This window comes from Rhinolophus sinicus, linkage group LG05 (assembly GCF_036562045.2).
Source record: "Rhinolophus sinicus isolate RSC01 linkage group LG05, ASM3656204v1, whole genome shotgun sequence".
In the NCBI taxonomy this organism is placed as follows: domain Eukaryota; kingdom Metazoa; phylum Chordata; class Mammalia; order Chiroptera; family Rhinolophidae; genus Rhinolophus; species Rhinolophus sinicus.
In genome coordinates, this window is record NC_133755.1 from 97,747,447 (window position 1) to 97,819,535 (window position 72,089).

The 72,089-nt window shown below is 41.2% G+C and overlaps 2 protein-coding genes and 1 pseudogene across 3 annotated transcripts; all 3 read right to left on the bottom strand.

The window, feature by feature from the left end:
* Positions 1-3,152: 3,152 nt before the first annotated feature.
* Positions 3,153-5,302, bottom strand: LOC109448876 (heterogeneous nuclear ribonucleoprotein A1; annotated as a pseudogene).
* Positions 5,303-28,216: 22,914 nt separating this feature from the next.
* Positions 28,217-30,256, bottom strand: IL17F (interleukin 17F). The gene is made up of 3 exons (XM_019734601.2): positions 30,212-30,256; positions 29,749-29,954; positions 28,217-28,481 (listed from the first exon to the last, which is right to left on the bottom strand). The coding sequence occupies exons 1-3, from the start codon at positions 30,254-30,256 to the stop codon at positions 28,217-28,219; spliced, it is 516 nt and encodes a 171-aa protein (XP_019590160.2).
* Positions 30,257-49,165: 18,909 nt separating this feature from the next.
* On the bottom strand, positions 49,166-68,407 carry MCM3 (minichromosome maintenance complex component 3). Of its 2 annotated transcripts, XM_074333068.1 has the most exons (17): positions 68,252-68,407; positions 67,079-67,191; positions 66,445-66,653; positions 65,833-65,963; positions 63,319-63,557; positions 62,306-62,414; positions 61,368-61,521; positions 60,676-60,807; positions 59,675-59,883; positions 57,580-57,754; positions 57,063-57,189; positions 56,082-56,232; positions 53,198-53,338; positions 52,115-52,218; positions 51,576-51,661; positions 51,057-51,126; positions 49,166-49,887 (listed from the first exon to the last, which is right to left on the bottom strand). In XM_074333068.1, the coding sequence occupies exons 1-17, from the start codon at positions 68,327-68,329 to the stop codon at positions 49,689-49,691; spliced, it is 2,427 nt and encodes an 808-aa protein (XP_074189169.1). In that variant the 5' UTR covers positions 68,330-68,407; the 3' UTR covers positions 49,166-49,688. The 2 variants fall into 2 exon arrangements, with proteins under 2 accessions (XP_074189169.1, XP_074189170.1); XM_074333069.1 differs by lacking the exon at positions 67,079-67,191 and having other exon boundaries at positions 68,252-68,399.
* Positions 68,408-72,089: the final 3,682 nt, after the last annotated feature.

The window sequence follows — 72,089 nt, forward strand, 5'->3', positions numbered from 1 at the left end:
ATGTAATACAGAATTGTACACCTGAAATCTATGTAGTTTTACTAACAATTGTCACCCCAATAAATTTAAAAAAAAGCAGATTGAAATAGAAAAAAAAAAAAAAAAAATATATATATATATATATATATATATATATATATATATTTAAAGATAGTTTTAAATACAGATCTTTCACAATCTGGTGAGGCATAACTCCTAAAAAAGCAATAAATCCCCCTTATATCCAGGTGAAATCTTTCTGTTTTGAATTTGGATCATGTACCATTGCATAAAAATTCATTACAACTATTACCCCATTATTGGGGGAGACTCTATGGCATATCAAATAAGCCATAATAACCTTACTTTTTAATTAAGTAAAAAAATGAACACACAAAATTGATTCAAGAATAAAGCAGCATTAGTCATAATGACATCACATAATGATATGATACTATGTTAAATTGCATTCAATAAGTTGCATATTTCAATGTAGCATTACCCTTTGGGGGCAATTTCAATAAAATAAGAACTACAAAGAACCCTTGTAGGGAAGAATTCTGGCCTTGGCTTGGAGTACAACCAGCTCATCCAGAGTAATAGGAAAGTAGGCAGATGCTGGTAGGGGGGTATATGTACAGGACTTACATAATTTCTCTTCTGGTTGCTTTTGTTTTCTGAATAAAATAAGAAGCAAGGCCATCTACCAAGAATGAAGATGGTGGAGGAGATATTGGAGATTTGAGGAATATATCAGTCAAGGTAGATTTGGATCTGAGAAGTAATAAGTTGGTAACTGGCAGCAGGAGATAAGAGAAAATACGAAATCGTCATGTAGGAGAGTGGGGGAGCAAATGGATGACTGGGTACTGGCTCAGGAGAGGTTAATGGTCATACATTTAAAGTGAAATTCGTCAGCAGGGTTGTAGATTTCTCTCCACCTACATTCAGCGGGGTAGGTTCAAGCACAGAATAAGTGGAGACTTGAATTTAACTTGGGCTGGAGTCTTACTAGTTGAAAATGACCAAGTGAGAGAGGTAAGGGACTGAGGTTATGTGGGAAAGGAGTGAGTATAATAACTGGCCATAGGATTTAAGCTAAGTAAGAAGGGATATAAGAACATAAAGGCAAGGGACAGTAAACTGATTATAAGGTTTAGCAGGGGTGAGGGGGCAGGTGTCAAAGATTGTTGGAGTTGGGGTACTCGACCCTCACATCTAGTCACCAATGATTATTAATTTTTCCATTTCACTTGCACTCCACTGACATGCAATTTAATGTCCTTGCAATTTGTGTATCTGACTCTAATTCAGCCTGGAGAGTAATGGATTTCATAACGTCCAGGATAGCCAGTTTGGGGAGGTGAGGTGAGGTGGAAGTAGAGAAAAGATTAGTTAAGGTTTAGACTCCTCATATGTGGTTTAGTGAGGAAGTAGCCAAGAGGAAGTGTCCAAGATGGACTAAAACACTTGACTAGAGGCTGATACTGCCTCCTTTAGCAGTACTTTGCATATAACAAATAGTTGCTGAATATGTTTGGAAAATAAAATTGAATGGATAAATGAAAAGCATTCTCAGCATGAAGGAAGTAAATGAAAAGATAAGATTTTCCTCAGGGAGACAGTAAGTAGTAGAAGTGGAAATAGTGAGCGGGAGTAAATTTGAGAAATGTTAAGGATAAAATCAATAGGAACTGATGGGAAAGTTGGGGAAGAAGGAAGCAGAACTGGAGAAAGGCAAGGATGGCTCCCAGGTATCTGCCTTGGTGGATGGCAATGTCCTTCAGTATGATAAGGAATGGAAGAAAGAATACTAAGTCAGTGGCCAACGGGAGTAGGGAATTAACTTTGAGCATATTGAATTTGAGATATTTGTGGGACATCCACACAGAGATGTTCAGTGGGAAAACAGAGAAATGAGTTGAGCAGAGATATGAGCTTGAGGAGCTCAGGGAGTAAAACCTCTCGGGCAAAAGCAGATAAGATCCAAAACACAGCAGGGGCGTATACGTGATTATCAGAAGCCATGTGCTCGTTGGTGTCTCCTAAAGAGAAGTTAGAGTGAAAGGATCCAACAGCTGAAGGTTGAACCTTGCAGAATCCTGATGTCTAAGGATCAAGAGAAAGAGGAAGAGTCCATGAAGGAGACTAAGAAAGAGCAACCCAACATGTACAAAGCAAAATTGGAAAGGGAGGCCAACAGAATAGAAAATTTAAAGATGAGGAAGTGGTCAACAGAACCAAATGCTAAGAAATGTCAAAGAAGTTGTGACCTGAAAAGCATGTTAGGTATGAAAACGAAGTCACTGAGTTCTAGAGGGAGATGCTTCTTTGGAGTGGGGAGGCCAAAATCAGATTAGAATAGATTGAGGAGTGAATGGAAGGGGAGGAAGTGGAAACACAAGAAAGGCTCTTTTCAAAGTAGCTTGACTATAAAAAGGAAGGTGATAGAGTAAGTGTCACGGGGACCTGTGACTTATTTGTAGTTTATTTGGCTTTGTTTTTTGAAGACTGGAAATTCTTGAGCGTGTTAAATAAACTGAGAGAAAATGGCCAGAGGTTGAAGATACAGGAGAGCATTCAGGAGAATAATGTTTCTCAGGCAAAGGCAGGTAAAATCTGAAGCACAGAAAAATGTCCACCTCTTCCCCTTTTGGAAGGAGCAATGGATGGTTCAGATGTAGGTACATGTTTGTCTGCCATGCTTACCACGCTTATTGAAAGATACGTCTGTCCCTGTCTCCTCCACATTCTCATTACCTATGCATTCTGGCTTTTGACTCTACTGCTTTGCTGAAACTGCACTTTCCAAAGTCTCAAATAATCACCCTGGTTTTCGTTTTTTGTTTTTTTAAAGAGACATTTATTCAGCGTCATGATCAGCAATCAATAGCATGGGTACAAAAAAAAAAAAATCTACATTAAAACCCTCTCATGGAATGCTTTACACTTTCCACAGAACAGAAACTAAAACAACCTGTTATATAATTATTAGTCACAAGTACAGTCCTCAAGGTTTTTGCCCACATACATGAGCACTGTCTAAAACACATCTTTGTAGCAGCTAGGCCCTGCCACCACTGTGCTTGGCTGAGCTCACAAATTTCTTGCAACCTGTAGTTTCCCTGTCGTTTCTCTGGCTCTCCTCTCCTGTTAAGTTTTGTTTCCTGTAATTAAAACCTTCTGCCCCTTCCATAGCTACTGTATTGCTGGAACCACCATAGCCACCTTGGTTTTGTGGTTTGGCAAAGTATTGGCCTCCACCACCATAGGGGCCACAGCTTCTGCCTCCAAGGTTTCCTCCTTTCATGGGTTCAAAATTTGAAGCTTGACTGTTGTAATTGCCAAAATCATTGTAGCTTCCACCACCTCCAAAATTGCTTCCCTCATTACCAAATCCATTATAGCCCTCCCCACTGCCACCGTATCCTCCTCACCACCGTGACTGACACCAAAGCCACCTCGACCACTGAAGTTTCCTCCCTGACCAAAGTTGTCATTCCCACTAAAACCGCCTCCTCGACCACCACTGAAGTTTTCCAGAACAACTTCGACTGCTTTGGCTGGACGAAGCACTAGCCATCTGTTGCTTAGATAGGGCTTTCCTTATGTCACAGTTGTGGCCATTCACAGGATGGTATTTCTGAAGGACAATCTTGTCTACAGAGTCATGGGCATCAAAAGTTCCAAAAGCAAAGCCTCTCTTCTTGCCACTGCCTCGGTCAGTCGTGATTTCAATCACCTCAATGTTCCCACGTTGTTCAAAATCATCTCTTAGGTGATGTCCTTCAGTGTCTTCTTTCATACCACCTACAAAAATCTTTCTCACAGGTAAGTGGGCACCAGGTCTTTGAGAATCTTCCCTTGAGACAGCCCTCTGGTTCCATAGCTCTTCCATCCACCTTCTGTGGCCTTGCATTCATGGCTGCACCCACTTCATTTGGCAGAGGTGACAAATTCAAAGCCTCTGGAGCACTTGGTGTTTGGGTCTCTCATCGCCATGCAGTCGGTGAGCATTCCCCATTGCTCAAAATGGCTCTTCGGACTCTCATTGGTTGTTTCAAAGTTCAAACCTCCGATGAAGCATGTTGGCAGCTTTTCAAGCTCTTTGGGAGACTGACTTAGCTATGACGACCACAGGAAGGTGTTTACTAGGTGGTAGCCACCAATGTAAAACCATAACCACCCAATTTTAAAACTGGCATCTTCTCACTTTTCTCCTTCTAAGCCTCTGTACAGCATGAACTCTCTTGAACATCCTCCCCTTCCTACAACTCTCTCTCGCCCTGGTTTCCATGACATTGTGACATTCTACCTCATTTCCATGTTAACTTCTCTCTCCACTTTGGATTTACTTCTTTTTCGTGTGCCCTAAATGTGGACATCCTCCCAAGATCTGTGGCTGTAGCTGTCATCTTTATTAAGATGACAAAGCTATATTTCCAATCGCTATTATATGACTTCAACACTCCAGGACTCTGTCTTTCAGACCTCCATCCCAAGACCATTTGTTTACAATGGAGCAGATAAATCAGAATCACTGGGCATTGTGTGTAGCACCAAATCACTAAGGAGAATCAGCGATGACTGACCAAAATTTTCAATATATGACTATGATTGAATGACCGTGGCACAAACATGAAAGCCAGCAAAACTCAGTATCCCCTGCAGTGGGTTCAGAATAAAGATGAATGCCAGTCTACCAGGAGATAAGAGAAAGGCAAAAGGTGGGCTTATACCAATGAAAGATAAAACTGGAACCAGGTTGCTCACTAAACGACACATGCTAAGTTGTCATATACTCGGTGAAGAGAGGCTCATAGGAACCCTCAGAAGATCAAGACAAGTTGACATAAAAAGATAGGTGGAAAATCAACTTTTCTGATACAGCATTGCCTAAAATGGAACTGCTGGTACATGGGACCAGCAATTGGTACATGCAGGCTTCAAACATAACACCTAAATGAAGGGACAGAGCTCTTTGTTGTCACAAATGTTGAAATCAATATAGTGTGCCATGCAAATTAAAAGCACATTGAGATACACTTATTTACCCACTAAAGTAACTAAAAATTAAAAATTAGCAATACTAGGTTTTGGAAAACATGTGACAGTAACTGAAATTCTCATATGTTTCTGGTGGGAATGCAAAATGACAGTCACTCTGAAAAATAGTTTGGCAGTTGAATGCACATTTATCATAAACCCCAGCATCCTACTCTTAGGTGTTTACCTGAGAGAAATGAAAAGATAGGTCCACACGAAGACCTCTATGTAAATGTTTAGTTATAACAGCTCCAAACTGCAAACAACTCACGCGCATCAGCTGGTGTAGGAATAAATAAATTTTAGCACATATATGCCTTACAATACCAGTCAACAACAAGACGGAACAAACCCCTGACACCAAACAATGTGAGTGAATCTTCAAAGCATTACGCTAATGTGAAAGAAGCCAAGTGCTAGAGAATATAACCTCAAACTACCTACTGCTCAAATTTAGCAAAAGCTCCATTATTAGAAATTATATTTAGATTTGAAAACCATGCATTCATTCTATCATTGCATTATATCAGTGATAGGCAAACATTTCGCCCAAGGGAAAAGTCCAGAAAATAAGAACAAAAATATTTGCAGGCTACAATTTAGTTTATACATTGTATGCATTTTTTTTCTATCAGGAGGTACAGTATCGGTAAGCATTTGTTTAATATTTCTTTAGTGAAGGGTTTCAGATTATTTGCCACAGTTTCTGAAATGACAAAGGAGCACACAATACAGTAGCTGGTTTTAACTTTTGCCCTTGAATAGATGCAGTCCTTGACTAAAGTACTCGTGAAGCGCCTCACTGTGCTAGAAAACCTAGCCTTTATCTCTGTGTCACACCCAAACCAGCTCCCCCAACCCCCTCCTCTCCAGACTCTGTCTAAGTAAGCCCTGTGGTTAACCAGACTGTCTACACCCTCTTGACTAGTCGATGGCTCAACATAGCAATGCTTACCACAAAAATGCAATAACCCTGTCTCTCAGATCCAGGGAGAAAAAAGGAAGAAAAAAATGCATGTGTTTTTCATTGCAATGAAGGACTTCTCATCTTGAACAACAATATGAGTGAATTTAGCACAGGCAGAAAGGGAGCTACTCCAATGCCGTTCTCTTTGAAGACTCTTCCCCTTCCTTTTAAGTCCCTTTGTCTGCCCCCAGCATCAGTTTCAAGACCAGGACTAAAGAAAAATTAAACAGAACAAACTTTTCTCTCATTCTAGAAAAAGTGAAATAATCCAGCCATTTGCAGCTCAACATGAAGTGCTCCTGAGTTGTTACTACAGTTGTAATTTTTCTAAAATTTTTCAAACACTGACAGATCAGCCAGTACAAATAGGTCCTACACAAGAAAAAAAGAGAGAGAAAGAGAGAAGGTGGGGGGTGGAGGGGAGAGACAGAGGAAGGAGAAGGAGGAGGAGGAGGAGAGAAGGAAAAGGCTTCTTTGGAGAAACGACTACTAAACATACATTATATTTCTAAATGTGTATTTTGAATTACTCCTGCTGAATATTCAGATGTGACGAAGAGAATCAATGCGCGTCATCAGCCATGTTTACCTCAGAAGTACATATTAGAAAGCTAGGTGCATCCATCATCCTAAGGACGAGCACGACTGGGCCACAACGTCCTTCCCCTCTCTCATCCCTATTCAGATCAGTAATAATCAAATATAAAGGGCAAATCTCAAAGATGCTTATCACGCCTCATCTTACAGAGTGATTTTTAATGGACAAGTGCATATGATTGTATATTGTTTTTGTAGCATGTAAATGTAACTAAACATAATGTCTACATAATGTTAACTTAAAATAGAAAAATCTGTACAGCTGATTTAAATACTATTAATTAGATATTTTAAATTCATCAGTATCTCTCAGTGACTCACAAAGAGGCCATGATTCCTAGGTGTTTTGACACTTAAACAGTTTGGGAACATCTGACCCAGCAATCCCTATGTCTATGTCCCAAAGTTTTTCATTCTCTTGAGATATCAACTTCCCTCTCATACTCTTCCTGCTCCCAGAAGACTTTCCTGAACCAAGGGCCTCCAACATCCACACTGTTCCTCAGTTACAAGCTGTCTTGCTGCCTCAGATATAACTATAGATAGAGACAGTGATAGAGACATATAGATAGATATACTTATAGTTGCATTTATCACATTGTATTGGAATTATTTTGTAACAGAGTGAAATTCTCTCTCTCTCTCTCTCTCTCTCTCTCTCTGATTCAGGCTGATAGCCCCTGCTACAGATATGCTAGTTAACGAGAGGGATTCTGCTTGGGGCTTGAGTATTTTGCAAAAATAGCCCTTGTCAGAAAGGGCCCCTCCTGAGGAGGTAGGAAGTCTGAACAGAACAATGACTTTATCAAAACTTTGCTTTACACTATGTGATATATAGATGATGTATTACAGAATTGTACACCTGAAACTTATGTAACTTTACTAACAATTGTCACCCCAATAAAATTTAATTAAAATTTTTTTTTTTGCTTTACAAAAGCCTCAGGACCTGACTCAGATCAGCGGGAGAAAACAGGCCAACCCTGAAATAAGAGATTTAGAAATTTCTCGTACTTTTTTGGATCACATCTCTTGCCCCGCCCCTCCTCCCTTCCTTTGTCATAAAATGCTCTTGATCTTGAGCCTCTCTTAAGATAGATTTGAGGAACTATTGACTGCTCTCATCTTCTTAGTTGACACCTTATCAATCAATAAACCTTTCCTTACTCCAAATTCTAACCTGTTGAATATTGTCCTTATGAAGTGCCAGGCACATGAAACTTGAGGTGGTTACAATTTGCCATAGCCAGTTAAATATATATATATATATATATATATATATATATATATATATATATATATATATTTAACATTTGGTGCAAAAGGTATGGCTGCCAGGACCTATTTTAATAGATAGCAGAGAATAAAAGAGATAACTAACCTATACTGCAAAAGGAAGATACTAGAAGGAGGCAAGGGGCAATGGGAGGAAGGTAAGATCTGAAAAGAGGAGAGAGGTGGACTTAAGGCAGAACTACTAGGAGGCAAGTGAGGAGACTGTGGAAAAATATTTGTCCCTGAGAATTCCACAATGCCAGCAGTGAATGAAGAATAACAAGAATATCTACTATTGGGTGTTGAGTTCATTGCATCATGGTACCTCCATCCATCATCACCCCATATCGTCAGGGACATCTGCCACACATGCAATGACAGGGACATCTGCCACACATCCAGTGTGCTTTTTCTCACAAGGTAAACCTTCCAAGTCAGCTCTGAGAAGAGCCAGCTCAAGGAAGTAGGCCATGAGTCAGAGCAGATCAAAAGAGCAGCACCTTAAGAACCCAGGAAATAGAAGAAACCTAAGATTCCTTCCAGGAATCCCTACAGGGATGGCGGGTGGGGGGGGGGGGGCCCTCTGGCTGTTTGAACCAACTGTTAAATAAAATGACCCCAGCTGACAAGGGTTATATTTGCTGTCTCCACTTCTTTTTTTATGTTTCCCCTTCTAGATCACAATGGAAAGAATGGTGCCTTATTCATCGTTGATTCCTCAGGGGCTGACACAGTGCTGGACCCTGAAAAAGAGCGTTTTTGGAGGCTCTCTAGAAAATTGAATCTACCTCACTAGCTCAATGTGTCAACCTCCTAGAAGTGTGTACATTTTTCCAAAAAGCCCTCAGAAGTGACATTTCAAAGAGAGGATTTCAACAGAGCACAAAGATGTATTTTAGAGGTAGAGTTCCTTCCCAGTGCCATGCAAATTATATCGCATAGAAAACGGTCTGTTTTGCTAAGCATGAGACCCAGGGTTAGCTGACTTTCCTGGAAGAATCTTAAGTGAGGACAGGAACAAAGAGTGAGAGGCTCTGGAAGTGAAGGAGGCAGATTTTCCTAAAAAACAGCAAGCTCGCAAAGACAAATATTTACCCAGTCAACCTTTTGCCCCATTGCCCCTTAATAAATCAAATTCAAAGAGTTTCATGAAGCCAAAGGATTTTAAATAATCTTTACATCAAATATGATTACCATGCAATGTTTACTTTTATGCATTTAACCTTGAACCGCTGAATATAACGAAGGTCAAAAATGTAGGTCAGCTATCTGGGTTTAAGTTCATGGAAGGAACACTCCACCAACAGACTTCCTTTCCCTGAGGTTACTGTAAGAAGTTACGTGTTTCAGTCAGATTTTGAGAAGCCAGGTTTGGGTCCCAGAATGCTCTTCGTATGTCTCCCACACAGGGCAGTCAAACTGAAACAGCATCCTTCTGCATCCTTTCAGACCCACAAATGGGTGAGTCAGAGGCATTTCCCAGCCTGCTCCTCCTGCTGTCACCAAAGACATTATTCAACTGGGCTGACCACTAGATAAAACAAATTGTCTGGGATAGACTCAAAGGGGCCTGAAAACAAGAAACCTCAGTCACTGCTCTGTGGCAGCGACACTGACCCAGAGATTAGAAATGGGTAGATTATGCCTGATAATTTTTAGTGATTACGCTTCCAGCCTGGGAATACAATGTTAAGACTAATCAAACACTCAAGTTAGTGAAGAGTTACTCACGCAAGACAGGTTTTTCAAAGAAGAAAATCAGATACACTCTACAGCAGTCTAAGATACTGAACATACACACAGTTAGGACCTTTAATTGTACAAATATAAAGTGGAGCAACTTGGAAAGCTGCAGCTCCTAGGGATTAAATTGCTTTGTAAAAGGTGATTTTAGAGGCCAATTATACTATAGGTGGAGCTGCATCTCTGCAGTCTATATATTTGTAGAAAAATCCCTTTCTAACTATTGATGATATGGAAGTTTCTCAAAAAATTAAAAATAAAACTAGCATATGATCCAGCAATTCCACTTCTGGGTATATCTGAAAGAAACAAAATCACTATCTAGAAGAGATATCTGTATATCCATGTTCACTGCAGCATTATTTATAACAACCAAGATATGGAAACAATTTAATTGACCATTGACAGATGTATAGATGCAGAAAATATCATATATATGAATAGCATATATATATATGAATATTATTCAGCCACAAAAAATAAGGAAATCCTGCCATTTGTAACAACATGGATAAACCTTGAGGACATTATGCTGAGTGGAATAAGTCAGAGAAAGAAAGACAAAACTACCATCTGATCTCACTTACATGTGGAATCTAAAATGAAAAAAAAAGAAAAGAAAAGAAATGGGGCCGGCCTGGTGGCTCAAGCAGTTAGCACTCCATTCTCCTAACTCCGAAAGCTGCCGGTTTGATTCCCACATGGGCCAGTGGGCTCTCAACCACAAGGTTGACAATTCAATCTCTCCACTCCCACAAGGGATGGTGGGCTCTGCCCCCTGCAACTAAGATTGAACATGGCACCTTGAGCTGAGCTGCCGCTGAGCTCCCAGATGGCTCAGTTGGTTGGAGCACGTCTTCTCAACCACAAGGTTGCTGGTTCTACTCCCACAAGGGATGGTGGTCTGTGCCCCCTGCAACTAGCAATGGCAACTGGACCTGGAGCTGAGCTGCACCCTCCACAACTAAGACTGGGAGGACAACAATTTGAAGCTGAACGTCACCCTCCACAACTAAGATTGAAAAGACAACAACTTGACTTGGAAAAAAGTCCTGAAAGTACACACTGTTCCCCAATAAAGTCCTGTTCCCCTTCCCCAATGAAAAAAAACAAAGTAAGTTAAAACACCCAAGCTCAAGGGTCAAGACAATGGAGTAAGAAAACATTGCACCTGCCTCCTTTTGTGATTACATGAAAATTACACCTAAACTACAGAACAACCATCACTGAGAATCACCTGAACAAAAGTCCCACAACTAAGAATATACAGAGAAGCCACAGTGTAACTGGTAGGAGGGACTGAGAAACAAATAGGGCTGCCCCCACCTGCATGTGGCAGTTAAAAATCAGGAGGGATATCTCCGCTGCAGAGTTCCCACCTGAGGAGCCAGGAGTCCCAGCCCCACACCAGGCTCCCTAGCCCAGGGTTCTAGTGATGGGAAGTTCTACAACTTCTGGCTGTAAAAACCAATGGAGATTGAAACTGAGTGAGACAGAGGGCAGCTAGAATCTGAGACGCTACTGTTAAAGGGTCTGTACATGGATTTGTTTGCTAACAGACTCACTCACTCTGAGCTCCAGCGCTGGGCCCCCAGCTTGAAAGGTGCCAAGGACATATGTGGAGGAAATGGGTTGTCTGACTGCAGGATGAGGGCTAGAGGAGCAACTTTTTCCCAAACAGGAGTGCTGGAAGAAACCATTGTTCATTTGTTGAGCACTCCGTTTTCCCAGCGTGCAGACACAGGAGGCCACCATATCTAAGTCTCCATGAACCTAGCTAAGACCATCCGCCACACTATAGGGATTCCCTGAGACCCCACCCCACCCAACTTGTGGGCCCACCCTAGCTGCTTCCAGTAGCTTTTCCATAGAAATGGCCAATTTTGGCTCAAGCTGAGGACTTTACTAAAACTTCTCAAAGGTTCACAAATCCCAAATAAGCAGCATCTGTCCTTGGTATGCCCCATACCTCTTCTAAGCAGCCCCAAACCCAGCACTGATGGCAGCCAACTTCAGTTCTCAGCTTAGCTTCTCCCAGGCACCTCCAAGCCCAGTGCATGTGGTGTCCATTTGCAGAATGTTTTGCAGCTTATTTCTGGTGGCTCTGGATAACACAGGCTGTGGCAGAATTATCCATTATAGGGGTACCAGAAGAAGGGAGAGAGCAAGGAATTGAAAACCTATTTTAAGAAATAATGACAGAAAACACTCCTAACATGGTAAAGCAAGTGGATATTCAAGCCCAGGAAGCACAGAGTCCCAAGCAACGTGAACCCAAAGAGGCCCACACAAAGACACATCATAATTACAATTTCAAAGGTAAAAGACAAAAAAAAAAAAAGAATCTTAAAAGCAGCAAGAGAAAAGCAGTTAGTTACCTACAATGGAGCTCCCATAAGACTGTGAGCGGGGGTGGGGAGTGGGGGGTGGGGGGTGGGAGATGAAGTTAAGGGGTATCAAATAATCAAATATATGGTGATGGAAGGAGAACTGACTCTGGGTGATGAACACACAATGGGATTTATAGATGATGTAATACAGAATTGTACACCTGAAATCTATGTAATTTTACTAACAATTGTCACCCCAATAAATTTAATAAAAAGAAAAGAAAAAGACTGTGAGCTGATTTCTCAACAGAAACCTTGCAGGCCACGGGGATTTGCAGGAAATATTCAAAGTGATAAAAAGCGAAGACCTACAACTGAGATTGCTCCACCCAGCAAAGCTATCATTGAGAATCAAAGGACAGATAAAGAGCTTCTCAGACAAGAAAAAGCTAAAGGAGTTCATCACCATCTAATCAGTATTACAAGGAATGTTGGAGGGACTTCTGTAAGATGAGGGAGATAAAAAATATGAATAATAAAATGAAATAACTACATATCTACCAACAATTGCTTTTTAAGTGGATTAAATGCTCCAATCAAAAATATAAGGTGGCTGAATGGATAAGAAAACAAAACGCTTACTTACATGTGCTTCCTACAAGAGACTCACTTCAGATTGAAAGACACACACACCGAAAGTAAAGGGATAGAAAAAGTTATTTCATGAAAATGGAAACAAACAAAAAGAAGCTGGGGTAACAATACTTCTATCAGACAAAACAAACTTTAAAACAAAGGCTGTAACAAGAGACAAAGAAGGATCCAGTAATCCAACTTCTGGGTGTTTATCCAAAGAAACCCAAAATGCTACTTTGAGGTGACATGTTCCTCCATACATTCATTGCAACATTATTTACAATAGCCAATATATGAGGGCAACTTGGGTGTCCCTGAATGGATGAATGGATAAAGAAAAGATGGTACATATGTACAATGGAATATTACTCAGCCATTAGAAAGAAGGAAATCTTGTTATCTGTGACAACATGGATGGACTTAGAGAGTATTATGGTGAGTGTAGTAAGTCAGACAACAAAAAACAAAAGTCATATAATTTCACTTATACGTGGAATCTAAAGAACAAAATAAACAAACAAATGAAACAGAAAGAAATAGATACAGAGAACATTTTGATGGTTGCCTAATGGGAGGAGAGAAGAGGAGGTGGGTGAAAAGGAAAAGGGATTAAGAAGCGAATGGGCTCTTGCCATCTGCAATGACTTGGATGGACCTGGAAGGTATTGTGCTGAGTGGAGTATGTCAGACAGTGACGATAGATGCAATGTGATTTCGCTTATATGTAGAATCTAAGGAACAAAATAAACAAATAAAACAGAAACAGACTCATAGATATAAAGAACATTTTGATTTTTGCCAGATAGGTGGTGGGTGAAAAAGGGGACAGGATTAAGAAGTACAAATTGGTTGTTACACAGTATTCATGGGGATGTAGGATGTAGCATAAGGACTATAGTCAATAATATTGTAATAACTATGTATGGTGTCAGATGGGTATTAAATCTATAGGGGCGATAGATGGGAGAGGGATTTGGAGTGGGGTGGAAAATGTGAAGGGATTAAGAAATACAAATTGGAAGTTACAAATAGTCAATGGGATGTAAAATAAAGCATAGAGCAATAATATGGTAATAACTATGTATAGTGCCAGGTGGGTACTAGACTAGTTAGGGGGGTCACTTCTTAAATTATATAAATGTCTAACCACTATACTGTGCACCTGATGTAATATACAGCATAAGTAATATAATCAATAGTATTTTGATAGCGTGGTACAGTGTCAGATGGTTGCTGGACTTATCATAGTAATCACTTCTTTAGGTATATAAATGTTGAATAACTATGGTATACATCTGAAACTAATATAATATTGTGTTAGCTATATTTTTATATATTTTTTAAAAAGATAGGGTGACTGAATGGATAAGAAAACAAGGCTCTTACATAGGCTATCTACAAGAGATTCATGTCAGATCGAAAGATACACACAGACTGAAAACAAAGGGATAGAAAAAGATATTTCATAAAAATGGAAACAAACAAAAAGCTGTAGTAGAAATACTTATACCAGACAAAATGGACTTTAAAACAAAAACTATAACAAGAGACAAAGTAGGACCCACTAGTAATCCCACTTCTGGGAACTTATCTGAAGAAACCCAAAACACTACTTCAAAGGGACTGTGCATCCATATGTTCATTGCAGCATTAGTTACAATGGCCAAGATATGAAGGCAACCTGAGTGTCCATCAGTGGATAAATGGATAAAGAAAAGGTGGCACATATATACAATAAAATATTACTTGGCCATAAAAAAGAATGAAATCTTGCCATCTGAAACAGCATGGCTGGACCTAGAGGGTATTATACTGAGTGGAGTAAATCAGAGAGAGAAAGATAAATGTCATATGACTTCACTTATATGTAGAATCTAAAGAACAAAATAAAGGAACAAACAAAACAAAAACAAACTCATAAATACAGAGAACATATTGTGAATTTCCAAATGAGAGGGGGTTTGAGGGGATGGGTGAAAAAGGGGAAGGGATTAAGAAGTACAAATTTGTAGTTACAAAACAGTCATGGGGATGTCAAGTATAGCGTAAGGAATATAGTCAATAATATTGTGATAACTATGTATAGTGTCTGATGGGTACTAGATTTATTGAGGCAATCACCTCTTAAGTTATACAAATGTCTAATCACTATGTATACCCTTAAAACAAATAAAATATTGTCTGCCAACTGTAATTGAAAAATTAAAAAATTATTTAAAAAACAGAATGGAAGCACAATAAAACACTCACACACACACACACACACACACACACACACCAGAACAGACAAATTGGTGGGGTTGCCAGAGGCGAGGCATGGGGGTGGGGGCAAAATGGATGAAGGGTGTCAAAAGATACAAACTTCCAATTATAAAATAAATGAGTCCTGGTGATGTGATGCACAGCATGTTGACTATAGTTAACAATACTCTATTGCATATTTGAAAGTTGCTAAGAGAGTAAAACTTAAAAGTTCTAGTCACAAGAAAAAAAATTTTTCTAACTACGTGCATGTGAGATAATGGACGTTAACTTATTGTGGTAATCACTTTGCACTATGTACATATATCAAAACCATTATGTCGTACACCTTAAATTTATGCAATGTTATATGTTAATTACATCGCAACAAAACTGGAAAAAATAAAACAATCTTTTTATTTTGATCACAAAAATTGGGGGATAGCTGAGCTGGGCAGTTCTCTCTTGGACTCTCATGAGCAGTCTAGCTTCATGTATGTACAGCTTGAGCAGTTTCATATGGTCCTGTACTTAATGGTCCCATGCTGCTTTAATGCTCTGCTTGACATTCTTAATAATTTTTTAACCAAGAATTACATGGTGTAATTTTTTCATTAGGCCCCACAAATTTTGTAGCCAGTCCTACTCATGAGGTTGCAGTCAGATGTTAATTGAAGATACATTCAAATGAAGTCTCAAATGGGCTGAGTGTCCAAGATGGCTCCCTCACTTGCCTGGCAGTTCATACTGGCTATTGACTGAGAGCTCATCTAGACTTCTCAACCAGAGCACCTACATGTGGCCTTTCCAGCATGGCATTCTCAGGGTAGTCGAACTTCTTGCGTGGCAGTTGCTTCCCCTAGAATGAGCATCCTGAGAGAACCAGGTGGAAGCTGCATAACCTTTGGTGACCTAGCTTTAGAAATCATAGAGCCTGATAGAAGGTAACAGGCCTCCACCTGCAGATGGCTGAATGGGACAGGGATTGGTTGTTGAAAACCAGAGAGTTGACCAATGTAGTGAAAAACCTCAAGAAAAATTGGAGGAAAATAAGGATGTGGCTCGGAGACTTCTAGAAACCAGTGGGGGAGGGAGCCTGGTAAAGAACAGAAGCAGGATGAAAGCTATTACATTAGAGTCATTTGTGGACGCTGGCAAAGTCAAGGGCCTATTGGTTACATTTCCAGTGAGCTTTCCATAAAATTTAAACAATTAGAGGACTAAGCAAATATTGAAATCAATGTGTTCTTGCTGGCCATTCACTGAGAAATTGGTCTTCAGAGAAGAGTTCATGGTTTAGAGATTCCAGTATAGGCAAGTGAATCCTGGTGGATCGCCTACAGAGAGGCAATGTAGCTTAGTGACAGAAGGCAGGAGACTACCATCAGATGACTCTTGTAAAAGGTACTAACTTACTCTGTGCCTCAATTTTTCTCATCTGTACAACAACACTAGTTTATAAATCATAAATCACAGAGATACATGACAATTGGATGAGTGAATGCATATAAGTTAGAAGAGTGTCTATCCTATTGTAACCATTCAACAAGGATTAGCTTTCAACAAATGGGTTCTAGTACTAATGAGAATAACGGGGAGTCCCTTGGTATTCACTTTCTTTACAGCAGGAGTAATTAAATCATTTATCTGCCCAGTAAACACGCTCTCAAACCACAAGAACTTCAATTCATCTAAATGCTTAACCCCCAATCATAGTACTTAGTAGATTTCAAAAACTAAGCAACATACTTGTAGATCTACAAGATATGTTTTTTTTAAACTTAATTCTATTTCCTATGTATTTTTAAATATAGTAACCGGAAGTTTGGTATCCCATATGTAGACACAGTCAAAAAGCAAGTGGCAGAAGCAAACCTTGCTTTCTTAATGGATCCCACTTGGGGTTTGAGGTGACCACAGAAGGCAATCAGGCATTTGACAAGTGGTCTGTGGAAAATCTGGGTGTTTTTCTCTTAGATGTTGTAAACCAAGGAGTGTGGAATCAGCAGATGACTAGGACTTCTGGAAATGCCTTCCTGCTGGTCAAGTATTTTAAGAGTTTTCCATGAGCATGGTGTCCCATCTGAGGAGACCAGTCGCACGCAGATCCTACTCCAGCACTCAGCACAACGCAGCCCATCCAAAGCTGGGCCTCCCAAATCTGGTTTCTGTCAAAGTCATGAGAATGTGGTTGTGGGAAATGGTTACATGGCTTCTGCTCTTGTCACCACTATAAACAAGGTCTGGTCCTTTCCTTTAGGCCATGCAAAGAGCTGTGGTGTTTCACTACAGACAACATGTAAGGAAACCACAGAGGTAAGCCAGGGCAGTAGGAAGTCTCTGAGTTTTGTAACAGCCACAACCCCAGAACAACTCAGAAATCCATCTTTGTCTAATGCATTGATTTATGTGACTTTGAAAACAAGATTTAAAAGGTGAGAGCATTTATCCATAGGCCCTACCTAAGGTGGCGTATCAAACTAGTGAATAAGACTAGCACCAACTAGTTAGAACTTGAAACTTCCCTAATGCAATTCCAGTTATTACGTATTTAATCCACACCACAACCCTATAAGGCAAATGTTATTATCACCCTCATTTTATAGTTGAGAAAACTGAGGGTCAGAGTTACTGAGTAACTTGTCCAAGGTAGACTATAGATAGGAAATCACATACAGTGAGAATTTTAATATGGAAGACAACTGTACGTCTATAAAGATAAAAACTCTTCTGTCTACTTTATATAGTTCACAATTAAAAAGTAATTAAACCAGATACAAGCATTATCTATGTTTTATAAGTAGAAATAGTTAAAGGTCTAAAAATAAAGAAGTAACTCAATAAATTCTGGTTCATAAACTTGAAAGATTAGTACATAGTCACTAAAAATCATTGTGAACACTATATGGAAACAGAAAATGTACAACATATAATATTAAATAAAAAGTTTCCAAATATAAATTGCATATGTGTTGTGATTACAGCCTTATAAAGCAAGAGACAGGTGAGCAGAAGAAAAAGAAAAATATTAAACATTATGTTATTGTGGTAGGATAATGGATGACTTTTCTCTTTTTTAACACACTGGATAATATACTTACCAGGCCCAGTACTATTCTAAGAGCCTTAGATATATTATTCTAGCCTCTCAACAACTATGTGAAGTACGTGCTGTTATCATCCCCATTTTTCAATAGAAAAAAGAGCAGTTAGGTGACTTGCCCAAGGTCATTTCTAATTGGTGCAGCTAGTAAGTGCCAGACTCGGCATTTTAACTTGGCGTCTGGCTCCGTCATCCACATGCTTAGTCATGATGTGATGACCTTTGATATCGCTATGACGTTTGTACAATTTAAGAGAAGAGATAACCATTTTGCAGGCAAGAACACCATGCCCAAATCAGGGTCACTCTTTTTTTTTTTTAATCTTAGTATCAAAATATTTTCTCTTCACTACTAAGCAAAGTCACAGAATCAGTGACCTGATTGTAAATAGCTGCTAGTGAGCCAGCAGTAGGTCACAATTTTTAAAGCACACCCATCACATAGCCCCTCCTGTGAAATTAGAAGACCAAGGTCATGTACCTGCTACTGATAAACAGAGGTGTATTTCTGGAAGGGCAGCAAGTAGTGGATTTCCAGTGCTTTTTGTATATTAAGAGTTAATCCTGAAAAACCTCCAGCTTTCTAATTATCCACATTTAAGTAAATGAACTGATTAGATGATCAGGCAATAGAAGGTCTGTAGCATAACAGACCAGAGTATAAACCTTGAGGTTAATATTTACTAATTCTTGTGACCTTGGGCAAGTGATAATTCCTCATTTCCCTTATCTGTAAAACAGAGACAATAATATTTCCAAACTCATGCCACTCTTGTAAAGACTATGATGCAGATAAAACAGCACAGTGCCTGACACACATAGCCGACAGTCCGTATGTATCAGCTGCTGTTATTGCTATCACTTTTATTATTTTTTACAACCCTCAATGGAATTGTTATTTAGTTTAGCTCCCTAGGCCACATTAATACTCCAGACATAAAAAGTAGGATCTGCTGTAAATGCAATTTAATCCTATTGCAAATATAAGAAGATGAAGAATTATGACTTGGTAAGTCATAACCTCCTGAATTATCAGATCCACAAATACAAGAAATACGTGAAGGAAAATCCTCCATCCATAAAGGTTTCTCCCCACAGCTATCGGGCCAATACCCCACATCTGATTTCACTCACTACCTGAAGGAATTCTGTTTTCCCAGCTACTCTTTTTAAAAAGAAGGAATGATTTTTTTGTAGTCTTTTATGATACATGGAAATGAACAAACAAGGCTTGGAGCTCATTAGGTTCAGAAATTATCTTTTTTTAAATGATCCTCTCCTTGGCACCAAACAGGGTGCGAAAAAAGTATGTCTCAGTGTTTGAGAAAATGTGTGTTCCTTTGTACCTTGAAGGTAATCCAGCTGAACATGTACAAGCTCTGCGACTTACTGAACCAAAATTGCTTGTCTTCCAATTTATATCAGTGGAATAGGCTATAGTGAACATTTGGACCCAAGGGGGTTTTTTACACTATATTAAATCTATAGCTTCTTTTACTGTCTTCGAATCAATTTAAGATGATTTAAACAAAACATCTATACAATAACATACTGACAATATATAGATCTTTTGTTTAAATTACCTTACATTACAGTAGCCCCCATCCTTATCCGTAGAGTATACATTCCAAGACTCATAATGGATGCCTGAAACCATGGATAGCACCAAACCCTACATATACTATGTTTTTTCCTACACATACATACCTATGATAAAGTTTAATTTATAAATTAGGCACAGTAAAAGATTAACAATACTACAAATAAAATAGAACAATATAATAATATACTGTAATAAAAGTTATGTGAATGTGCGCTCTCTCTCTCTCTCTTTCTCTCTCTCTCTCTCTCTCAAAATATCTTATTGTACTGTCCTTGCCTTTTGACTTAAAGGAAGCACTTTGCAGCTTCTCTTTAGCCTATCTGACTTGCACTGTGGGGCCATCATTAAGTACAGTAAGGGTTATTTGAATACAAGCACTACAATACCACAGCAGTTGGTCTGAGAACCAAGATGGCGACTGCGTGACTACTGGGAGGGGAGCATCTACTGTGCGGAGACACTGAGCAAAGTGATGATTTACCTCTCACAAGGGCAAGGGATGGCGCAAGATTTCATCATGTTACTCAGAGGGGGGTCCATTTAAAACTTAGGAATTGTTTGCTTCTGCATTTTCCATCTGATATTCTGGACTGCAGTAGACCACAGGTAACGAAAAACACAGAAAGGGAAACCGTGGATAAGGGGGTGGGGGACTACTGTATATACATGTGTATGTGGAAAGTAAATAGAGAGTGTAAATTTAATAACCATGAGGAATATTATAGCGATGTTTTTTAGGTATAAAAGTTGTTTGTGAGTTTCTTAGGGCTGAGAAAAATGGAAAACATAAGTTCTGTGTCTCAGGATAATAACTATAAGTTACTAAGTGGCTACCATTTCCTGGGAACTATATGGTCTTTTACATTTTTTATTTCAATTACATTACACTGCTCTTTAAAATAGATATTATCCCCCATTTAACATACAAGGAATCTGAGTCTCACTCAGGACTAAGTTGCCTAAATTCATACAACCAGAAAATGGTAGAACCAAGATTCAAAACCAAGAGCTATCTAAATATTATTTTTTTTAATCTCTCACAGTAGAATAAAAAAGACAAACCAATTTAATAATCATTTTTCTCACTGTAAATTACAAGTAAAATTTCTCCCATGCAGCATTAAAAATATAGGTGACTTTTATCCAGATTTGAGAAGAGGAGGGAGGGAGAAAGAGAGAGAGGAAGTTTTTCCCCCTCAGCCAAGCCTTCATAAATAAGAACTGGGTATCAAAAGAAAAGGCTATATGCTTTCAGGTTTCCATGTGGGAGGGCAAGTTCCTCTGTCTGTGTATTAGAATGGTGATACTGTATTTGAATGCCTGAACCACTCAACTTAGACCATTTCTCCTACAGTCAAAACAACGGACTGCTGACTCCCAGAAAACTGGGCACAAGAGGTAAAAAACAGCCTGCTTATTCTGCCTTAGCAGTATCTCAAGTGGCTGCTGAAAAAGATAGATTTCCCCATAAAATTAATTATTTATTTCCTTGTGACCTATGGTAAGGAATACTGGAACAAATGGGAGCAGTGTGCCACCTTGTGAGCAGGATAGGACCTCCAGTTTCCTGAAAGAGCCAGCCCTCTACTCAGGCAGGGAAGGGGAGCTGTAACTCAGGGCTCCAAACTCTAGGGAGCACCATGTACACGTGTTTAGAGATGTGGGCTGTGGTGGTACTTCTGTACCTGGGCCCTGGCCCAGCCCAAGCCACAGAGAAATGACTGAAATGGGTGCTTATTGGGAACAAAACCAACATGAAAAGTCATGAACTTGGAGTCAGTGAACCTGTTTCTGCCACTAACTACCCAAGTGACCTTAAACAAATTACCTAATCCATCTGGGCCTCATCTGCAAATGAGAAAAGTTGAGCAGATGATCTACATGGGGCCCATCCAGCTCTAGCAATGTGAATCTACCATAGGAGAGGAATTGCCTTCTCTCTGATCTCCTAAGGGACCTTCAGGTTTCCAACCTCTTTTGCATACTATACCAAAATTATCTTATGAAATACAGCTGTGCTCCTCTCACATCTGTAATAGAGCATACAAAACCATCCACAAGTGGGCCATTTGCCTACTGCCATGTTAACTTATTCATTCACTTATTCCATCATTCTTTTAAGAATTACTTATTCAGCGATCCCAGGTGGCAAAGTAGATAAATGCTGTGCTTGCCTCATCCCATTAACACATCAAAATTACAACTAAATTGTAGAAAAACCAGCCTAGAGAACCATTTGAAGTCTAGCTGAACAGAAGTTTTATAACTAAGGATATAAATAAGAAGCCATATCGAGACTGGAAAGAGGGGCAGAGACACGAAATGGGCTGGTTTCACCCACGTGTGGTGGTTAAAAAATCAGGAGAGATATCTCAGCCACAGTGGTTCCCCCGGAGGAGCAAGGAACTCCAGCCCCTCAAACCAGGCTCCCCAGCCCAGAGTACTAGTGCCGGGAAGAGGAGCCCCCCAACATCTGGCTGTTAAAACCAGTGGGGATTCCGACTGACCGACTGTGGGGGTGGAACAAAAGGCTGCAGGAAACCCAGACACGCTCTTAAAGGGCCCACACAGGCACTTACCCTGGGCTCCGGCAGAGGGATGCTGACTCTGGAGGCATCAGAGACAGATGGGGAGAAACTGAGTTGTGTAACTTCAGGGAGAGGACTGGAGGGACAATCTCCATTTACCCTGTGTAGGATGCTTCTCCTATGCAGCAGCTGGCAGGGGGAGCCATCTTTCCTGTGTTGAGCCCGCCTCCACAGGCCAAACCTGAATCTGATTGGCTTAGTGAGCTCCACTGCTCCACCCTGCTGACTCACTGAGACCCTATCTCACCCAACTTGTATAACCCTGGAGACTTTATCAGCGGTTGAACCTTATGGGAGCCAGCAGGTGACAGCAGGCCTCAGAGTGTCCTGGCTTTTTGCAGAGCTACCGCAGGCCCGGTACTCGTGGCATCTGTTCTTGGTTCGCAGCGTGGCATCTCCCACATACCTCCAGGTACAGTACAGGTGGCAACCACCTGTAGATCATTTTGTAGCTCCTACCAGGTAGCCCCCGGCTGGTCACAGGCAGTGGGTGACCTGGGCCTGCACTGGAGCCCCTCCCAAGAGGCCCCAGAACTAACATTCTTGGAGGTTGGTTTTAGACCACAGCAGAGCACTGTCCAATTGGCCCCATAAGCAGCACACAAAAAGGGCAATCTTAACAGGCACCAGAGCCCACTGGGGTGAATCCTGCTCCCTGGGGTAAGCTCCCTGCATAGCAGTGCATAAGCTATGGACATGACCAAACCCCACAGTTAATCAGCCTGAGAGTCAAAACCACCCACTGACATGTCAACAGCAATCAATGCTCAACTATAACAGGAGGGCACACACATCTCACACAAAGCACACGCCTAGAGGAACTAACTCAGGTGACCAGGGAGACTATGCCACTGGGGCCACAAGACCCCTACTACATAAGGCCACCTGGCAACACTGAGAGACATAGCAGCCCTACCTAATACATAGAAACAAACACAGAGAGGCAGCCAAAATGAAGAAACAAAGAAACATATCCCAAATGAAAGAACAGGAGGAAATTCCAGAAAAAGAATTAAACAAAATGGAGGTAAGCAACCTCCCAGATACAGAATTCAAAATAATGGTCATAAGGATGCTCAAGGAACTTAGTGAGAACTTTAGCAAAGAGATTGCAAGCATACACACAAAAAAAAGGACATAGAAACCATAAAAAAGAACCAGTCACAAGTGCAGAATACAATAACTGAAATGAAGAATGCACTAGAAGGAATCACCAGCAGACTACATGAAGCAGAGATTCGAATCAGTGATTTGGAAGACAAGGTAGCAGAAAATACTCAATCAGAACAGCAAAATGAAAAAAGAATCCAAAAAAAAAATGAGGAGAGTTTATGAGACATCTGGGTGAACATAAGCATAACAACATTTGCATCATAGGGGTACCAGAAGGAGAAGAGAGAAGTCAAGGGATTGAGAATCTATTTGAAGAAATAATGACCGAAAACTTTTCTAACCTGGTGCAGGAAATAGACATACAGTCCAGGAAGCACAAAGAATCCCAAACAGGATGAACCAAATAGGCCCAAACCAAGACACATTATAATAAAAATGGCAAAGGCTAAAGACAAAGAGAGAATCCTAAAAGCAGCAAGAGAAAAACAATTACCTATAAGGCAGTTTTCACAAGACCGTCAGCTGATTTCCCAACAGAAACTTTGTAGGCTAGAAAAGACAGGCATAGAATATTCGAGGTGATGAACTACAAGAACCAAGGGTACTCTACCCAGCAAGGCTATCATTTAAAATTGAAGGACAGATAAGGAGCTTCCCAGACAAGAAAAAGCTAAAGGAGTTCATCACCACCCAACCAGTATTACAAGGAATGTTAGAGGGACGTCTGCAAGATGGGGAGAAAAAAGATTAAAAAAAAACACGAATAATAAAATGGCAGTAACTACATATCTATCAACAATTGCTTTAATGTAAGTGGTTTAAATGCTCCAATCAAAAACATGAGGGGGGGGGCCCCAGCCCGGTAGCTCAGGTGGTTGGAGCTCCATGCTCCTGACTCTGAAGGCTGCCGATTCGATTCCCACATGGGCCAGTGGGCTCTCAACCACAAGGTTGCCAGTTCAATTCCTCGAGTCCTACAAGGGATGGTGGGCTCCACGCCCTGCAACTAAGATTGAACACGGCACCTTGAGCTGAGCTGCCTCCTAGATGGCTCAGTTGGTTGGAGCGCATTTTCTCAACCACAAGGTTGCCGGTTCAATTCCTCGAGTCCCACAAGGGATGGTGGACAACTAAGACTGAAAGGACAACAACTTGAAGCTGAATGGCACCCTCCACAACTAAGATTGAAAGGACAACAACTTGACTTGGAAAGAAAGTCCTGGAAGTACACACTGTTCCCCAATAAAGTCCTGTTCCCCTTCCCCAATAAAATCTTAAAAAAAAAAAAAAAAAAAAGTAAGCACTAAAGAAATGCAAACTTTAAAAAAAAAAACATAGGGGAGCTGAATAGATAAGAAAACAAAATCCTTACATATGCCACCTCCAAGAACCTTACTTCAGATTGAGACACACACAGACTGAAAGTAAAGGGATAGAAAAAGATATTTCATGAAAATGGAAACAAACAAAAATATAAGCAATACTTATATCAGACAAAATAGACTTTAAAAGAAAGGCTATAACAAGAGACTAAGAAGGAACCAATAATCCCACTTCTAGGTATTTAACCAAAGAAACCCAAAATGCTACTTCGAGGGGACAGATGCATCTATATGTTCATTGCAGCATTATTTACAATGGCCAAGATGTGGAGCCGGCCTGGGGGTCATTGATGGAAGAATGGATAAAGAGGAGGTGGTTCATAGATATAAGGGAATGTTGCTCTGTGGAAGGGAATGGGTTCATGCCATCTGCAGTGGAATGTATGGACCTGGAGGGTATTGTTCTGAGTGGAGTATGTCAGACAGTGACGATAGATGCAATGACGATAGATGCAATGTGATTTCACTTATATGTGGAATCTAAAGAACAAAATGACCAAAATAAACAAACAAAACAGAAATAGACTCATAGATACAGAGAACAATTTGATGGTTGCCAAACTGGGGGGAGATGAGGGGATGGGTAAAAAAGGGGATAGGATTAAGAAGTACAAATTGGTTGTTACAAAGTATTCATGGAGATGTAAAGTATAGAATAAGGATTATTGTCAATAATACAGTAATTACTACATATGGTGTCAGATAAGTACTAGATTCATCAGGGTGATAGATGAGGGTTGAGGGACAGGGTGAACAGTGTGAAGGGATTATGAAATACAAATTGGTAGTTACAAAATAGTCATGGGGATGTAAAGTAAAAAAGCGAATAAATCAATAATATGATAATAACTATGTATAGTGCCAGGTGGGTACTAGACTAGTCAGGGAGATCACTTCTTAAATGTTATAAATGTCTAACCATATGCTGTACACCTGAAATTAATATAAAATAATATTGAATGTCAACTGTTATTGAAAAATTAAAAGAAAGGGGAATGCTGAAGGGGAAAAAGAGGTTCAAATTTCCAGATATAAAACAAATAAGTCACGGGGATGTAATGTACAGCATAGGGAATATAGTCAATAATATTGTGATATTGTAGTATGTTGTCAGATGGTTGCTGGGCTTATCATTGTGATCCCTTCTTTAGGTATATAAATGTTCAATAACTATTGTGTACACCTGAACCTAATATAATATTGTATGCTAACTATATTTATAATAAAAATCTTTAAAAAATAAAAACAACTATTTATTATATATCCCCACTTGAACCCATGCCCACACACTTCTGGGCACACGGACTACTTGCTGTCCCCTAACACACCAAGTTCTTGTGTGCCTCTATTGCTTTTGTTTATACTTCTCTCTTTGCTCGGAATGCCCTTACCCCATTTTCCTCTAGAGCAACTCATAGCCATCTCAGTGCAAAAGTCCCGTCCTCTCTGAAATTTCCTGGTGACCTATCCTCTGTATTTTCTTAACATTTCATACCTTCATTATAGTAGTACCTAGCACACTGTTTTGAAATTACATGTGTACATGGTAGCAGATTAATATCTTGATACACTCAGAGGTATAATTCTTTTTCCTCTGCGTTTTCCTTCATCGCTATACCTCTCCCACCACTCAGGCGCTTTTTATATATATTACACTCAAGGTAGGGCTATTATGCCAAAATGAAGAGAAGAGCAACAGGAAGACCCATTATACAATTTTGAGCACCAGGAAAGACTTGTGAGATTCATAGAAAACTTATGAAGCTGATAGCTATGAGAGAAAACATTTTTTTTTTATTTCAAGAGCCTGAACATTTTAAGTACAAACATCAATGTTTCTACCATAAACGAAAGATTCTGAAACAGAGAGATGAAGAGCCAGCCTAGCAAACTACTCCATCCCCACCCCCATCAATAAACTAGACAAAAGTTTCCCACACTAAAGAGTTAAAAATGGGTGCCAGGCTCCTGCCACTAGCCCATCCTCAAGGCAAGTTGCATAGAGGAGTAAGAACGCCCGCCCCACTTCCACCCTGGGTCCCGGAAGGCAGCAGCAATGCAGATATCTGAACCAGTTGTACGGTAGCAGTAAAGGAGAACATGTGCTGTGCCATATCTGGGCAAGAGAGGGATAACAGCATCTCTGAGTGTCACGGAGACCAGAATCTGGAAACTTCTGTGTCCCCAAGAAGGATGAGAGATGGATGAAGGACAACCAGTCAGAATGAGGAAGATGCGAAGTGACCACCGTCACTGATGACCAGGGGCTCTGTACATGGCCATTGCCATTCCTGTGGCCCTTCTATATGCATTTTCTTTGTACCTCTACTGGCTAGCACAGTGGCCAAAAAATATTCACTTTGTAAAATAACGTAGCTGGGAAAATGGTTCAGTAAAGAGTTACCAGGGAACATAAGTTCTATTTGCACCATTTTCCTTAACTGTCCATGTAACCACCAAGAAGTATGAATAATAAAATAAGTCTCCAGCTCATATAAACAGAGACTAGATTGGCAGTTGCCAGGGGTGGGGGATGAGAGAAATGGGGAGATGTTGGAGAAAAGGTACAAATTTTCAGTTATAAGACGAATAAGTTCGGGGGACCTAATGTACCGCATACTGACTATACATAACAGTGCTGTGTTGTATAGTTGAAATTGGCTAAGAGAATAGATTTTAAATGTTCTCACTACAGAAAAAAAGGTAACTATGTCAGGGGTAACTTATTGTATACTCATTTTGCAGTATATTTGTGTATCAAATCATCACACTGTATACCTTAAACATACACCGTGTTATTTATCAATTAATTGTACCTCAATAAAGCTGGGGGGAAAGTATTATCACCAAGATCACAGAAAAAATAATAATAATAAAATAATTCTACCACTAGCACTTTGATGAGAAAATATGAAAAACAAATGACAGGTATATAGAATCTCAAAACATTTAGGGCTACAAGGTCGGTGAGCACAAGCTGAGATGAACACCTAAAGTATTGTTTAATCAGTAATGCTTTATTAGATCAGTACTTGATATATTAATTTTCTCCTAAAATTCTATATAAGCAGTACATCATAAATACGTGAACAGTTTCCTTACAAAATAAATATTGGGCCAACCTCATCTATATTTAGCAAATGCTCAACAAACATATGTGTTAAATCTTTATCCCCATCGTTCCCACCCCATCCTACACAGCCCCTCCCACATACTCTTAAATTGCGGGTATATTTTCTGCATTTCCATGCATGTGGAAGAGAGGCCCATTTTACCAACGAAACTCCCAGGGAATGGCACTGTATCACAGTGACTCCATGGTTGGTCATCACGTGTGATTGCATGGTGGTCATCGCAGCACGTAGACAGTGGACAAAGGGCTCCTTCATTCTCCTCCATCCATTTTCAGGGAGTTGGGACATTGGAACATTAGAACATCTCAGGACTATGTTAGGGTTTGGAAGCACCCCAGAAAGTTAATACTACGTCTAATACAGTGCTTTGAGAATTCCATGCAGACCTCATTAAGAGTCCTGTGAACGTGGAGAGAATGGGGGACCACACAGGACTTGTTGCAGAGTGCTGGATGAGGAGTGGCATTTCTACAGCTTCTTCAGCTGAGTTGATGTGCCGCGTTCAGGCCACGCACATAGCGGACGATGGGGGTGACGCAGGTGCAGCCAACAGTCACCCTCACTTTCTCCAGCCAGAAGGAAGGAGAGCAGCCCTCGGACTCCCTCCGGAGGACCAGAAACTCTTGCTGGACGGGAACGGAGTTCATGGAACTGTCTTCCTTCCCCTCGGCATTGATGCAGCCTGAGTGACTGCACTGGGCCTCTGCAATCTCAGAGGGGAACCGGTGCGGGTCCCGGGTGATGCTGCAGGAGGGGCAGGCAAAAGCAGATGGTGAGACAAGAGTGGGGAAGAAGGACAAAGGAGCGCTCGCCTACAGGGAGGTCGTTCTGAGAAATTCAGGGCTGTCACTCAGGCTTTGGAACAGAGAGCTTGGATTCATACACCACCCTCTGGCCGGTGCTTAACTCCCTAAAACTCAGTCTCTTCGACTATAAAATGGAGATTGTCATACACCTCTCTCAAGATTGTTGAGAACATTCAATGATACAAATGCATATGAAACGCCACACTGTACCATGTTGGCATTCAATAAATGTTAGAACTTTTACTTCATTTTTCTTTACATTGTTACTATTGTAATTATTATTCATCCTTTGCTTAGAGAGTAAAATCACTAGTAGGTCTCCCAGTATACAGTCTACGATGCCTGCTGCTTGGGGGAAAAAAAACAAAACAAAACAAACAAAAAAACCCAAAACCCAAAGCCCCAGGGGTTTGTGAATCCAGTGCTTTCTCTGTTTCCCCCTCGATAACCCCTGTGCCAGGAGGTAAAGGCAGCCCAGCCAATCCTGCCAGCTAACCACCATACACACTCCTTTCATGTGGGATGCAATGCAGGCAGTGCCAGAGCACTTCTAATTGTCCCTGGAATCGTTTTTATACTTATATTTGGAGACTATAGATGAGTGCGTGATAGTCCAAGAACCTACACATAAGACAAAGTCACAGGACTGCACCCTGAACATTGCTACCTAGCATCCCACTTCCCCAACAGGCCTTTCCCCTCCACTCTGCCCTCCTCTCACTCCTTAAGACCTAGCAAATCTGAGGGAATCTCTTAAACCTGGCTTTCCTGGTTCCCACCTTAGTCCCATACAGAGATGATTATGTGAGCTGTTCTAAAAAGCCCTCTCTTCTAACACAGAAAGTCTGTCAAGTCCAATCCAGGGTTGCATGAAGCAGAATAAATAGTAAGACATAATAATAAATACATAATAAAGAGTAAGACCTTCGACCACTTGGGAAGACCTAGCCCAAAACAGCAAGAAAAATGTGAGCTCCCAGGTAAAATGAGATTTCTGTTAAGAGGAAATGTGAGGGCTTTCAGTGTTTCTTTCTTTTTTTTTTTTTTTAAATTTTCTACAATTAGAATAAATTATTAGGTTGGTGCAAAAGTAATTGCAGTTTAAAAGTTAAAAATAATTGCAAAAACCGCAATTACTTTTGCACCAACCGAATAACATATTTTTTCAAAAAGCAAATGTGAAGATCCCTTTCCTTTGCACTTACTTGTAATCCCAGGGGGAGCTGGAGCGGTTCTGGAAGTCGTGTGAAATGGGAACACCCTGGTTTTGATGGAGGATGCGAATGTCAACCCTTATGCTATTGTTCTCCAGAGGAGGGCAAGGGGCAGCATCCTCTGCTTTGGGGGTTATCTGAGCTGCCCCCTCCCGCAGGGGAATGAGCCCCAGTATCAACAGCAGCAGGAACTTGACCTGGAAAATAGAGGAGGTTGCAGCTGGTTAGGGACTCTGGTGTCACTTTCTGGCAAGACGTATCTCATGCTTTCGCTGAACTCAGCATTCCCGGTCCTTAATGGGATCCGGTCCTCTCTCGGAACCTCAGATCCTCACCTAGAAATGGGAATGGCCATACATGAAAGTGTCAGGGTACCGAACGTAGTGACTGAGCCCTCCACAGTACGACAGCTCCTAACCAGTGACACAGACAAATATCAGGATCTGGGACTGACCTCCTCACTGAGCCTCCGGTTTCTTCTTTCCAACCGGATTATCATACTCGCTTTATAATAATATTCACAGGATTAAATGAAATGTTCTATGTAAAGCGCCTATAAATCTGTCTAACAAAAATAGAGGCTTACTAAATGATAGCTCTTACCCTTATTTCCAACCTCATAGTCCATGAATCATTCACAAAACCTTTCCTCCTGGCCATTCCTACCCTTAGAATACACTGCTCACCTTTCTCTCTCCAAACACTACCCTTCCATCAGGGCCCCTCAGTATGTGGTCTCCTCCAGAACGGTCCCTAAAGTAGTTCAATTAGAAGTAGGTTAATTATCCTTAAATCAGAAAGGTTTTACTGTCTAGCACTCAAGCAGCATTTCTTTATTGTCTGGAAATGCAGTATTTGTGCTCGTGTCAGATCTACACCTATTAGATTGCAAGTTCATGCAGCAGAACGTGTCACAGAATGGGTGTCCCATAAATACTTTCTGGATAAATGAAAAAGTGGATGAGTAAATAAATCAACAAAACAATACAATTAAATGAACACTATAGTTAAGCTTAACATGTTAAGAAAAGCACTTTCAAAAGCAGGGATAGCAAAGTTCCAATTATCCATGCTAATTGAAAGAAACAGGGGCACTAATATGCATAACACCAGAGACTATGGGAACTACTTCTCTTGAATTCTAGAACATATATTTTTTTATACTTACGTTGAAATATTGGTGTATCTGGTGTTACAGGAATGCACAAAGAAAGTGCTCTGTGAAGACCTAGAATTTTCTCCATCTTCCCTTTGTCATGAGAGTGCTTTGCTCCCCCCACCATCACCACTGACCCTCACTGGGGATGAACAAGGCCCATCACTAACTCTCAAAATAATGCAGATCAAGAACTAAAGCTGAATTGCTTTCATTCTCTGGGCTCAGTGTTGTTCACCCTTTCATGATTTAAGTAAGGTAGGAAAGGCAATTAGACATGTTGGTTAAAAGGACTTCCTGTTTTATATTTTGCGGATGCTGGAGGCAAGAAATAATAAGAGTAAACAAAAAGGTTATGGTGTCAACTTGCTGTATCAAGGTAGCTGATATGAAAAAGAAGTTGAAAGCAGTATTGACTCAGATAAGCCTGAATGAGGCTGATTTGTCTCCAGATAATCAGCAGTCATCTCCTTTCACGTCACACAATCATTCATTCATTCAACAACTCTCTCTCATCTCTATAGTGTGGTGATTCAGGACATGGACCCTGGAGTCAGACGTCCTGGGTCCATAACTCAGTTCCAGGACTCCCACTAGCTGCGACTCAGTTTCCTCCACCAGGAAACGTGAAGATTAAATGCTTTATGACCCATTTAAAGCCTAACGTGCAGGGCCAGCATGTGGTAAATATTCAGTGCAGGTGACTAGTATTAAGTCGACATGGTGTTGATGATACACAATGGGCAGGAAAGATGTGAAATTTGCCCTCGTGCACCTTCTGTCCAGATATAGCACTATGTAGTTTTAAAAAGTAAAAGGATGCCTGCTTAGACAAGAGTGTTCTTAGATAGCTTCCCAAGCCCATCAATCACTTCCTTAGGTTTCTTACATAAATCCCGCCTTTATGTGTTTTTTTTCTGTATCATAGTCACTAAGTCCTTTTTAATTTTCATTACCAAAGCTTTAAAGTCCTCGTACATTGAGATTGTCTGAGTTAGCAAGAATTGCCATGCTTCTAGTACATCGTTATTCCATACGCTTATATTCTTAGAGCATTTTAGAAAACACTTTCACATCTCTTTACCCACTGCATGCTCACAACTGCTTTGTGGGGTACGTCATGTTAGTATTAATTATCCTGATTAGACAGGTGCGAAGTTGTGTCTGAGAGGCAACAAATAACTTGGTTGGGTTCGCCAGCCTCTTAATACCAATCTGGTGACCCAAACCTAGGTGTCAGTGGCCAGAGCTATTGCTGTTGAAGATCTGTATTATTATTAGCAACATATAGCCACTCACAGATGTTTCAGCTCACAGATGTGTCGTCTGTGAGTTCCTCCTGCCCCATTGGAGGAACCAAGCATTTTAAGCAATGTGACAGCTGCGTCGGAATTGTATGAGCATTGTAGGTCACATGACCCTTTATTAGGAAATCAGATTATATCTGCAAATCTGTCTAGTTTGCTCCACGAAGCTCTTGATCTGAAACGGTAGGTTTTAGTGGTTATGCAATACAGAGCAGGGGCTCTGCTAAGGCTCTTGCTGGTTCTTCAGAATTATATATATAACACTTCTTCTCTGAGAGGCTCAGAAGTCTTGCCTCTGAGCCATTCGAGGAGAAGAATGTTGTCCTTGGAGCCAGGAAACCTAGATTCATGTCCCAGTTCTTGTGCATACAGTACCCTGTGATGTTGAATCTCTGAACTTAATCGATCTGTTGCTCATCTGTATAACGGGGAAAGTAGTTCCCAACCTACTTCACTCGGTTGATGAGAGTCTCAGAGGTAAAAAATAATAATATTATTAATATTAGTATAGAACACTTATTGAATGCTTTCTCTATCCTTATTGGTTGTTACATTAAAATGGCCGGGTTAACTAAAAACTACGTATGCATAGATCTGCTGTTTCAGAGTAGAGATTTAGTCATTTATAATATCAATTAATCTCCCCGCCAAAATCCTATGAGGGAGATACCATTAGTATTCCCCTATACTGATAAGGGGAATAATAATGCACAGTGTGGTTAAGTAACTTACCCCAAATCCCACATTTAGTAAGTGGTGGAGCCAGGTCTGACTCCAAAGCCTGTGCCCCGAAATGCTGCACTTTGTTGCATTTCTTATCATATTTAAAACAACATGTAAATATAACACAGTATTATCCTCACCATGTGCCATGACTTTTTTACTAAAATCCAAGCTTTTTTAAGTTGCATGGCTTATAAACAGAAAAAAAGAGGGTTATTTAAATTTTAAAAAAAAGAAGATTATGAGTGATTTCCCAAGCATTGTTTTCATGCTCCTCTGTATTAAATCCTTCCCAGGTCTTACCTGACTAGTGCCAGGCAAGATACTAGATGCAAAGGAGGTAGGTTTCCATCACACTCACATCTCTCTCTCCTCCAAGAGGAACAAAACCAGGCAAAAATAATCAGCTGTCAGAGACACGGTAAATTTCCCTCCTCTAGGTGCTGTGCAGAGTTCATCACTGGGTGGATTCACCGCCTCCGTCCAGGGCACTCCTTCTCTACCTTTAGTCTTGACAGAATCATGAAACCACTTGAGGCCCCAACATCCTTGGTTAAAATACGTACGTGCATATCCTAAAAGGCTCGTAAGCTCCCACACGAGATTAGAGTTTTAAACCAAGCTAACTCTATAATGGTGGCCACAGGAGAGCTTGCATGCCGTTTGTGACACCAAGATCTAAGCAAGCTAACACCAACTGTGCAAAAGCCATTGGGTAAAACCCTATATTTTGCACCTCATTATAACTTCTAGCTATTTTCTTTTCTTTTTTTCTACCAGCAGGGGTCAAAATTAAAGTCAGCTTTATTTTTTAAAGAAATGACCTCCAAAACGGTGCCAATCAAGCCTAATTCCTCAGAAATCTGTTTTTCCTGAAATCCTAGAGATGACCTACCTAAAGAGAAATTATTACTACTCACCATGGCTGTGTTATGCAGGATGGTCGTTGTTGCTTTGCTCTGGTTGCTCTTTCAGTGTATGTGTCACCCTGTGTATGCCTGGGTGGTGTCAATGAGTGTACCTGTTGGTTTTATAGCAATCACTGTCCTTGTTTTAACTGACCTGTTTACCGTCTTAAGATGTGGTTGCCCCAGAGTTACTGACGAGTATAGTCTTTTTTTTTTCTATTCCACTTCCTGAGGGGGAATCAAAGGGGTACCCTAAAAAGGGTTGACGGAAAAAGGACGAAGGCTTTCTTTTCTTCTCCCCCACTTCCACCCCCATTGCCCTCAAATCACAGCAAAAATCTTAACTAATTTACAACAGAAATGAATCAAGTTACAAATTGCTGTCATGATCTTTTATATTCTTCTACAAATGGCTAAGAACTTTTGTCACGCACTGTATGTTCTACTTTCCAGTCATGTAATATGAACCATGATTTAAGTGGGAGATAAGTCATCCTTAGAGGAGCCTTGGTATTAAATGAGAGGCCTCTCTCTAGCAATGTTTTATGAATGGAAAACAAAACCAGAGAAATGAAAGACATCAATGAACTATTCCAAAATTATACCCCCAGGAGTCTTGTAGTCAACCTAAACTAATTCTATTTTAACCCCATGGTTAGACTCCTACTGATGCTTTAAATAATCATTATTCATAAAACATATAGTGCCCACTATCTTGGCTATTTCTGATTGATGATGTTGTTTTTGTTTTTTTTTAACCAAAATGGATTAGCAAGTAGAGCTTTTAAATGCTCTGATGTGTAATTTTAAACAACCTACTAAAAGTTAATTTGTCTTAGTTAAGTTCAGGTCAATAAATATTTATTAAGCAAATACTATATGTCAGGCATTGTACCTTAGAAATACACAGAGATTTCTGAAATAACGGTAACTTGCTTTTTTGTATCTCCACTAAGATTAGGTAAAATTACTCATGCATTTTTAAAAAGGCAAGGCACATTCTAGGAAGACAAAGTTATTTCCATCTATCACATGTTTGAACAACTTCTCTCCATTTTCTTTAAGTGAAGGAAATGAAGAGAACGCAGCTCTTGGGTTCATTGGGAGACCCTCCATATTTGATCAAAATTCTGTGATCGTGGGCCTTTCATCCATGTTTCTACTCTCCACACCTGTGGAGTCTTCTCTGCACCTCTCCTCTGGAACAATCAGAAGTATCCTTATGAATACTTCCTTGAATTATCTTTCAGGCATCATACTCTTCCACATTACCTCCGTGCTCATATTTAGTTTATCTTGCACTTGTTTATATGTTTTATGATGAGTCTCTGGGGTCTTTCTTGACTTGGGGTAACTATAGTTTCCCCAATAATTTCCACCAGCCTCCTTCTCTAAATATATAGCCCCAAATACATGACCTAAACTAAAGCAGTATATTTTTATGCATGCCCAGATTCAAGACAAGTCCACTACCCAATCCCTTCTAGCTAGACTGAAACCCTGAAGTCCATCTTGTAGAGAATTTTTAAGACCTCACCAGATATGCCCTTCCATATACTCAGTGAAGCTACCACCATGAAATCAAGAGCCATGTTTTCATCTATCACTCATGCTACCAAAGCAATATGTGCAATAGGCCTGTAAAAGCATATTAAATTGAGTGGTTGAGTCACTCACTTTCTTCAGTGGTCTCTCACCTATTCAGAGCCACACTTTAATGCATAGCATACACCAGCTCTCTTGAAAGAAGGAACGAGTAGATCACCTTGAATTAATAGTGCTTAATTTAATACAAGAGAGTTTTCTGGATTGCTGGGGAGAATGGCCTTTTGTGTAACAAGGAAGCAACATGGACATTTTACATCCAGTGGTGACAGCGTTTTCTCCTATCAAGGTAAAAATAACTAACTTATCAGATGTCAAACTAGTAATCAGCTTTTACCAAGTTTGAGCTGAATCAACAGATTCAGATCGTTATTTCATCTAACATTTACTGAACACTTTTATACTGTAAATCAAGTGCTAATACTGGGGACACAATAATGAATATATGGTGAGCACATACCTGATGATGGTAGTAGACTTTCACTACCTGGCCCTGTACCACGGATGGCCCAACCTGTTGCCAGCTTTAAGCGTTTCCATAATGCAAGTGGAGCCATCATTCAACACACTGACATCTAGGACACTCCACACACAATTCAAGAGCCCACAGAAAGAGACTCTGAAGTTCCAAGAATGAATTACACAGAACCTCACAGGAGGTAAAATATTATAGCTGGTCAAACATCCAAGTTAGCAAGACTTTTTAATGCCTGACCATATGCTGGAAGCCGTACTACATGTTTACTGGGGCTATTATAGGTAATAGACTATTCTGTTATAGCCTCTACATTAATGAGTTTAAAATCTTATTATGGAAAGAAAGCAAACACACATATATTAACCAAGAAGATAATGACATAAGATTGTTGAAGCTAGATAGTTATACATACACATTTAGTTTTATAAATCCAACCTTCAAGAGTTTTTATATTCACTAAAAACAGGTGAATCTAATCAAAATATGCAGCCAAATCTAACAGTGTATAATGTGGATATAGAAACTGATACCTAGAAGTGAGGTTCTACCATAGCAAAAGGCTAAAACAGTGGCATTGTCAACAGAGGTCAGCCAGAAGGCTGTGATGACAATGAAATTGTAGGATAGATAAATGATGACCCACATTATGCAATAGCAAAACATTTGGTAAAATTATTGCCTGAAATAATTTAAGAGGCAGATATTGTACCTAGAAGGACAAGAGCTCTAGAGGAAAAGAATGCGAACCAGAACGTTAGTGGTGTGTGTTGGATGGTAGTGACTGCATTTGGCAAGGTAACACAAGAAAGAGATGAACTCGGGAAGGAGTCGGCAGGTTTGCAAACAAGAATGAAAAAGAATGAAGAGCGTCCAGAATTCAGAGTCTTGCAAGGTTGGAAAAAAAACAAAACTTCCATCCCCCAAAAGCAAAAGATAATATTGAAAAGGCTTTGAGGGAGAAATTCCCAGTTAAATCTTTTGACCAAATAAATTCCCTATGGGCAAAAATCAAGATGAAGCGTCTGGTACATTCTTTTAATTGAATAAAAGGACTCAGAATAAAGGCTGTCAGGGTATAGTTCTAGTAAACTACCATTAAATTGAGAGAGAGAGTTATGAGAACGAAAAGCAAATAAACAGACATTTTCTGGGACTTACACCACAAAAAGAACTGATTCAGATAAGAAGTTTACTAAGTTTCTGAAAGAGCTCTTAAGATTAATCATGAACCAACCCTCAGTCCCCTAACCGTCTAGGAGCAGGAATTAAGACCCTAAGGAAGGTATACTTGCCAATACTATTTCTGATGTGGCCGAAGAGATGACTGGGGGGGAAATATCTCCAAGGGGTGAAGCCAGAGATCACAGAGTCTCTGGGAGTTGGGCCCCTCTTGAAAAGCAGAATCTTGGTCTGACCAAAGAACATTCCACAAGCCCTGGGATCCCGACAGTCAACCAAGCAGGATTTCGAGGTTGCTATGGATCAAAACTACCGTGCATCTCCCATTCATTCTTTTTCCAAATGGAAGTGTTTATTGCTATTTTCCTGCTCTATTCTACCTGCTCAGACCTTACGTAGAGCACGATAGTATGCATACATACCATTTAGATACTCTGATAAGATGGGACTTTTGGGTGCTCTCCCTTAGGAAGAAGGTGAAGATATGATGTGTGCAAGGAGAGAGAACCAAGTACTTGGTGAACAGAAGGCTGGACAATGGTAGCCACTTCTAATAATCACAAAAACGCGGTGCCCTACTTCCAGGAACCTGGAGGATGACACTTCTTTGCCTCCTTCCTATGTGACTTGCTTTGACCAAAGGAATGTGAGTGGAAGCGAAATGTTTCGCATCTAGGCAGAAGATTCAAAAACCCATTTGTCCTTCATGACTTCTCCTCCCCGGGAGATTAGGGTAACATGTGGGGAAATGATAGCATAGTAAGAGAATCTGCGTCTCTGACTGAGTACAAGGAGGTGGGCCTCCCCGCTGACCTACATTGGACATGTAAGCATCATCGTGTTCTTGTAAACCACTGCGATTTGGAGATTGTTACTGTCGCAAATCCTCCTCAAAACGGACTGATAAGAGACATTAAATGAGTTTACAGGCTTTTCTGTTTATTTACTTTTTATCAGAGCTCTGACTCCTCATGAAAATAGTCAGTTAAACAATGTTATCCTCTATTCTATTTAAAGAATAGTTATAAAGAATTAAATGCAAAAAAAATAAACTGAGGCTATCATTTGCTATCTCACTCACTAAACAAAAGCTGTTGGTATATAATTTATTTTATCCCCAGCCTTACCTCCAAATGATATTAAGACACTTCTTTCTAATTTCCCTGAACACTTATTTATGTTAAGATCAGACTCTTCTGAATAAGGGTTAAGACCATTAAGTCAGAATGGCCTCAAAGTGTTATGGCTTTTATTCCCAACCTTTAAACCTCCTGCAGCTCTTCTCTTTCTCAAGCACAAATATTCTTCCTCTGCTTGGGCTATTAAAGCCTATTAAGTAGATAATTTATCTGTCTTTTAAGTTCTTATCCCTAGATCATTTAGAAAGTCCATTTCCATTCCCTTTCAAAATCCCAACTCTGTCCCCTGTTGAAGAAAAAAAAATATATATGTGGTAACATGACAGTATATTACTGTAAAGCTACAAACCTCACAAACTCCATACCATCCTTTCCCTCCCCCCTTTTTAATGAAAAAGATTATTTCCAGATTCAGGATTCTTTGCACCTGTTAATTCAGTTTCACCTATCTGTTTTGAGTCAAATATTCACACCCACATGTACTTGCTGGACTCTCCATAAAATCACACATCATAGCAATTAATCCCATTTCTTGAAGATCAACATATTTTCACAACGAAAAGATTTTAAAGAACAAAACAACTTCACTTTTGGTTTAAAAATTAGAGAGAGATCATTATAATGATTATTTGTTAGACGAAAATACTGTGCCAGGGTCATCCTAGGCTGATGTTTGTGGGATTAGGAATTACTTGGGGTTAGATTAATATAGGGTAAGACCCAGAAACAGAAGCCCTTTCACTTCTCCATCTGTAACTGTCTCCCATTCTCTCTTCTCGTGCCTGTCTGTGTATTTGTCTCAAAGAGTATAATTCTTGATTTTCTGAAGAAACAAATGAAGAACCTGTGAAAAGAGTGGCAGGGGAGAGAAATAAAGGAAGGGGATTGGACCAAAAGCTGAAAAAGAAAAAAAATTAGAGGTGAGGGGTAAGACTTAAAGAAAGGAGTTTCCCCAGAATACTGTATGAGAATCCTTGACAGGATAGGGTTGAGGTCACTAGAGAAATTTCCAGATCGAATGGGGGAACCTCTCAATTGTGAATCTATTCTACAGACCCACGGAAGCTTTTGTACCAGAGTTTTATCTCTTTGTTAACAAAAACACCATGTATTAAACTCCCTCATGGTACCAGTCAGTCATTATGAAGGGTATTTAACGTGGGTACAAGGAAGAAAAACAAAGTACTATCTGAAAAAAGAAAAGGGAAACCATCACCACACAGTTTCCTCTATCCAGCAGTGCCATGAACTTTATATCAGACCAGATGGCACTTCGGTTTTGGAGAGAATTTACCGTCGTTCCTTGTGTAAGCGCAACGATAGAGCTTCTTGCAGAGTACAAACAGAGCAATTGCTACACATACAAATGAAAAGAATTTGAGTTATCCCTGGAGAGAAGGGAAATGGAAAGAGATGCCAATAAGAGACTTCCAGTAGCTGACGTGGCAAGGGAACTTTAGAGTCCTCGACTCTGCATTAAAATTGTTTCCATGTCTACATTGTGCTTTAATTCTGTTCCATTATTTCCATGTCTAAGGTAAAAATTCTTTATATACGAAACAGGCTTGATATACAAAAGAGCAGCAAAGTGATGTGAAGACAGAGAGGCAGCCTCAGGATGGGAAGCAGCAAGAATGGGTCGAGCAAGAACCTGAAATGAAAAAAAAAAAAAAAAAAAAAAGAATCTGGAATGAGAGAGTCAGCACCATCCCCCACCCTGGCCAGCGAGGAGGGCCTTGCTTCATCCTGGGACCAGCAGCATCTAGTCTGCTCGCACCTGGGAGCTTGTTAAAAAAAACGCAGAATCTCGAACCTCTACCCCAAACCTATTGAATCAGACTCACATTTTCACAGGATCCACAAGTGATTCATGTCACATGAAAGCCTGGGATGCACTGCTTTAGGGAATGTGAAAGGAAGGGCGAGACTTCCCATAAATGACAGTGGGGCTCACAAGATGCATTCCATTTTCTGAAACTGAGGAACTGAGAATCCAAGCATCCTTGACAAGTGACTGGGATACCAAGCAGGAGCCTTGAAACTCATAGCCATACCCCCTTGTAGCTAAGAACCAGACTTGTTCTCCGGCTCTGGAGGTTTCCTTGGCAAGGGCAGGGATGAAGAGAACAATAGGAAAGTGAGGTGGTTCCTTGTCCAAACTCAGTAGCAGCTGCTTTGGGCTGGTCTCACAGAGCTACCCACAGGCTCGCTGCAGGCAACTCAAGGTTTCGTGCAGACTTTCACTTACTCAGCGGCGAAGCTGATTTCCTGCATCAAGTTGGATGGAATTAGTCAACATATTACCGAGTGCCAATGCCTGGGGAAAGCCCATGTGAGTGTCTGTGAAACACTGTCGCATTTTCCTGGCTTCCTCCCACCAAAATTTCTCCTCAGCCTTTTTCTACCAGCTTATACAAGAGTGGGGATCAGCAATATTTGCTCCTGGAACTGTCATCATACTGACAAAACCAACAAAGTTCTGACGTAATGAGCTGGTATGGCAAGTCTAGCCCCAAAAAGATGACCTCGCGTTCCATTCTTGCTTCTAGATTAAATGACCAATTCATTAGACGTGGGCACAAATCTAATGGGTGGCCCCAGCCTAGTTTATTAACAAAAGTCACCTTCCCAAATATTTCACATGAGAAAACTCACTTTTCAGCTTCTGCTCCACACATCGTTTTGTATTTCTGAACCCTCACAGTCTCCAGGCCAGTTCCCTTTTCCTGGAATAACCATTTCAGTTCTCTCTACTCATTTAGGTTCTGCCCAAATGCCTGGCCTCTTCCTTGAAACCCATCTCCTCGGAACTGCAACATACTTGTGTCTTCCCCTCTTCTGAACTCTCAACTTAACTCTCAAGGCATTTCACTTAGCAATTACTTCTCTACTGTCCATTTGAATGGCTATTGCTGTGTGCTTTTGCTTTGCAAATTTTCAGGTGTTTTTCCTACTCTGCTCTCTGGATTTTAAACTCTTTAAAGGCTACAACTGTGACTTCTTTTTTATGCGCCCACCACTCCCACACCCCTAGCGACACATCCTACCCACAGCTCATGCTCAGTGAATATCTATTCACTTGATTTGATTTGATATTGATACTAGTTAATTTCTTCTTCCACCTAGTTTCTCGCTAATATGGGGATCAAGAGTATGCCCCCACAAAATACACCGCTTTGGAATAAGGATTCGTTTGAGCTGAAGGCAATTGAGAAACAGACTTGGAAAAGTCTCTCTGGCCTCCCACTTTCTGTCTAAAAGCAGGGCATTACTTTCTCTTTGCACAGGTGTCTCCCTCTCCTATATTAGGAAGAGGACAACTCTTATCAATGGAGTAGACACCAACTTGAGTCAGCGTTACAATCCCCACTAAATAACACTTAGCTTCCATTAGTTTCCTCCATATATTTACCTTCCCACAGTTTACATCTGCTAGAAATACAAACCCCTCTCCTGTCTTGTCTAGTTCCTTCTATGGCTTTGTTAAAATGGTATGTAAGCCCCCAGTCTCACCACTTCTTTGGATCTTCACTTCTTTTCTGCGAAGGTCTCAGTGTGCCTAACTGCTTTCTCCTGTTAATCTGTCTTTTGTCAGTTTAATTTACAAGACCCCAGATACTAAACCTAAGAGAGTAAAGAAGGAAGTGTTTCCTCTCCTACATTAACCTTCAATTCCTAATAGATCAGAGGGGTCGTCAAAAAAAAATATTAAAAAGGGATATTTTGGAGAAGAGAAAACTTATAAGGAATATTATTTTCAAATATTTGGAAGTTTGTGTTTTTTTTTTAAAGGGAGAGGGACTAGACTGTCAGTAGAAGGTCACACCAAGGCTTGATGAACATCTGGTAGTGACATTCCAGAGGGGAACCATGCATCAGGGGGCTATTTGGACTGGACCATCACCAAGGTCTCTTCCAACTTTAGGATCATATGAAAACAAACAAAAAAGTATTGATATTTTAATTAAACATAGCCTCCATCTTGGGAGTAGGGGTGTGTGTGAGTGTGCACATGTGTACATGAGTGTTTGTGCATCTGGTTGAATGGAGTAATATGTCTTCTGCCCTCTTCTTCAGGTTTTTTTTTCCCCCCTCTTTCTGTGGAAAACAATCACATGAATCCAAGTGCTAAAACTTCTAAGTGTCACCAACTATTTGTGTTCCATGAAGGTCCAGGTTAAGAGGAGAATGAATCAGGGAGTGAGGGGGAGAAGAGAGAGAGAACTGAAACAAACACACTTCCGGGAAATGTGTCACTTTCACTACTGCATGGGACTGACTCACAACGATAATCTCAGGTTCTCCTAATTTTCACAGAAACGTTGTAGAATAATAGGATGAAATGTGTTTCCTGTGGGAGACATTTCTTCAGCTTTGCAGAGGTGAGGAATTGAAGGATGTATGAAGGAGAAGGGTGGAGGACAGGAAATAAAAAGATAGAAGAGAAGCGATGTGGGAAGGAAAAGTGGAAGCTGGGGGAGGTGTCCCCAATCTAGCAGGGCTCATTCCACTGCTCTCTCTGCCGCACTTGACCCAGGGGGAGATCAAAGGAAGGCGGATGAAAAAGAATTTCAAGGAAAAACTATTCTGAGAAGGTTTTTGGCCATGCAGACCCCAGCACTTACTTAAGTTGCAGAGAAAGCTTCCTGTAGGTTGCACATGTTTCTGTCCATTACATAGGTTTTATGCTGAGCAAGTCACATGGCGGAGAATGCCACTGCCAATTTGGTTTATCCTGTGACATTCTCACACCCTACAGGTTCGTGTGTCCAGAGCACCCCTTCACCTGGCACCCAAGTGAGCCATCAAGGCAGGGTAGACTTCACTTTTGCTCCATCATACATTTCAGGAGCTGCACGGATCTTTAGAAACAATCTGGTCCAACCCTCTTGGCTAATTGTGAAGGTTGGATGGCTTTCCTACAGACAGGTCCCAGGAGAGGAGCCCGGCCTGAACCCAGGACTTCCGGCTCCCTCTAGTCTCTATCTGCAAACAAAGTAATCCCTCTCTCCCACTCTTCCAGGGCCATCTTCCTCTTAAACAAAGTGCTGCCCAGGGAGGAAAATGATAATAATATTAACAGCCTGACATTTTAGATAAAGCCATACAACTCACAAAGCATTTTCATATACAGGATTGTATTTGATTCTCACCACAATTCAGTGAGGAACAGATTATAAATCTCTCCATTTCACAGATCAAGAAATGGAGACTTAAAGAGTGCATGGAAACTGTCCAAAGCCACACAGCTATTAAATAGCAGAGCTGAAACCCTCTGGGTTTCTGACTCCAAGCCCAGAGAAGGAAAAATAACTTTCCCCCAGATACGGGCTGGAGAATATTTGAAAAGATGCGCAGGGCATGGCGGACAGGTGACCAGTTGTCCAGGGGTCAGACTTGCAGGGCAAGCAACAGGTTCTAAGTGATGTCTGGACCGTAGTCGGGACATCTGAGCGACTCTGCCTTTACTCTGAAGACCATGAGAAATGAAACCAGTCTTTTTGCTATTCTGAATGCTTTGTAGCCTTTTCACATTACCTTCTGCACATGTATCTGTGTATTCACAAGATAAATGGAAACAAGATCTGGCCAGATGGTTTCGACGACAGCTCATCAGATGCCTTACTTTTCACCTCTGCATGACAGTTCTTTTGACCTCCACTTCTCAAAATTATATAGTGGTGGAAAGTTGCCTTTTCTGTACTTGCTATATGTTAACTGTAGGGAGAAATGTAAACCACTTCCTGAAGTCTGAATTGCAAGGACTTGGGAAGGTATTGTGTGAGAAGTACATGACATCTTAAAAATGAACTTAACATCTTAACCAGACTAAATTTGGCAATTTTAAAAAGGTGGGGGTGGGGATATCAAGTGTCAGCAAGGATGCAGGACAAAAGGCATCCTTGATTGTGGGGACAGAAATAGGCAATTTAGTGAACTATATCTATAACTGAAATATGTTCATATTTTTGGTCCAACAATTACCCTTCTAGGAAATTATCCTAAGGAAGTAAATAAGCAAGTGCCAACTATCTACCCACATACATAGATGTAGCTGGAACGACACGCAAGGTATGTTTTCTCTGGGTAACTAGATTACACGTTTCTATTTACTTCTTATGGTTGTTTTCTAGTGTTTCTCTAATGAAAAGATACTGTTTTGTAATAAGAAAAGATTATATTTGAGTTTTTAATTTAAAAAAATTTTAAACAGGTTCCAGAAAGGGAGTTTCTGGTAACTATAGTGCTCACGCTAGCACAAGCTTTCTGCAAACACCAGTCTTTGCCACGTAAGCTTCTTGGCCCGTAGGGCAAATCGCTGAGATTGCTAAGAGAGCATTACCAGCTATGCGAGGTCTTCAATTTCATCTCTGCACACTGGTACCCACAGACCTTGTCAAACCAGGTTCACTCACAGATGTAGTTCTCATCACCTCCCAGAACACTCTCAGCCTTATAAACACTTCCAAACACTTTGAAGCCTTATAAAGGGAACAGCACAGTAAGGTGGTTAGAATGAGGCAGTTAAGAATCAAAATAGCCCTGAATTTGAATCTAGAGTCCACCCCTGGGCAAATTATCTAACCTCTCTAAGCCTATTTCCTCTTCTATAAAATTGGGATAATAAAACCTACTCATAGGATTGCAGGGAAGATTTAACAAGATCATTTATATCGTGCTTAGTACTTAACAAATGATGGCTATTAGCAGGACCACACCTGCTCACCTGCCCCAATCACTTGGTGCATGAAGTTGTTTCTGGGAGTCAGTCTGTTTGGGAGCTTGGAACCTTCATATTATATAACACCCCTACATTAACTCTAATTGGCTGCTGTTGTTTTTTTATCTATTAGAGTTCAATGTGACATGAACTCTTGCATTTATTCTGCAGTATTGATTTTCAGAAATCTCACTTTAAGTTCAAACTTTCAGAAACATTCTTAGTCCCTAAACTGCAGACTACTGTTTATTAATCCCAATCTCAAATGCCTAACCTGTAACTTGCTAATACACTGGATATACTATGATGTGTCACTTTGAAAACTGGTTTTAAAGTTCACCCAAAAAAGTATAGTAGTTATAATGTTGTTCCCAGTTTCCCTGAACAGTTCATGTTAGATTTTATTAGTCCTAACGAGACTTTTTTAAAACAGAACCAATGCACATAGACAAATCCAACTTTAGGCTGTGTTTCTGGAGATGTTATCTGGCTCTGTTACAGCTGTCATTCAGGATTCCATCCACTTAAGTGACTGCAATCGCTGCACACATAGGCAAGACGGCATGAGCTGACCTTTCTATGTCAAGATTAAGTACTGGCACTTAAAGGTGGGAAAGCTTAGCTTGCTGCAAAAAGTACCTGCTGGGAGAACTATTACCGGAATGGTAAATCTCAGCAGCGGCTAATATCCTCCTATAGGCTGTGGAAAAATACTCAGGATTTAATAGTAAAAATATTTAGGAAAAGAATTGAGAATCTTAACTCTCTCCCTTGAGGAGAGACAGAAGAGAATGAGTTAGGGTTACATGCTGGTTGATAATGGAGGAGGCAGAAAGCAGCACTCATCACTGAGACACCAGCCCTGCCAAAGAAAGTGAACAAATTCAAGTGCAGTTAAACAAAAATTAATTTTGTTCTAAAGTTTTTCTAGGAATTAAATCTCTTGAGATAATTTGAAATATTCTGGAGTTCTACCCACAAAATAAAGGCACAGATATTGCTACCATGAAAAAACCATTTAATAACTCGATGGAGGACTCATTCTGACCTGGCTCCAAGGGGTGCCAGGGCTACAGTGTTGTGTGGGTACACCTGTCGTGCGGGGCGACCTGCGGGGTCTCTGCTCCTGCTCCCCGCATAAGAACGCAGGATGTGGTGAGGCCAAAAAGGAACACCCACGGAGCCATAGGTAGGGGAGTCATACCGCTATAGTTTCACTGGAGGCTGGATTCACACGACGTGTGACCTGTTGTCTGCTTTTCTGCCAACTGACCGACCCCACTTGCTAAGTGTAATCTGCCGTGCTAACTGCAATCCGTGCTTGCTAGCTCAGCCTCCATCTTCTTGCTAGCCCCCATTTTCTGCTAGCAAAGCCATGACAGTTATATTAGTGGCCAATGGCTCACTGGTTACAGCTGACGGCCAACTAGCCACAGCTGACGGCCATCTACTACCTGAGCCAGCACCTTTCCACGTGAGGCCGAGAGCCTGGAAACTGCTCTCTGGGGCTCTGTCCCCACAACACCTGACACTAGCTGTTAAAGAGTCATATGCGTTATCAGAAGGGACCTCAGAGATCACTCAGTTCAACCACCTCCTTTTCCAGATAAAGAAACCAAGAAACCAAGAATTTCCCTCTAAGGGAGTGGCTCGCCCAGCCTGGCCACATACTGTCAAAAGGGGAACTCAGCGCCTTGCTTCCCAGGGCGGGGTTCACTTCCCTTTGCCAACTTTGGGCTCTCTGGAGAAATTTCCTGTGCAACCAGTACAAAGCACTCCACTTCTCTACCTCCCTACCTGTAAAGCAGAGGGGGAGAGACCTGGCTCCTGAGGAGGGGAGAGGCAATGGCAGGGAAAGGGAAGGAAGGACACACAAGTCTGCTGTGAGGACTGAAGCAGCCAGCACACAACTGCCATGTTCCACTGGCCAAACCCTCTGGGTAGATGTCCACTCAGAAAAAATTTGGAACCATTAGGACCGCTGGTGTAGTTTGAAAACTCAGGGAACATGAGCAGAGGTAACTTCTCTGGTTCCTGGGAGCCTTTACCTTCGTCTTCCATGTTGTCTTAATGACTCTACCTCCTACGTCACAGGGCTGTCCTGAGGATTGAGGGGACACTGCCCACATTGGGCAGAAGATTCCAGATCTTGGGAGAAGGCTGAAGAACCCACTGCCACAAGGTAGAGGCAAGAATCCTCTTTGCGAGGTGCTTGAGTCAGAGCCACACTGACAGGTCAGGAAAGACAGGGAAAGGAACAGAGTTCGGGAATCAAAACAAATCATTTTGTTTTAGTGAAACTTGGTATTTGCAGTACTAATGCAAGTATCAGGGAGTAGCTCCATGCCAGCAGACACGCAACACCTACTCTCAATTATGTCTCACAAGCACCCTACAAGGCAGTCAGTATCCCATTTTACAAATGAAGGAACAAGCAGCACAAAATTTACTGGAATACCAGAAGTTACTCAGCATCATGACTCAATTCCAGTGACACCAAATTGATTTTTTTGAAAACTACCCTTTCACATGGATACTTCATTTATCCTGGAGTGTTAAGGAATAAGGTAGCACAATCTTTCAAGATACAACTTATTTCTCTAAGCCCCACAAATTAGTTTAACTATTTCAGAGAGCAAACCTAAGTGTAAACAGCCTTCTCTTGGAAGGAAGCATGTGTTCCTTTTCCTGATGCATCTGGGTGATGGCTGCAATCCCAGCACTGTGCGCCAACAGCAAAACCCCCAGGGACCACTGCCTGAGCAACCTCTTGGTTAATGAGTAAGAACCTATTCTGTAAGTGCTTATCGACTTTTTATGTTGCTCTACGTTGAGAAACTATACACGTTTTTGAAAACTCAATTGCAGGTCCCTTGAGTTCTTGTAAGTTGTTTAAACACAGTATCTGTCGTGGTTGCTGCAAACTGTCTTCTGCCGTCTATTCTTTTGTTGGCTCGCAGAGCTGAACTGTCAGCAAGGTAAACTTGGTATTACAGGTGCTACCAAAATGCTGGGTGCACCTAGTTCCCCTCCCACTGTGTGCCTCAATTTCCTCAGGAGTGAAGGATAGAGAGCAACAGTCCTATTGACAAAATGTCTTTCTGGACAGGTTTGAGGAGACCCCTGAAAGCCCCTAGTTTTTCTTTGTACCAGTACCCCATCAGTAGCTTCCACCTCCCTCGCAACACTCATAGCTCAATTACTATAGCTCTTATTTTGTGTCGTTTGGTACATAATTATATTTTCTATTTACAGAACTCTGACACGTTAGACATACATATCCCCAGCCCGCAGGCCTCCAGAGCATGAGGTCTCGCTTTTGCACCCACTGTTGCACCCAGCACAGCGTCACACTCCTTGCCAGCACTCGATTCCATCACTCTTCCCTCTGGTACTGCTGCCCTCTACCTTGGAACTACGTTCTCCACATCACTTCCAAAAGGACTTGGATTTCACATCTGTGAAATCACAAATATGAAACTGAACTCCCCAACAAGTTTGTCTTCCCTTAAGAAAAACTTACACCACGAGAAAGCAAAAAAATTCTTCTGCTTCATGACTTCAGGGTGAGGGGCTGCTCCCAGCAAAAATGAAGTATGTCACCCAGCACCTCTTCTCTTCAGAGCGGCTTCTAATCCATGTGACCCAGGTCCCCATAAAGTCACACAGTTTTTGTTTTTCTTTTTATTCAAGTAACCTTAAATGTTCTTTGGGAGCTATTCAAAGCGTACAATAGTACACGAGAAGTACTGCCCTTCTGTGCCAACAGACTAACACATCCCAAGCGCTAGACACCAAGGTGTAAGTGGCTTCACATGAATCCTGTAAGGGGATCTCTTTATGGGCAAAAGTCACATGATTTTGAGGTGTCTGATATATCAGGTATAGTTTCTCTATGAAGGAGGTTTGAGTCAGGCTTGGAAAAGGCAGACAGAGGGTCAGTTTTTCTGGACTTACATTCACTGTCCTCCTGTGGTTAGCTATTTCAAATTGGCAGGGTTTGGTCTGTACAATTTTAACGGATAAATGCCGGTGTCACTGAGGAAAACTGCCTGAACACAAGACCTAACTCCTGAAGAGAGCACACAGCAGCATGCTGCCACCTTGTGGTGGCTTGCTACAAATGCGGGAACAGCAAATCTTGCGAACAGAGATTTCGAGAAAAAACAAAATGTGTTGTGAAGGCCATGTGCACAGTATAAAAATGGGTATGTTTATTCAACATCTTGGACACTGAGATCAAAAGCACATATTAGTCTTAACCGGTGCTATTCCAAAGAATGTTTTCTTGGCCTCTGGTTCTATCCACAGCATAAAACAACCCAAAGCCTGTTCTAGACCAAAGTGCAAGTAAAAAATAAAAGCCAACAGGCACAGAAAGTATGAGAACAACCCAGCTGTGCCCCCAAAATACTCAGGAACTCATATGCTATTTATAGCAAAGAATGGTTTGGTTTGTTTTGGGGTGGGAGTATGATCGTCTTTTGCAATGATGAGGCAATAGCCGCAGTCCTTCCCCACCTTCCTCTTGCTTTACCTCCTGGCAGCTTTCACTCCCAAAGCGTCCACCGAACCCTCATTCAGCTTCATCACGTGTCCCTCAACTTCAGTTCAATTAAACACTGTTATTCAGGGAATAAAGGCCAAGACCGACACTGGGGGTGGGGGCCCTGGGGAAGCTTCCTTGGCAGAGCCCCAAGTTCAGAGACGAGGCCTCAGATGAGGAAGACGATGCCCTCGGACACCATGACCTGGTTGTCATCCTGCATCGTGCTCAGCGCTGCCTGGATCTCCTCTGGAGAGAAGGGCTGTTCCTCGTCCCGGTTGACAGATTCTGTGAGGCGAGTCATGCCCACCGACTGTGCGTGAGCTTCCCGGAACACCTCCAGGAGAGCCACTTTGAATGCCTTCAACCTGCCCAAGACAGGAAAAACAGGTGGGGGAAAAGTGAACAAGCCCAAATGCTTTCAGGCAAGATCTACGCTGGGAAAACCCAAGGTGTCAGAATCCTGTACAGCCGCCCCCCTATATACACATAAACACAGCTGCCTCTGATGGCTGCGCCGGGCCTGAGTTTCCTCCTTTAAAGTTAAACCGTTGTATTACAGAGCTTCCTAACACATTGAGAAATAACAGCATTTTAAAATCAAGAGGGTTTTCACAGTGTATCCACTTTGGCATTTCCATATATTGTTGGTAAAAACGTAAACTAGGATTGCACCTTTGGGAGGCAATTTAGCAACATGTACTAAAATTTTAAAGTGCATACCCTTTGATGCAGGGAGTCTACTTTTAGAAACTAACCTTACAGCTACACTTGCACAAGTGTATAGTGACCAATATGAGAATGTTTTACTGTAAACAGATTTATGGAACCTAAATGTCCATCATTAGAAAACACAAGTAAAACTTTACACAGATGTACTATGGAAACCCCGCAGTCATTAAAAACAGATTTTTCTGAGCTGATTCAGAAAGTGCTTTCAGATATAGCTCATTCAATGACTGCTTCTGGGAAGTGAAACTATAATTGATTTTAATGTTTTTTACTAAATATTTTTCAATGTTTCAAATTTATTCAGTAAACATATTGTGCCGGGTGTGTGTATGTTTAGGTATTAACATAAAAAAGCAAATCTTAGCCATGGAGTTTCTTTGGGGCCCAGTAAATATAAAATTTATAGCTAAAACCATTTCTGAACTCTAGTGGTAAAAATCCATCTCAAAACAAATGACAATTCAGTGAGAAAAATATGTATCTCCCACTGAGAAAAACCAAAGGTTACAGGAAGACAAATTATCCTGGCTCTAAGACTTTTCCTGACCTCGCGAGGACATCAGATTTAAAATTTCTACAGAAAGTTATTTATAAAGCAAGTGGTATAGCATAAGAACTAGAATTCTGTCTTTTACAAACTGTCTTTTAACTTTTTTTAAGTGTAAAATTATAATCAAAATGTAAAATTTTTTAAAAATCCTTGGGACGCTACTTTTGAGCTCTATTGATAAGCAGCTTGTTTCGTACCCTCCCTCAGAAGAAATCCTTGTTATCAGCAGTATGTGGAATTAACTTCCCTACTCACCTGGATTCACTCAACTCCACCTTCTGGGATTCCTTGGTCTCCTGTGAGTCCGCTGTCTTTGGAGTGTGCACTGTAGAGGATAAATGGTTGCAGGCAGTGGGGAGACACGGTGAAGCCATTTGCACAAACAGCAGAGCAGTGATGTTCTCTCCACTCCCCCCCCCCCCCCCACTGAGCCTGCTGAACACCATTTCCTAGGGTTCTGTTGGGGCCAGGCAGGGCAATTAAGAGAAATCTCCAATGAATGAACAATGTAAGAATGGAGTCAGGCAGGAGACCCTCCACATACGCTTACACCAGACTTGGCAAAGAGCACAATTCATAAAGGAGGGAAGCAAACAACTGAGCAAAGCTTCTGTTCCAAAGTTATACTGTGGGTTTCCTAAGGCTCTCGAGACAAACTTCTTGGACACAGGGCTCCAAACAGAGCCAAATGGGAGGCCACCAAAACATGCAGTGCAGTTTAAGAGTCAGGAGTCAAAGGAACACCTGCCTTATCAGTAGGGGACATGCTCTTACCTTGAGGCATTTCCCCCTCGGTGTCACTGAAGTCATAGGGGTCATATGATTCCCCATCCTTGGCTCCCGAGTGACGAGTCTTCCTCCTAAAATACCCACAGTAGTTAAAAAGAAAAGCTTTGGCGAGTCCCACCCTGTGCCTCTGACCATGGAAAACACTAACTAGAACCATTTACAATCAAAGTGAAACACTAGGCCCAGGCCTGTATAAACTTACTTTTCCTGCTTCACAATGCTTTTTCCCTTACCAATTCAACCACAGGCCTGACAGGAACAAATAATCTTGAGGGAAAAAATCCGAAATGTAATATTCAAAAACTTCTGAGTGGGTGACTGCTCCTGCTGTTCATCAATTCTTTAGCAGGAAAGAGGTCAAAAGCATCACGCTTAGGACAAGAGAGGGCTCGCTCATTCTGCCGTTTGCCCCGTTACCTTCCTTCTCAAACCCTGCAGGTCTAGTGAAGAACCTGATCCACCCTCCCCCCTCCCCCAGCCCTAACTGGAGTCTGTGTCTCTCATGTCTCTTTGCCCCACCTTACCTCTTCCTCTTCTGTTCTTGGTCCTCCTGGCTTTTCTCCTCTTCATCTTCTGTCTCTGATTCATCCTCATGTTGCTTCTTACGTTTCTTCTCCTTTTCCAGTACCTAGGACCACGCCATGTATGTGTGGGCGGGAGAGGTCACTGACGCCAGGGAACTGAATAAAGAACTCTGAAGTCCCTTCTGCACCATCAGCAGAAATAATGTCAACAGGTCTAATGACTCACCTAACCTCTCTTCTCCCCAAGTTCCAGGACCAGGGGACAGGTTGCTACCCATCTTTAAAAAGTCTGGGTGGTGTGTGTGCTCACTGCCTTTCACACAGTAAGTACTCAGTCAGTGTTTACTGAATAAAGGGATAAATTTTAAAAAAAGAAAAAAGAAAAAGTCCAGCCCATAGGGGTTAAGTGGGAAACAATTCATTTCTTTATAAATCAAGTGCTTAATTTAAGACTACCCCCACCCTAGCAAAGAGAAACAGCCAAAAATGTTCATCAGACCCACAACCAAACAACAAAGGGCTACAATTCGCCAGGCTGGTGGATAGGGGTTGGGGGCAATGAGAAAAAGGGAGTCAAGGTTTCAAGGCTTGGTCCCTAAAATGACAGAGATGTAATGTCACAAACAGATATAGAGAAACAGGATGAGATGCAAGTTTGAGAGTTCTACTTTTGACCTGAGTTTTGGAGGTACCAATAGGACACCTGAAGAGACTGCCAAGGGGAAAGTAGAGGGACGAGGAAAATTATCAATGGCGAGCCTTTGGGAACACCTACAAGGAAGCAGGGATAGACAGAGAAGCAAGGAAGGTACAGCACCTCAATTAAACCAGCATCTCTGGGACCTCTCGGGGCTCTGGCATGGGGATTTTAAAGCTCTCCAGCTAGTTCTCACATGCAGCCGGTACCGAGAACCACCGGGGCTCCAGGTCCCAGAGAAAGGAGAGAGGCTGGCTGAGCACTGGCAGACAGATGCCGCTTTGTGCTGGCGACCCACACACAGGCGGCAGATATGGGGGCTGTGAGGCCTAAGCACCAGCGATGTACTCAGAAGAACCTCTCACCACAAGCATCTGAACCCTCACCTTCTTGAAGTAAGCGTACTGGACCAGCTCCACAGCCTCCTCTGCGTCCTGCAGGTCCACAGTCTTGCTCATGCGGGCCTTGGCATGGGCCGTGGACAATCGGATCAGAGTTTCCAACGTCCGGGCAGTAACTGGAGATGTCTAGGGAAGAAAACAAGAGGATTGCTTACCCAGAATTATACATTTTCCTTAGGCATGCCCATCATTCCCAATGCACAGAAAATAATGACACAACCGGAAAAGCTCTAAGAAGTCCAAGCAAAGGACAGAGCTCTGTAGTCCCTATAACGACCATTTAAAATTCTGAAAGATGAAAATTATCAGGGAAATATATGTGAGAGTGTGGAGGGAAGGAGGAAGTGAACAGGGAAGAAAAATCAGGCATCTTACAGCTGGAAAGGCAAAAGCCTAGACAAAGTACAAAAGTGAAGGCCCACAATGCACCAAGAACTTTGCTTTTGTGTTCCTTGTGTATTTAACTCTTCATTACTTGGAGAAGTTTTATAGGTGAGGAAAATGGAACTTGAAGGCTTCAAGTAATTTGTCCAAGGTCACACACCAAGGGAGGGGTGGGAAAGAGGTCATCAGACGACAAATTTTTAAAAGTTGGATAAACTGACTTAAGTCCAAAAGAGGAGAACTCTGACATGTTACCAACTGGTTCTCACGGGGTGGATGTACGCCAAACGGGGCTGCCTTTATCTTTTTAGAATGCTATTGTCCAAATGGCATCCCTGGCCTGAGGAATCAGAATGTCTGTGTTTAGGACTACGCATGTGTACTTTCAAGTTCCAGGTGATGCTGATGTGTCCTCCTCATTAAGCATCCCTCATATTAGCCTACCTTCTCATTATTTTATGAATAAGGAAACTGTGACCTGAGAGGTGAACGGATTTGTGCCAGGTCCAAAAGTTAGCTGAAGGGATCAGAACAAAGGGTTAGTTCTATCACACCTTCCCGTCTCCCACTGTATGATGGTCACTTCTACTTTCTACTTTCAAGTTTTCAAAATTCCCATTTACACCCAATCTGACATTCAAAAACATATATATTCACATTTAAATAAGTTTACCAAATCTTTTAATGATTTCGTACCAGAGTCTGGAGGTTAAACACTCCATTATAAGCTCCAATTGGTGTATTATGTTCAATGAGAAGGCCTTTTAGAAGTTATGTGAACGTGTTCACATTAATGGGAGAAACAGTTAAAAAAGAAAGGGGGCTATTTAATTTGAAGACAATTCACACGAAATCTCCAGAAAACAAAATTGAGACTCAAGGATAGAAGTCATGGGGAAGCAGGTTTAAGCTCAGTAAATGGAAGAGTAGTCTAACATTTCAAAGAAGTGATGTACTTGGCATGCTGTCACTGGAGGTATCAAGGAAGTGCTAGCAGGACTTCCAGAAGATCTGAACTCCTGTCCTCAGTGTGAGCCCATGATGATCTGGGACCATGTCTAAATCTACAATGCATTTGGGCGGTTGGTTGGCTCAGTTGGTTACAGCGCAGTGCTCATAACACCCAGGTCGCCGGTTCAATTCCCACATGGACCAGTGAGTTGTGCCCACCACAACCACATTGAAAACAATGACTCCACAACTAGATTGAAAAAAAAAAACAATGACTTGACTTGGAGCTGATGGGTCCTGGAAAAAAACACTGTTCCCCAATATAAAAATAAATTAAAAATAAATTTAAAAACAAAAAAAATAAATCTACATCGCATGATCAGAGTTTTAGACTTGGGTCTTTCTTTGTGAAATCCTTTATGAACTAAACTGTCCCAAAAGATTCAGATAAATTCATAGGTTGGTATGTTAGGTTTCTAGAAATAGCTCTGGAAAACCAACACAATCGCCAACTCCTACTCATCTGTCAAAGTCCAGTTCTAATATCAGACTCTCTGGGAATCTTTTCCTGACGTTCATATCTTCCGGAAAGTCTAAAGGAAAAATTAATAGCTTCTTCATCTGTACTCCAATAGTCTTTCACAGTCAGTCCTTTTTAGGTATTACACTGTGGCAAATGTATACACATTTTAAGAAACAAAGCATATAAACCAAAAACAAAAGAACAAAACAAACAAATGAGAAACAAAAGGTCATAGACACAGACAATGGTTTAGTGGTTACCAGAGGGTAAGGGGGGAGGCGGGTGGTAGACGAGGGTAAAGGGGATCAAATATATGGTGATGGACGGAGAACTGACTCTGGGTGGTGAACACACAATGGGATTTATAGATGATGTAATACAGAATTGTACACCTGAAATCTATGTAACTTTACTAACAATTGTCACCCCAATAAACTTCAATTGAAAAAAATAAGGAAAAACACTATTAAAATTGTAATACAATGAATGACGCTAGCATTCATTTGATTAATGCCATCTTTTGCGTGAACGTCATACTACATACACATTGCTACCATAATTCAATTCTATTTCGAAAATACAGGTAAAATCTCTTAAACTGTGTTCATTTTTTGGCACCCCCCCAGTATGAATATATAATCTTTCCACCTATCTTTCTGCCTCCCCACCCCAAATCTGAATTCTTTGAGGGCAGCTCTTAGTTTAACACTGCATGTGAGAATAGACTAATTCCGTTCCCAGCAGTCACTCATATGTTTGCTGAATGGATCACAACTTCTGGAGGCCAATCTGAAATAATCAGATACATGTTATCTCTGGGGTTTCGCATTTCATTTTCCTTTGTGAAAGGAAATGTTTAAAATTGTGTCAGAAAGCCCTTCAGATCAGAAAGGAAAAGCTAAGGAATCATCACTAAGTTAAAATGCTTTCAGAGCTCCCAGATGGTAGGGACTGCTTCCCCAGTTAAATACTTAAGGGACCTCCAGGGCCATCTTCCCCTTGGGGACTCACCCTTGCGGTGTCCGAGCTCATGCTGTCTTGGCTGCGCAGGCGTGAGTACTCTTCTGCAATGTAGGTGGCTGACTCCTGTGTTAGGACAGGCTTGATGATTTTGGCCACGTGGATGTACTTCTTCATGAACGCTGCACTCACCATCTTCTCCCTGGACCCACACACAGTGCATTCCACTTCCCTGCCACAGCCCAGCACCTGCCTGGGACAGTGGCTGTGCCTCTCCTCAGAGAAGTTAAGGTGAAGTGGCAAAGCCGATACAGCCTAGCATCCATTATCATAAATCTCATTTATAGGGAATATGTACAAGGCCCCTTCACATATTTTTTTAAATTCTATAGGGATCACTCAGGTATTATTTTGAAACAGAAAGTTTAGGTGTTTTTTTTGCCACACTTTATTAAAAGTGGGAAAACTGGCTCAGAGATGCTTAAGTATACTCAAATTCAGTTTTCTGACTCCAAATTCTGTTCTTAAACCAACAGGTTTGAAGATTATGTTATGCTTCCTACTGCACCATGGTCGAAGACAGAGGTATAAGATCTCACATTTCATGCTTTGAGCACCTGATCACAGATTCCCTTTATTCAAATCCACTTGCAAAGCCTCCATTACTTGCTATCTACTGACCCTTCACCGGAACTCAACATAAATGACTACATGACTCATGCACTCCTTCATGAGGATGAAATCACACGCACCATGGGTTAGGAATGTGATAAGGCCACCCGATTTTAGGAAAAGATCAGAACCTAAGCATAATCACCCACAAACACTCACAAGGCAACTGGTCAGGAAGAAGGTATCTGTGGATCCAGAAAAGAGAACAGGCCCCCATAGTTATGCCTCCAAGCACGATCTTGGCCTGGACAGCATACACACATACACATGCTCCGACATGCGACAACAGTAGATATAAACGTGCTCTAATGTGACACAAATCTCAGGTTCCCTCAAGGGACGAGTATAAGAAATGCTCACTTTTTCTTCCTGTTCCCATGAAGAAGACTGTCGTGCTTCTCATAAACCTGGGTGTCCTGATGGTCTTCCTGGCTAAAGTTGGGATCATCTGTGGCCAGGATATCTACAGCACTACCCAAAGGCATAGCTAAAAAGAAAAAAAAACCCAAGGTGAGAGAAAGGAGGGTAAGAAAGAGCTTAACCCAGGGAAAACTGCTTCTTCTATAGCACAGCAAGGGAAGAGAGACAAGACTCATAAAGCATGGACCCAGAAGGAAACAGACAGGGGACTCCCACCAGTAAGGAGGGTAGCACCACCTGGCCCACAGAAGATGCTCAAAGCTGTTCCCAGACCCAGAAACGGACAAAAGACACACCTTAGGATAACCTCCACTGAGCAAGAAGCAGTGGCCAGACAGGCAAGGGCACCTTCAGTTTCAACCCAAAAACTGCAACACCCACGGCCCCCTGGGTGGGGCCTGAGATAAGGGCATCTGTTCCGGTTCCCTTCCCTTCCTTACTCTTCAAATGGCCTCACCATCACCATCCTGCTCCCCGGGTGTCCTGTAACGGTGCATCCTGAGTACGTGGTCCGAGATCTCCCGGTCCTGCTCAGGGTCCATCTGATCCAGCATGATGAAGAGCAAGTCGAATCGGGACAGCAGTGAGTCCTGCAGCCCAATGTTCTCCATGGGAGTCTTGTACTGGTCATACTGGGGACACACGAAGAAAAGGAAAATCAGTAGGAAGGACAGGAGGCTGGACGGATTCTGGGAGTGAGAACAGAAGACTAGACCTTAAAAAGAAAACCAATCAGAAGAAGTGAAATAAAGTATTTTAAAGCTATTAAAATACTTAATTCATCTCTTCTACCTGCAACCCTTCTCTAACTGAAGCTCAGGTGACTTGAGGGGACTCAAGGCCCCACCTCTGTCCTTCCAAGCAAACTGCCTCACCAAGCTTAGAAGCCTCCAACAGGCTGAGCCTGGGTCTAAAAACCAGCCTCCTCCATCCCAAGCCTCATTCTGCTCCTCTCATTCCCACGGCAGGACCAGCCCTGAAAGATGACTCCCTCTCCCTTCCTTACCTGTTATAAAGACAGGGTAAGCTGGCTAATCCAGAAGCACTTGGAAACTTTGGAGTCCCTTACTCAGAAGGTAACGAGTAGAATCTCAACAGAAATGGTCAATAATATACAAATTATGATGTCTTAAGGATCATGGGAGTTTTTGCCTGGGACTCAAGAACTGTTATCTTTCAATTAGGGGCCTAAAGGGCTAATGCCGACCCACCAACATGTACTTCACAGCCAGAGGGCCTGACAACCTTCTGGGTAAGATTAATAATGATCCTGACCATGTTCACATTTCAGGACTTGCCATTTTCTCCCTCCATTTCCCAGTGTAATTCTTCAGAATGATGTAAACACACGTTAGCATTAATCTGAAAACCTATGGTTCTCAACCCAGGCTATGTACTAGAAGCAACCTATGGAGCCTTTCGAAACCAGTTACCCAGAGCCCCAACCCAGAGATTTGGATTCAGAACCCCTGGGCTGGGGATCAGGCACCGTATGTTTTTTAAAAACCCACCAAAACAAGTATTCCCACATACTGTGGAATCATAAATTGCCAGAGCACAGCATGAGCTTTGGGTTCAAATCCTGCCTCTTGCTATTTTCCAGTTTGTGACTGTTGAGCAAGTTACTTAAAACTGTTACGCTTCCATTCTATCATCTGTAAATGAGGAAAATAACTACCTACCTTACTGGGTTTTTGTGAGGATGAAGGAATTGGTAAACATAAAGCATTTGTAAGTATTAGTTAGTAGTATTATTATGGTATAATCTTCAAAGGGGACAATTTGGCAATCTCTACCAAAATAAAAATGCACGTAACTCTTAATCCAGTAATTACATTGCTAAGAATTCACCACACAGGTATATTCCCAAATGCATGACAAAACATACATAAATAGATGTTCGTTGCAGCTTCATTCATAACAGCAGGGAGGAAAAAAGGGAAAATACCAATTGCCCATCAAATGGAAACTAGTTAAACAAATTATTATAAATCCATACTAGGCAGCTGTTTTTTTAGAAAAGGCAAAACTCAGCAAAATCCCAAACGGGATAAATATAAAAGATTACAGCTAACCATGTCATACTAAAAACCAAAGATAGATAGCATGCTGGTACATGCTTAAGTTTCCTGAAAACACTCAAGAGCTGTTAGTGGCTCTCTTGGGAAAGAAATAGGAAAAGAATGGCTTTTCATTTCCATATTATATCTCTCCATTCTGTTTATAAATCCTCCTGCCTCGTGTATGTAGTACTGTCATTTTAATGTCAAGATAGGTTATCTGGGATATGAGACTGCAGGTCATTTTTTTCCTCTTTGTATTTTTAAAAAGTTATTTTAAATAAATACCTTTCCAGGGGATTCTGATGTGTATGAAGGGGTGAGGAACCATAGCCCTAAACCAAGGGCAGTTAACAAGATGATGAGTTTACTTGGTTTGGTCTTTGGCCTTTTGTTCCCCTAGTCACCTAGAATAAACTTCTCAGCCCAGTGACTCAGCAAAACTAAATGAAGGTGAGGACAATGATTATGTAAGTGCCTGATTCCACTGACCCGGCCGTACACGGGGTTGGCTGCTGCCAACACACTGCAGCGGGCATTCAGTCGAGCGTGGATGCCAGCCTTGGCGATGGTGACCCGACCCTGCTCCATCACTTCGTGGATGGCCGTACGGTCCATGTCAGACATCTTGTCAAATTCATCGATGCAAACCACGCCTCGGTCAGCCAGGACCATGGCCCCCGCTTCCAGACGGCGTTCCCCTGGGAAGAGGGGAGGTAAAGGACATGTACAGTCCAGATCGTAGGGGTTAAGGGGGAGAGATTCCCATCTCCCTCCCAGGCACCTTTCACGATCGCACATGACAATATAGTAAAGCCAGCTCCTAGAGACTTAGAGGAACCCCTGGTGGGTCACCCTCTCAAGCTCCAACCTGAACAGCTTCTCTTTGTCCCACTTTGACCCTAAGCAGCTAACCTCCGACCAACTTCCTTTACAGATTTTTCTCTCTTCATCCTCATCCTCAAATGATTTCACAACTAGATCTCTGTTCTTTTCACACTAGTCTTCAAACCCCTTCCTCTAATTTAGGAAATAGTACAATCGTCATTTTTATTTCCCTTCTAATTTGCTAAGCTTTCTCCTTTAAAACGCTTTCAAATAGCCTTCTTGGAGACATTCTTGTCAAAAAGGGCCACTTAAAGACTTAAAAACCCTGTTTCCCCCAAAATTAGACCCAGCTGGACCATCAGCTCTAATGCGTCTTTTGGAGCAAAAATTAATATAAGACCTGGTCTTATATGAATAAAATAAGACTGGGTCTTATACTGATTTTTGCTCCAAAAGACGCATTAAAACTGATGGTCCGGCTAGGTCTTATATTCGGGGAAACACGTCAATTCACCCCCTATTGCCACATACTCAGTCTTCTACTAGCCCAAACTAACCTCTCAAACTGTACCTTCCCAACACAAGCCACACCTAACGCAAGCTCAACGAGTAATGCTTGATCTCACTGCTGGACCTTTGTCAACGACCCCCACACCCTCCCTTACCTGTTTCCTGGTCTGTAGTGACAGCTGCCGTCAGACCCACTCCAGAGGAGCCTCGGCCAGTGGTGGGGATAGCCCGGGGTGCAGTGCAAAGCACATACCGCAGAAGTTGAGACTTGGCAACCGATGGGTCTCCTGTAATTGGATGGGGGCAGTGGTGACTCTCTAGGAAACTCCCCCCACCTCCCATCAGCAAATTCTGCTTTTCTAGCACAGCTCCTGACATAACAGAAATATACAGTACTAATACCGTGTTTCCCCGAAAATAAGACCTAGCCGGACCATCAGTAAAAATTAATATAAGACCCGGTTTTATATAATATAATATAAGATATAATACAATATAATACCAGGTCTTAATTATAGTAAAATAAGACCGGGTGTATGTTATTTTTTGCTCCAAAAGACGCATTAGAGCTGACGGTCCGGCTAGGTCTTATTTTGGGGGAAACACGGTAGGTGGTTAACATTATTTCCTTCACATTCCCTTTACCATTTGTGGAAGAATATATTTTAGATCTATAAACCAGGAAACTCAGAAATGATATTAATAAAGATTCATTTTAGTCTTTTGCCCTTTGATAGGCCTGAAATACAGCCAGGTACAGAATGCCCCATCTTACAGGCACTACATTCCCAGAAACACACTCCACAAGGGAAGACCAAGAGTCTGAAGCAAATCCCTAACACCATACCTATTAGAAGAATATTGATGTCCCCACGGATGTGGCTGCCGTTTTCTAGGTCTCGCTCCACCCCTCCCAGGAGCAAGCAGAGGATTGCCTTCTTGACATAGTCATGCCCGTGGATACTTGGGGCCAAGGACTTGGCCAGCTGGTCAAAGATATCCTGCAGGAGGAGTAACCAGTGACGTGAAAAGCCTAGTGAGAATCGGTGGGATATGGCTGAACCCCACTTTATTCTTTAGCCTACAGAAAATGTTTGAAGAAATACACAAGCCAGATACTGTTTCTAATCATGAAACAAATCATATTAATCAGACCATTACCAACAGATACAGAAGAAGCCAAGATTCCAAAACTTGCTTAGAGATTTAATCGTTAAGGAAAAAAAATGATCCCTGATTGAAACTTAAATGTTTATTTTTATACTCTCCATTGATGTTAATCAATAAATTATCTTAATTTTTAAGCCAGAAAAAGTATTTCCAGGTTCAAAACATTTTAGGTTTAGTAAGAATGTATACTGTACTTTAGCAGTAACTTTTATCACACATGCATGTATTTTGTCCATTCTAAATGTGGGCATTGTCTTCAAAAAGAAAGAAATTGGAGGACTAAAACAAAAATAATGTAAAATTTTAAATTTAAGTACCAATGTATCACTAATGTCTTCAGTAAAGAAGACATTACTATTCTAATATTTGTATTAGGTTCACTTAGCAGCCCAGCAGGTCTCATTCAGCCCAGCACAACAGGAACATTAAAGAACAAACAGCAAAAACACCATTTTACTTGCTGACTGGGTCAAAACTAAAAGCTAGCACCAAATACTTCAGAGGAAAATCCTTGAACCCCCCCCCTGCTCCAGTACAAAGACAACTGACAACCATGTTCAAATACAACCCGTACAAATCCATCCCCACCCTCAAATCCCTAAAGGACACCCAGACCTTGGAACGCGTTTTACTGAACTTCTTGATCTTGGCTATATCCTCAGCAGAGAATGAAGGTTGAATGTCCTTGCTCATTTGCTTCACATTACAGGCAATCAGGACGGTCCTGAGACAAAGAGGAGAATTAAGAGAAAGCCTGATATACTATTCTGCCATAAGAAAAGATTAAATAGTGCTATTTGTGACAACATGGATGGATCTTGACATTATTATGCTAAGTGAAATAAGTCAGACAGAAAAAGTTGAGAACCATATGGTTTCACTGATGTGTGGTATATAAAACTGAAAACAACAAAGGAACAAGACAAACAAGTGAAGAAATAAAAACTCATAAGACACAGACAATAGTTTAGTGGTTACCAGAGGGTAAGGGGGGAAGGCGGTGGTAGATGAGGGTAAAAGGGATCAAATATATGGTAATGGAAGAACTGTCTCTGGGTGGTGAACACACAATGTGATATATAGGTGATGTATTACAGAAATGTACACCTGAAAGCTATGTAACTTTACTAGCAAGTGTCACCTCAATAAACTTTAATTAAAAAAAAAAGAGCCTGGTATTTTCAATTCCTAACCTCAGAGTCTTTCAGGCTAATAATCTAGAACAACAAATTGAAAAAAACGAAAAGAAAAAAAAAGCTGTTTGGAATTCAACAACTGATTCTCTCTTCATCCATGACCTAAATATGCTGACGGTGCATCATCTCAGGAGTTTATCTCCTGCGGACCCACAGAGCTTCAGACAGGAGTGTGCATGGGAAGAAGGTGGGACTATGTGAGAAACTCCCAGGTAAGCCATGAGGCTATAGTCATATCACCAGTAACTTCCACTTTCCGTGTAAGACAGTATGACCAGTTCTATCTGATAGGAAAAAGGCACCCCCACCTCCCAAGCAGGGAGAGTGCTCCATCTGTTACAACTCTCCTGAATATGCCAAACAGAAAACAGAATACTATCAGACATGGAAGCTGCCAGCAGCATTCCAAACACTTCATGACTGACCCTTTACCTGAAGGTGCCTGAGGTGTAGCCTCCCTTCTTGCCAGGAAGGCAACGGTAGGTCCCCACCACCTGGACTCGGTCACCGGGCTTCACTTTGTCCACCAAGTCATCATCCAGGATGACATCCACAGAGCGGGGAAGCTGGCCGGCAGGGGCCTTCTCCGGCATCTCCTGGATGGTGATGGTCTGGTGGTCCTTGTAGACAGAGAGGCCATATTCTGTCTCAAGGGGATTGTTTTCCTCATCCTAGAAAAAGCACACAGACAAGCAGAGTTTTCTCAGCTCTGTCTTAGAAATACCACACTCATGTGTTGTAGGAAACAGATATCATTTGGAGATGACTTCATGAGATTTTAGATTCCAGGAACAAAAGCCAAATGTTTTCTCTAGCTCTTCCAACCTTATCTGTTGTAATAACCAACCACCTAAATGGAAGAGGCAATCTTTAGTCTGACGGGACCATGGCTATATTAACATCTAAATTAAGATTCTTACCTCCCTTACTAAAGCTGAATATATGCTTATTGTGCCGCAGTATTTTCACTCCTAGTAATACCCAACAGAAACATTCACCCAAAGTCATGTACTACTAAGTTCACAGCAGCACTATTCCTAACAGCCAAAATTTAGACAATATCCAAATGCCAGCTACACAGTGGTTAAATAAATGTAGTATATTCACATAATTGAATTCTAGACAGCAGTGAAAATGTATGGAACACACCTATACACAACATGGATGAATCTCACAAACAGAAGCCAACGCAAAAGTACTTACTAGATAAAATGTAAAAATAGGCAAAAGTAACCTATGCTGTTAGACGTCAGGGTACTCAAACAGCAGTGTGGGCTCTCAGGGGGGACTTCTGATTGCTAGTAAGGTTCTAGTTCCTGTTTTGGATGCTGATCTTACAGGTATACTCAGCTTCTGAAATTTCATCAAGCTGTACACTTCTGTGAGCCTTCCTATATGTATATTAAAACTTCAGTAAAAACACTTTTAAAGTTTCACTTCCTTGGTATTTAATTTTCCAAAAAAACACAATCACTATCACTTATTGAGTGCTTACTATGTACAAAACACTGTGCTATTACCATGGAATTGTTTCATGTAACCTTCACAACTCAGCAAAGCAGGCATTTTCCACGTTTTACAACAGATTAAAAAAATGAGGCTGGGATTGGTTCAACAAGTTCCCTCAGACATCACACCGTAAGTGGCAGAGCCAGGACTTGAGGCAGGTGGCACTCCAAAACCCAGGCTTGGAAGCACCACACTGGACACTTCCAGGAGACGTGGTCCAGTAAATTTCACGGCTCAAGTAAAGAAGCCTGGCCACAGTAATCGGCAGAACAGTACTCCTTGAGTACTTCCTGGAGAAGAAATTCTAGCACGTAGGATTCCAGAGAGCCTAGGAGTCTAGGAAATGCAACTGGCCTGACAGTAAAGACACAGGTTCCTGTCCTTAGGGTCATCACTAACTGGGACCATAAGCAAGTCACTTAACCTCTGAACCTCAACACATCATCTGGAGGGACACAAAAGGATTCCAAAGTAAGTTTCTGTTATAATGCTCAGATACCCCTCCTTGTTTTTTGTGGTTTATGATTCCTCCACAAGTTGGCAAAATTGAAGGACTGGGTCTTCTGTATAACTGTGTCCTCCAGGGTGCCTAACAATTCTTTGGATGTAGTAGCTCTCAATTAAAATTTGTGATATGGGGACAGGTATTCTCTCATAGAATCAGTTCAGACATCAAGTAATCAATATTAATCATCTTCTTTTGTCTCATTAAAGTCTCGCATCATCCTCAATTCAAACTGCACACTAAGAATAAAACCATTTCCTATAGTCAACCTTCTCTTAAACCTGCAGTAAAATACCTGCAAAAAGCACATAGTAACATTACACGTTTTTCCATATTACTTTAAGTAATTATAAAATTACATGATTATAACTTTGATAAAAGATTGCCATAGATTAGATGACTTTTTTCCTTCTTTCAACCCTTCCATAATTTTCTTAATTTTCTAAAGTGAATATTTATTATTTCTTTTCAAAACGTGAGCTTTCCATATTAAGCTCTGGCTAGCAATCAAACTTTCCTTTAGGTTAATGCTTACTTGTCACCCTACCTACTTTTAGAAGACTTCAAATATTACCCAATTACTTGCATTTTTTAATCTTTTTCTGTTTTTTAAAACATAGCAAACTTTTTTTGTTGTTAACTTTTATTTATTTTAAGTATATTATTCCAGGACCCATCAGCTCCAAGTCAAGTAGTTGTTTCAATCTAGTTGTAGAGGGCGCAGCTCACAGTGGCCCATGTGGGGATCGAACAGGCAACCTTGTTGTGAAGAGCACCCCGCTCTAACCAACTGAGTTAAGCGGCAGCCCCCATTTATCATGTTGTTATTACCTGTTTTAACCCAGAAAATACATTATTAGATCCAACTACGCATTAAAACAGGTATCTTTGAATACAACCTCCAAGAGGCCCAATCAATTCACTCCCCTCACCTTGGTGGGATAGATAGAGCTGGAGGGAAAGGCCACCAGGGTGGTGAGATCCGAATAACGTCGCTCTATGGTCTTCTTGGTAGCAGGACAGTAGTGGACACTGCGGACAACTTTGGGACGAACTAGAGAGCCTAGGAATGTAAAACATGCATATACAGTCATCCAACTCGATAGTGATAGAAGTGGGATCTAACACAGGCAAGCCCATGACGACTCCAAATACTATTCCTCCAACTAGTTTCAGCTGTTTCAATAATACTTGTCATTTGTTTCTTTTTATATTTATATCACCATGTCCATGTAAAACTTTAAATACAACTGATACCAACTAAGAAATAGATGTTCAGGGTTAGAATGAAGAGACTGCCAATACCCAAGACTTGTCCACTCTCAGCAGAATTCATCGTTCTGCTAGCACAGGAGGGCACTCACGGTCCCCCTCACTGCTGCGCACACTCGGAGCTCCTCCAAGTTTCACCCCATAATTTCAATGCTCCATCCTTCTGAAGCCACACACTCGCGACCCAGCTCTACTCCACCTCTCCTGCTTTCCCAGCCCCTCTAAGTGTATCCCACCTCCGCTGCCTTAGACCCTTACTTTAACCCACTTACACTTAGTGACAATGCCCTCCACACAGACTACACAGCTAAGGAAGCAGGAAGTAAGAGTCCGGGGAGAGACATGCTTGGAGCCAAAGCTGCCCTCCAATCCTATGTAGAACTCCTCATACTGCTTCGCATAGGTGGCATCAATGGAGGCCACAAAATCCTTTAAAGCCCGCTGGAAGGCAACCAGCTCCTCAAAGGCATTGCTCAGGAGGCTGCAGAGGAGCAAGAGAAAGAATAATTAGGCAGGGGGCAGAACTCAAAAAAACTGACCCTCGAAACAGAAGTGGACATTCTTAGATGACCAAGAACAAGGAGTGAAAATCTAACTACTTTCTTCTGCCACCCTACAAGACTCAGGAAAATAACCAGAACTGAAGGCCAACTTCCACTCATCAAAGATGTAGAAATGATACTCAGTTAAACATGGAAGGAAGGAGAAGCTCTTGAGAGAAAAAGGCCTACCACCCACTTTGGGAAGATAAAAACATAGGAGCAGGTGAGGCAATGAGGGCTTCCAGGTCAGACATTTCATCCCGGTCCTCTCCTGAGAAGCCTGTTCCAACGCAGGAAAGAGAGAGGGGAGCAATTCTCAGTCAGAGCCAGCCAGGATGTCCCCTTGGCATCCCTTGCCACTCACCGATTAGCCCTCTTCTCATTTTTCCTGCGCAGGTCATTCACGTTTACAATCAACCGGTACTGGTTGTCATTGATCAGCTCCCGAACTTTGTTCTGATAAATTCCCTGGTCTTCCTGCAAAACAGCCACCACATATAATAGCCACCAATTCAAAACTAAGATGTTTTTAAACAGAGGCAGCTCTCACATGAAGTCACTCTCTGCGGCAGAGCTGAACCCCAATTTCTCCCATATTTTCACTCACTAGCCTCAGATTCCATAGACACTGAAAAAGGACAGTGTAGGGATTATGTCTCCCTCAAGGTCTGTGCTATTATTCCCGTTATCAATAGCTTTTCTGTATGCAGTCATTTCTCAACCTCTAATGAGGAATTAAAAGGAGCTCATAAGAAGTCTAAAAGGACAATAAATACTAACCTGGTTAAAATGTAAATCAAACGGGCTTTTAATATTCATATTAAGATAACTTTCCATTTAAAAATTGTATACAGAATGAAAATATTTAATTTCCCGATATCTGTATAATACAGAAAGTGTTCTCATATCCAGACCTAATGGAGTTGGGAGCCTTAGATATGTGTTTACAGATACAGCATCAGCAACCCTTCAAGATGCATTACCAACATCCCAAGACCTTTACCTGCGTCTCAAACATTTTTTGTCTGCATCTCACTTGGTACTGAAAAAGAATGCTGCCAAATTAGGACGTCTTTTCCTCCCAGTAGCAAGTCAGTCTCTAACACAGTACGTGGGACCCCTACAATGCCGCGGATCACTACGGTCGGACAGCAGTACTTCCCCCCACCCCACCCCCCAAATTATGAGAATCGAGAGTGATTTCGAAGAGGTCAAAGTGGGCTTTGCCACTTTGTTTGCACTTGAAGGAAACCTATCGCCTTTCGCGCGACTCCGCCATCACTTGTATTTGGAAGAAAGTCGTAAGATCGCGAAGGCTCACCTACAGGAAACCAACTATGGACTGACTCCACCGCGAAAAAATTCACAAGACCGAGATGGAAGGCTGTTGCGCCGGCCACCAGGCCTGGCGGGCCTCTACCTTTCCCCGCCGGGTCGCTGCTCGGCGTGGGGCGGCGTCACGCACGGCTTCCCTCGGCCTGTCCGCGTCCCTAGGGGCTCCCCGATCCAGAACCTCGCGACCGAGCGCCTCCCTCACCTCGTCATCCAAGAAGTCCAAGTAATCTCTCTGCGCCTCCCGCAGTTCCACATCGTCCAGTACCACGGTCCCTGCCATGCTGGCCGGCTCCAAACTGCCTCCTCGTAGCCCCGCGGCGGGTCTTCGATAACCCCGCCCCGGCGCGAAAACAGCCGAACTTTTCCCGCCACCAAAGTTACCTCAATGAAGGGGCGGGGTCTCTGGGAGGATACACACATTCTGATTGGCTGATGTGACTAGATAGTATCCAATCGAAAGCTTTTTCTTTTTCTTCTCGTTTACCAAGAGGCGCCGCGCGGCGGCGGGAAAGTACCATCCGGGCGCTCTGTTCTCTCGCGGCTCCGCCCGCGCGAGATCTGGAAGCGATCAATTCTGGGAATCGTAGTCTTCCCCCTTTTTCCGGATGTTTTGAGGATTTTTTTTCAATCTGCGGTTCCCTCACCCTCTCTCTGAAGGGTGAACCTGCTGAGCTAGGAGGTTGGATTCAAAGACTAAACGTTAGAGAATGGGGGTTTATAACAGAAGGAAATGAAAACATAAAAGCAAACGGTTTTTAAAATATGTGTTCAAATACGGTGTGCTCGATATGGTTCTTACGCAGCTGCATCCAGGGAAATACAGTGGATTTTGAGAATCTGGGGGATGGAAAACAGAATCATAGCCTCTTTGGGAAAGGTTATTTAGACGAGCAGCCCATTTGCTATCTGAATACCGTTGCTTGAAGTACCCTATAAAACCAGCAGGCTGCGGAGGAAGGTGAAGTGAAAGAAGTTTTCGGTATGTAACCCAAACCCCTAGAGATGGCCTCCTGTATTATACAAAATTTTGAACATAATAAGAACCAATCAGTAAGATACAGCGAATCTGAAATTACAATTAAAAGATAAATTGCATTTCCAAGTTTTGTTTGTTTTTATTTTTTTGCTGTTTCTTTGTATTTTTTAGTCTTATATCTTGAGGTGTGATTTATATAAAGTGAAATACACAAAACTTAAGTGTACATACAGCTCAATGAATTTTTATCATGTATACACCCATGTAACCATCCAGTGCACAATAAAGAATAATCTCATTGCCCCAGCGTGTATTTTTTGTTTTTTTATTTTTTTATTTTTTTAAATTAAAGTTTTTGTGGTGATAATTGTTAGTAAAGTTACATAGATTTCAGGTGTACAATTCTGTAATACATCATCTATATATTACATTGTGTGTTCACCACCGAGAGTCAGTTCTCCTTCCATCACCATATATTTGATCCCCTTTACCCTCATCTCCCACCCCTCTCCCTCCTTATCCTCTGGTGACCACTAAACTGTTGTCTGTGTCTATGAGTTTTTGTTTGTCCTGTTCTTTTGTTTTCAGTTTTATATACCACATATCAGTGAAATCATATGGTTCTCAACTCTTTCTGTCTGACTTGTTTCACTCAGCACAATAATCTCAAAATCCAACCATGTTGTCGAAAATGGCATTATTTCATCTTTTCTTATGGCAGAATACTGGTATTCCGTTGTGTATGTATATCACAACTTCTTTATCCATTCATCTATCAAAGGACACTTTGGTTGTTTCTATGTCTTGGCCACCGTAAATAAACCTGCAATGACATTGGAGCACATATGTCTTTATGGATAAATGTTTTCAGATTTTTTGGGTAGCTACCCTGGAGAGGGATTGCTGGGTCATATGGTAATTCTATTCATAATTTTTTGAGGAACCTCCACACTGCCTTCCATAACGGCTGCACCAGTCTGCATTCCCACCAACAGTGTATGAGGGTTCCTTTTTCTCCACAGCCTCTCCAACACTTGTTACTATTTGTCTTGTTGATGATCGCCATTCTGACTGGGGTGAGGTGATATCTCATTGTGGTTTTTATTTGCATTTCTCTGATGATTAGTGATGTTGAGCATTTTTTCATATGTCTATTTGCCATTTGTATGTCCTCTTTGGAGAACTGTCTCTTCAGATCCTCTGCCCATTTTTCAATTGGATTGTTTGTTTTTTTGTTGTTGAGTTTTATGAGTTCCTTACATATGTTGGATGTTTGTCCCTTATCGGAGGCGTTATTTACAAAAATATTCCATTCAGTTGGTTGCCTCTTTATTTTGTCAATGGTTTCTTTTGCTGTGCAGAAGCTTTTTATAGTCCCATTCATTTATTTTAGCTTTTACTTCCCTTGCCTTTGAGGTCAAATTCATAAAATGCGCTTTGAACCCAAGGTCCATAAGTTTAGTACCTATGTTTTCTTCCATGCAGTTTTTGTTTCAGGTCTTATGTTTAGGTCTTTGACCCATTTTGAGTTAATTTTGGTACACAGTGACAGATAGCAGTCCAGTTTCATTCTTTTGCACATGGCTATCCAATTCTGCCAGCACCATTTATTGACGAGGCTGTCTTTTCTCCATTGTATGTTTTTGGCTTCTTTGTCAAAAATTATCTGTCCATATTTATATGGGTTTGTTTTTGGGTTCTCAATTCTATTCCATTGGTCTATGTGTCTGTTTTTCTGCCAATACCATGCTGTTTTGATTATTGTTACCATGTAGTACAAGCTAAAGTCAGGGAGTGTGATAGCTCTAGCATTGCTCTTTTTTCTCAGGATTGCTTTGGCTATTCGGGGTCTTTTGTGATTCCATACAAATCTGACAATATTTTATTCTATTTCTTTAAAAATATTGGGATTTTGATGGGGATTACATTAAATCTGTATATTGCTTTGGGTAATATGGCCATTTTAACGATGTTGATTCTTCCAATCCATGAATATGGAATGTCTTTCCATTTCTTTGTGTCTTCTTCAATTACTCTTAAAAAAGTCTTACAGTTTTCAGTATATAGGTCTTTTACATCCTTGGTTTAGTCCTAGGTATTTATTATTTTTGTTGCAATTGCAAAAGGAATTGTTTTCTTTTTCTTTCTTTTTCTGAGATTTCATTGTTAGTATATAGGAATGCAATGGACTTTTGTACATTGATTTTGTAGCCAGCAACTTTACTGTATTCATTTATTGTTTCTAATAGCTTTTTGGTAGAGTCTTTAGGTTTTTTTTATATATAGCATCATGTCATCTGCAAAAAGTGACAATTTAACTTCTTCATTCCCAATTTGGATGCCTTTTATTTCTTTCTCTTGCCTGATTGCTGGGCTAGGACTTCCAATACTATGTTGAAAAGCAGAGGTCATAGAGGAGAGCCCTGTCATGTTCCTGAACATAGAGCAAAGGGCTTCAGTTTTTCACCATTAATTATGATATTAACTGAGGGTTTGTCATATATGGCCTTTATTATGTTGCGGTATTTTCCTTCTATACCTATTTTATTAAGTGTTTTAATCATAAATGGATGTTGTATCTTGTCAAATCCTTTTTCTCTATCTGTTAATATAATCATGATTTTTGTCCTTTATTTTGTTTATGTGATGTATCACACTGATTGATTTGCGTATGTTGAACCATCCTTGTGCCCCAGGGATGAACCCCACTTGGTTGTGATGTATAATCTTTTTAATGCCTTGTTGCATTCGATTTGCTAGAATTTTGTTTAGGATTTTTGCATCGGTATTCATCAGAGATATTGGTCTATAGTTTTCTTTTTTTGTGTTGTCCTTACCAGGTTTTGGTATCAGGGAAATGTTGACCTCATAAAATGAGTTAGGGAGTACTGTCAGTTCTTCAATTTTTTGGAAGCGTTTGAGTAGGCGAGATATTAGATCCTCTTTGAAGGTTTGGTAGAATTCACTAGTGAAGCCATCTAGTCCCGGACTTTTGCTTTTGGGAAGGTTTCAGATGACTGATGTAATTTCCTTACTGTTGATTGGTCTATTTAGTTTTCCCAGT

What these genes read in the sequence shown, in the direction of transcription:
- IL17F (XM_019734601.2), bottom strand. Translation starts at nt 30,256, where the DNA reads ATGATAATCCGGTTGGAAAGAAGAAACCGGAGGCTCAGTGAGGAG. An exon ending in ACCGGAGGCTCAGTGAGGAG is followed by an intron (nt 29,955 to 30,211) that starts GTCAGTCCCAGA and finishes TCTATTTTCCAG; the next exon opens with GTCAAGTTCCTGCTGCTGTT. An exon ending in AGCTCCCCCTGGGATTACAA is followed by an intron (nt 28,482 to 29,748) that starts GTAAGTGCAAAG and finishes CCCCTCCTGCAG; the next exon opens with CATCACCCGGGACCCGCACC.
- MCM3 (XM_074333068.1), bottom strand. Translation starts at nt 68,329, where the DNA reads ATGGCAGGGACCGTGGTACTGGACGATGTGGAACTGCGGGAGGCGCAG. An exon ending in TGGACTTCTTGGATGACGAG is followed by an intron (nt 67,192 to 68,251) that starts GTGAGGGAGGCG and finishes GCTGTTTTGCAG; the next exon opens with GAAGACCAGGGAATTTATCA. An exon ending in GGAGGGCATTGTCACTAAGT is followed by an intron (nt 65,964 to 66,444) that starts GTAAGTGGGTTA and finishes TTACATTCCTAG; the next exon opens with GCTCTCTAGTTCGTCCCAAA.